The sequence below is a fragment of the Molothrus aeneus genome, chromosome 4 (assembly GCF_037042795.1).
Source record: "Molothrus aeneus isolate 106 chromosome 4, BPBGC_Maene_1.0, whole genome shotgun sequence".
NCBI lineage: Eukaryota > Metazoa > Chordata > Aves > Passeriformes > Icteridae > Molothrus > Molothrus aeneus.
Genome location: NC_089649.1, coordinates 41393846 through 41454793, shown reverse-complemented (window position 1 = coordinate 41454793; position 60948 = coordinate 41393846). Strand labels below are relative to the sequence as shown.

At 39.1% G+C, this 60948-nt stretch overlaps 2 protein-coding genes across 3 annotated transcripts; one reads left to right on the top strand and one right to left on the bottom strand.

Moving 5' to 3' along the window:
- Positions 1 to 213: 213 nt before the first annotated feature.
- Positions 214 to 29756, top strand: CFAP97 (cilia and flagella associated protein 97). Of its 2 annotated transcripts, none has more exons than XM_066548329.1 (6): positions 214 to 316; positions 8893 to 9765; positions 9854 to 9925; positions 18794 to 19056; positions 27011 to 27161; positions 27847 to 29756. In XM_066548329.1, exons 2-6 carry the CDS (start codon positions 8913 to 8915, stop codon positions 27972 to 27974), a joined length of 1467 nt encoding a protein of 488 aa, XP_066404426.1. In that variant the 5' UTR covers positions 214 to 316; positions 8893 to 8912; the 3' UTR covers positions 27975 to 29756. The 2 variants fall into 2 exon arrangements, with proteins under 2 accessions (XP_066404426.1, XP_066404427.1); XM_066548330.1 differs by lacking the exon at positions 214 to 316 and adding an exon at positions 1752 to 1854.
- A 2111-nt stretch (positions 29757 to 31867) lies between these two features.
- SLC25A4 (solute carrier family 25 member 4) lies at positions 31868 to 34400 on the bottom strand. Its single transcript, XM_066548331.1, has 4 exons — positions 34231 to 34400; positions 33499 to 33985; positions 33066 to 33206; positions 31868 to 32721 (listed from the first exon to the last, which is right to left on the bottom strand). The coding sequence occupies exons 1-4, from the start codon at positions 34339 to 34341 to the stop codon at positions 32564 to 32566; spliced, it is 897 nt and encodes a 298-aa protein (XP_066404428.1). The 5' UTR covers positions 34342 to 34400; the 3' UTR covers positions 31868 to 32563.
- Between the last annotated feature and the right edge of the window lie 26548 nt (positions 34401 to 60948).

The window sequence follows — 60948 nt, the reverse complement described above, 5'->3', positions numbered from 1 at the left end:
AGGTGTTTCAGGAAAGACTGGACGTGTCACTTAGAGCCGTGGTCTGTTTGACACGGTGGTGTTCGGGCAGAGGTTGGAGGCTCACAGGTCTCTTCCAACCTCCCGGTTTCTGTCATTCTGTGGAGAGCCCGCGCCTGAGGGGCCCCTCCCCCGGGAGGTCCCGGCTCCCTTCCCGCCCCGCTGAGGCGCCGCCTCGCCCCGCCCGGCGGCGCGCGGGCCCGGCCGGCGCTGCGCAGGAGCGGGGCGGCTGCGAGGGAGCGGCCTCGGTTCTGCGCAGCTCCCGCCTCCGGCTCTCTCGCTCTCTCTTCCCGTGCCTGTGAGTATCTGCCCGGCTGCCTGCGCGGTTACCACAACAAAGCCGGGAGAAAGGGGCCAAGAGGGACACGGCAGCGGCCGCTGCTGCTGCTTCCTCCCGGGGGTGCCGGCCGGGTGGTGGGGCCTGCGGTGCCTCCTCGCCACGGAAAGTGCCGGGAGGGCGGTTGGGGGCGGTTGAGCACGACGGGCATATTCCTTCCCCGTCTGCGGTAATTTTTTTCCCCAAACAAGGTGGGAGACATGTTTTGTTCGTATGTACATATGCATTATTTTTAACCATTATATAATTTCAAAAAAAAAATTTTGTTTTAATTAGCTGTCTTGCTGCTCGCGCCCCTGCCCGAGCGAGGCGCACGTAGGTGTCCCCCGAGCGCGTCGTGCGCGCTGCCTGTGCGGGGCTGGGGCTGGCGTTGAGCTGCCGGAGTTTGGCCGTGCCGCCCTCAGACGTGCGCTCCGCCCCAGCAGTGCCGTGCCTGCCCGCTGTGCTCCTCGGGGAGATCGGAAAAGAGGTGGGAGACTCCGTTCTGAGACACCGGGTGCCCTCGTTGTCGCCTCCAGTTGTCGGCTTTGGGCGAGAGTTACAGTGTCTGTGCGCTACCCTTCAAGTTACCGGACTTTGAGAGACGCGGAGGGGTGTTTTGGTTGAGCTTAATTGGTGGGAATTAAGTCTTTTGGAATGATTATTTCAAACAGCTTGCGTCGAGCGTGTTAATCATCGCCAGAGTCACGTTTCCACATTTTCCTCAGAACTCACGTGTAACTCCCCCTGCCCAGCGCAGGGCTGTGTTCTGCAGTAATGGCTCCCAAAGTGGGGCTGGCGTTTGGAAAAATAACTAGCCACCAAATCTCTTGGCCCCTCTGGATTAGGTTGGAAATCACAAATAAGGTAGTTCTGAAACCTGGGCTCCTGCAGCAGAGCAGAGTACTGAATTAATCTGAAAGAGACTCAGTGAGATGCTACAACAAAATGCAATATGTGTTGACTTTGTCAAACATTGGACATTTCTGGAGTTTTCACGGCATTTTAAAATGTAGTTCAGCAAGGCATATGACACAACTTAATTTAAAGTCATATAATCTTTATACCTGGTGGAAGTTTTTCCTTTCCAGTTTTTTGAAAACTGGTTTAATTATAGGATGCAAATACCTGCACTTTTATATTCTTACTATATAGTAGAAATAAAAAAAAATCTAGTGTTTGCATTTGGACGTGTACATATTTTTAAGTTGCGTGGTTAAAATTTCTATGCAGCATTCATAAAAACACCAGGACAAAAATGTGGGATGGAATGAATGTAATAGAAATAGCAGTGCTAAATTTCTTTTGTATCCCTGCTTTTGTCTGTAGTGAGGTGCTCAATATAGTGAATAGAATGCATTGTACACATTTTTGCTTCTTTGAAAAAGTAGTTAATCTCTCTTTTTTTGGATAGAAAGTGACTGCTGGAATTGTCTGTTGAGAGAGAACAAAGTTCCACAAAGTTAAATTCTTCAGTGGAGTTAATTGAAGACTAAAATGAAGTTGTTGCTAAAAAACAAGTAAGCTTAAGAATGGGTTTGTGAAATAATTGGCATTTAAAAATATAGATGTCAGAGCTTTGGACTCTGCTTCTGGAATGCTTCAAGCTCTTCCAACACTTCTTCCTGCTTTGTTTGTTTTTTTCTGTAGTGCATATGTTCTTCTGATTTTGTAAACCTAGATAATACTCTAATGGTTTAGGATAGCAACCAGAGAAAAGGACAAGTAATTTGGGGACATTCTATTACTTTTTTTGGAACTTAAAGCTGTTATGGCCTACTGGGATTTTTGTTCTGATTTTGTGCTTGCCTGTTTTTAGAAGGGCATTCAGAAGGGTCCTTTGTTTGTTCATAAGACTTACATGGGCTCAGAGGGCCATCAGGACTGCTAAGCCCACTGAGACTTGAAATGCAATTGGCTAATTGGAAGGCTCAACCCAGGAACACCTAAAAGTGCAGGTTTTGTAGGATGGGTAGCATGTGGTCATCTGTGCCATAGGTGACAGGATCATCTACAAGCTTTTTAACATCTGTCCTTTAAGATGACTCAATATTACACCTGAAGCTTAGATGTAAGAATCTGAAAGCAAGATGAATCCTAGGTGAGCCTAGATACTCCCTAAATTCATGGGAGATAGTCAGACTGTTACCTTACTGCTTCCACCAGAGCTGTTTCTTAAAGCTGTTTCATTCTTTGCTTCCTGATGTTATGTTTGACCAAGACATGGTCTAAAACATGATCTGTGTTCCTTGGCTGAGTTATTTTCCATCCAACAATATCAACTGATGTTTAAGCCACAATTCAGTAATGAGTATTTGTGATTCTTGAAGTGTTTCATTGTAATAATAAACACTGGAATTCCAGGAAACCCATATTATGTTGAATTTAATAGAGCCTTCTGTTTCAACATCTTACCTGCTTTTCCATGCTTGGTATTTTCTCATCTGAAGAAAGGAGCAAGTCACAAAAATATAATGCAAGAGATTATCTCAAGAGGCTGTTATCCTCATTTGCCTCTTACATGCATTCTGAGGAAACAGAAGTATATTTAGACTCTTCCTAAGTGATATTTTTTGAAGCTGCTCTTTCTATACTGATTTAGTGACTGAATTTCTATATTTTCTCCTGCACATCTGTACCAGGCGGTGCTTGTTCCTCTTATATAGAAATATATTCACTGAAAATTAAAATTTGCATCTTATTTTCAGTGGTTGTGGAGAATGTAATTGTTACATCCATAAAACTGTATGTGTGTGTTTTAAACTGTGATAATAAGCACATCTTGTGATGGAGAGCCTTAGAAAGGAAATTCTTCCAGACACCGAAGTCTATTTGATGTGTGTTGAAGCACATCTATGCAAACAGTTAAAGGAAATGCTAATTACACACCTATTTGTCTAGTCAGGTCACTAAGCACACCAAATTTATAATATTAGAAGCATGAAAAACACTTGTAGTTTAATGGGCATTTCTGTTGTGGGAGACAGTTCACATGTTGTGTCACTTGGTGTTGTGCCACTTGGTAGAGATGGCCTGATATTCAGAAATATGCAGTGATTTATCTGCTGTGATTTACCTCCATCAGTAGTTTGTGGTGTACTTGATTCCTTTATGGTCCTGCCATCTGTTTCAGGACTGGCAAATTTAACTCCAGCCTTTATGTGGCAGATATGCTGAAGCTTTGCTTTAATAAGAGCAGTTGTTTTCCTTTTTCTTGCATGCAGTTTTGAACTGCTGTGCCAGACTCTTCCCCTTCAGTTGTGGATAGCCTGGTTGAGTACATGTTGCCCCCAAATTTAAATCTTGGTATCAGACAGAAATACTCTTCATAGATATGTACCAGTATAGAAGGAGTGGGAAAACAAAGCTGGACCTTTACTTTGCTCTTCACCATTGATACCTGGCAGTAGAGTCTGTCCTTTTCTAGGCTTTTTGTACCTGTTCTCTATTATCAATTATCTATATTGTCTATATTATGGGTCACTTTTGGGAAAGATCAATACCAATGACGAGTTTTCCCCTAGCAGCTTGCTGCCTTCTGGTCTTTGGGTAGCTGGAGTTGGGACTCTTCCAGGTAGTGAGAAATTGTATGGCAGCAGCCCCATGAGACTTCGGTGTGGGTGGTGTCACTTGTGCTTGTAGAAGTGGAAGACCTTCCAGAAGCTATTGCTACTTTTATCAACCAACATATGATTTGTTGTCTTTATTTTTGATTGTAATTGTAAGCTACTTCTTTTCTGCCTGGGTTTAGAGGGTTTGCAGGTAATATTCTTGGGATTCTCTGCAAGGAGTGAGTAGCCATGGTCTGTTTAGACAGACCTGATGGCCATCATCACTCCCATCATTTAACTTCAGTGTTCTCTGACCCAGCCTTTCTGCTCAAGAGTTCACAAGGTGACCTTTGCTGAAGAGCCTGAAGTACAAATATTTAATGTGTTTCTATGAGTGAAGTCCTGGAGCTACAGATACACACCTCTCCGCACTATTGCAGCTTCCCCATAGGGGAATGGCTTAGTTTTGGCTCAAGAGGAAATATTTTTTATTTTCTTCCCCCCCCGTCCCCATTTCTCCCTGTTCTCTCTCCTTGCCTTGTACATTAACATGAAAGGCTTTGCCCAGCAGCTATCTGGGGCTCCTTGGTGGTCATGTGCTTATGTGCTTTCATTTGCTCTAACCATGGTGGCAATTGACTGTGGAAGATTCGGTGGATAATTTCAAGGTTTAACTAAGTTTAAAATACCTCAAATCTTTCACTGGGTATTTAATGCACTTTGTAAGTGTTAGTTTCTGACATTGAAAAATGTTTTCAAAAGGCAGGATATGTTGAAACACAAACCCACATCTAAGTCTGTATCCTCAATTCATGACTTTTCATGTACCATGCCACCTTTGTAGAAGAGACTTCAAATTGCAGTCATGCCTAATGGCCTGCTCTTAGGCATTGCCTACAAAAATATTTCAGGTGGTGCTGTAGTTGGCAGGTTTGCAGCTGGAGGGGAAAACCACTCAATATGCTTAGTGTGATTAGGGTCTTGATCTGTTTTTTGAGATGGAGGAGGATGTCAAAATGCTGCTTGTTCTTTGGGTAGTGCAGCAGCAGACAGTGGTTGACCTGTGCAGAAGCTGCACGGTCTTTGTTCTCTCTGGGGAGAATGTGGATCTGGTCTCAGTAGGTAGTGAGACTCTCAGTGTGTCAGCCCTCTGGTGAGAAAGTGTGGGTCTCTAAAGCCCTGAAAGTCAGACTGCACAATCACCTTGGCTGCTTAGCCACTGCTTTCTGATCTTAAAAGCTTGAAGGGATTAAAAAGTGGTATAAGCTAGTTCTTCCTAAACTAGGAAGAGCTGCAGTCAGGAAGAGACAAAGACAAAAGGGTGCGCTTGGCTGTGGTAATGAGTGATTGTTACTGTTGCAAGAGAAATGGGTGAGAGGTAGAGAATTACATGGGGAGAAGAAATATTACAGTAAAACAAGATCTGGCAAATAATTAATGCCCAGCCTGCTCTTTGGAGTTGATCATGCTTGTGTTAGAGGGCTTCATGGCAGAAAGCCACAAAAAGCATGTGCTTTTTTTGTAAATAAAACCAGCGGTCACTAAAATTAGCAGTTAATGCTAAGTATTTGACTGTAATGGCTTTTTTGGGATTCCAGAGTATCACTTGTTGACTCTGTGTTTTAAAAACAGGCAACATAGCAGAACTCTGTATTTCTCACTGAAGTAAAATTACACTGTGTTGTATATAAATGTGAAATTGTAAACAGAACCAATTTATTGATGTAGGCATGCTTTATCAGCAAAGTTACCTCTCCTGTATTGCATCACCTTGGCAAATTCCAGGTCTGTTGCAGACACTCTCAATGCAGGAGTGGAATAGGATCTAAGAATATCATCTCTTTGTTTATTTCATCTTGTTTGTTTTTATTTTAAATTAAAAAATAAATTAATTAAAGAATTGATTAATCTTAAGTTTGTGAATGATTGACAGTGAGAGACATGCCGTGTTGCTTTCCCATTAAAGTGAAGGCTAAAGTTGTTAGGGACTTGTCCAGAGGAGTGGAATATGCATTTGTCAGTGGAATTACTGCTGCTCCTTGGTCAGGGCCAGACTGCTACATGATCTCTCCTGCACTGGTGGTCGCTGTCTGCAAAGCAGTTATGTCTCAGTCTTCCTAGGAGACAGCCCACTGGCAGGTGGGCTGTTCCTGAATCATGTAGAGTGGGAAGATGTGTGCTCCCTGGCTGGCATTAATGGAAAGCAATGTACAAGCTGGTTGCTATCTTTTATCACCTTTTGCCAGCTCTACACTGCCCTTTTATCATGAGTTAAATCCCATCCTCTCGTCAGAGACTGTGTTCAGAAGAGTCATCTGAGAAGTGGTGTTACTAGACATTATAGCTGATGAGATACTGTTAGTTCAGTCTCCTTTGCAGGCATAGCATTACATGAACTAAAAATACATGGATGTGGTTGCACCTCAACAAAATGTTGTATTTTAGTCTATACTAAAGTTTTCAGCTATATTAAGTTATCCTAGTTTGTCTGCACCCACCTGCAAACCTTTTTGCCTTAGCCCCTTATGCTCTTACGTATACAACAGTACTAACATTATTTCAAATCTGTGTTTGAGACACGTGAAGTACACCACATGCCTGCTTTTACCAATCAGTCATACTATTTCTAGTTATGAGCTGGAGAGATGCTAGTTCCTTAAGTAATAAAAGCCTTTTATAATGGAAAAGAAACTATTTTATTTTTAAACTCTGCTTCCTAATTTTCTTCATAGAATTGGCTTTGTTCAAGTTGTACTTGCTAAATAAATATTCATGGTCTATACTTAACAGGTTTTGTTCCTTTCTGGTTTAGATTACATGAGGTAGAAAATTAAATTTAAATAATGTGTTACTCTTCTGATTGTTTTTTATTTTTCTATTGAGCATGTTTTTATATATTAAAATGTATTATCCTTTTAGGAAGCTGCTTGAGAAAAACTGTCAGGAATTCACACGATAGTTGTGCGTTGCAGGCTATACAAGCTGCCTGAAGCCAGGTGTCACAAGAAGTGACACAAAGGGTGGAACCAATAGCCCAGCTGTAGTGCATCTGCACGACTGCACACAGGATGGGTAAAAGCCAGGAGGAGGCAGAAGCCATGGTGCTGTGGGAAAAACCATGATGTAGTCGCTGTCAGGAAACGTGGTGGGGTGATTGTCATGGCTGGAGTGGTGCAATGGATGCTTGTAAGCTCCTCAGAAGGGACATGCAAGGAAGGAGAGGTGGTGGGGTGACCCTCTGCATTAGGGGGTATGCCAGCTGTGTAGAGCTCAAGGATAGTGATGATATGGCTGAGTGCCTGTGGGTGAGAACCAGGGACATGGCCAGTAAGGCAGTCGGTCCTGAGGGGTGTCTCTAATGGAGCACCCTGCCAGGATGAAGAGGCAGATGAAGTATTCTGTAAGCAGCTGGATGGTGTTTCATGGTGGCTAGTGCCTGTTCTTGTGTGAGACTTTAACTTGCTGGATATCTGCATTCCCAGAAGAGTTTACTCCTTTGTTTTTTTGCTCTTTGAAGAGCTAGGTGCTTTAGAGAGTTATCTTTGTGGTCCTGAAAATTGATCTCTGCTTCTGTTGCCTAATAGTGTTTTCAGCTTTATACAACATCTAACTATAATAAGTCTCTTTTCAGTTCTTTGGCTTTGTGATTCTTAAAACCATAGGAGATTCCAGGCTTTTTGGTTTTATGTTGTGATTTGAGGAGCATATTTTCAATTCCTCTAAACCAGTATTATTTGAGAAGTGGCAAAATAGCTGAGTGACCTTTAAAAACTCTGTATTTTGAAGTCATTTTAGCTAGAACCTTTCCTGGAAATTCCTTTTTTTCCACCTCTGTTTGCCATGGCAACAAACTATATGTGGTTTAAGGGAGACCATCCATCCTGTAAAATATTCTGGTTCTCTGGCCTTAAGTGGTTGCTTCCACTGTCTCTTCATGTTTGATTTTCTTGGGTCTAAAGAATGTTACATATTTATTGATTGTAGCTTACTAAATTATTTCAACAGTGAAATCTGTTGTAAAGAGTAGGAGAAAAGTGCCTCTGGCTAGATGGGACTGGTAGTCTTTGATACTGGCTGATTTTGTTTGGTTGTGGGGTGTTGAGATTTTTTTTATTTTAACTATATGTATACTACTAATGAGTGGAAACTTTTGTGTCCTCCTGCCACATGCATAAGATCACACACCATAAAATTCTGTAAGAAGAAGGACATAATAAGAGCAGATTTGTAGAACATAATGGTTAACACTGAGGTCCTGATGTCTGCAATATTATGTATTTGGATTAGCCATGATCTGGTCCCATGGACTGAATGGTAACTTCTGTTTTAAATGCACTGGTTTCATGCCTGGATCAGACTTTTTAAAGTCTAGGTTCATTTGAAAGAATTAAGTTTCCCTACTGTACTGTGGAGTGTGAGTTACAGAAAAGCAAGCTCCTTGTCCAAACTAAAACATGAACATTGACACACTCACAATCTGTCAATTTAACCTTGGAGCCATGGATCTTTCAATGTAAATTGAAATTTCTCCTAATTTTAAGTACTGAAGTCTGCAGTGTGTATGGCTGTGTCAGCCAAGATGGTGACATACTAACAAGGTTTACGATATAACATTCCAACTAATGATAGCTCATTAAGTGGCTCTAGCTTCAAATGGCTCTACCTTAAAGGGAAAAAATAAGACATGTTAATTGCTTGTTTGTTATAGTTAAGATTTTTTAGCCACTAAGGGTGTTTGACAAATTTGCTTAGAAGTAATAGTTTGGAAATTGTGATGGGTTGGCTAAAGTAAAGCTGTCTGGTCTAACATATGAGCTGTGTGCAATAAGGTGGCACTAAACGTTTTTACTGAGCTCACTATGAAATTGTCTCTAGCAACTTCATGTAATTAATTGCAGAATTATAGATTACTAGAGCTAAAAGAGTGAAGAGCAAAACTATTATACTAAAAGTGTACTTGGATCTGTTTTTGCACAAATAATTGGAAATGTTTTCTGATGCTTGCAGGTGACACTTCATATTTCGTTATGGACCGTTTTGAAGACATATCAGATGGTGAAGTGGATCATGCCTTCTTTGACAGCGACTTTGAGGAAGAGAAAAAGAAAGCTGAAGAAAATGGTGAACATATAGAGAAAGGAAGTACAAAGGCAGCTCTTGCAGACACTGATTTGGTTTCTAATTCAAAGGATGAAAAGTGTTGTGAGGAGGAAAGCGAAGAAAAGCAGATAGATTTACAAAGGGATCAGTCCCTAGAAAATAGCAAAAGTCCTAGTGAAGATGCTCCCTCTCTGACAGTTTCTCCAGTTGCAGAGAATGCAGGTACATCTGGAGCAACACCTGCAGCAAATAGAGGAGCAGAGGAGATTGTTCCTGCTGGAATTCCTAAAATAGTTAAAGAAGGTGAAGAAGATTACTATACAGATGAAGAAGACAGTAGTGATGATGGCAAAAAACAGGTTAGACCAAAGTCAGCTAAGCAACCAAACATAAAAAAGGCTAGCAAAAAATATAGTATCAGCTCCTCCTCTTCTTCCTCCTCCTCCTCGTCCTCGTCATCATCATCCTCAAGCTCAGATACAGATGGTTCTGACACAGATTCTGATAGCTGTTTATCAGATTTATCTCATTCTTCCCCAAAAAGGAATGCTTGTAGAAATGCTCTTTTGTCTCCAAAACAAAAATTCAAGTCAGCAATGAAATTAGCAGAAGGAAAACCAAAGCTTGGTGATGACCTGGAGGAGTCTGAAGACACAGTGACTGACGTAACACCTTTGTCAACTCCAGACATCAGTCCTATCCAGTCCTTTGAATTTGTAGCATCAAATGATAAGAAACTAAAAGTAAAGAGACAGGAAAATGTGAACCAAGAATTATATGGTAATTTGGAGAATTTAAGTACAACACTAAATGTGGAAAACCTATGGGGCTGGGAAATTCAATCTTATATCTGTATTTTTTTCATTAGATTCCGAGTTTGATCGCAGATATAGTCGAAAAGTATTGCATGATGCCATGGACCTGAATCAGCTTCTGAAAGGTGATTTTTAAATTTTCTTTTTACAAAATACAGCATCTGCCACTTGTTGAAAACAGCTGGGTTCTAATACACAGAGAGAGTGGGATTTTCATACACCATGTGTATTTTTAAAACTGGTTGCTGTTTAAGTGGTGTTGATCTAATTCTTGGAATTCTTCTCTGTGTAATAGTACTGATTCTGCAGTAGAGAAAAGAACCATGCATTGGTTTGCTTATACCTAGAAGTAAGATACACAGACAGGATGAATCTAAAAAAGGCCTGATATATTAATAAATTGGGCAATAAAACTGCACATGGATCTTAAGGTGTACTGGACTATGGCACAATTTAATATCTAAATTAAAGCATCAACCTTTCTGTTGAAAGGCTGGATTGTCAACCTCCAAGACTGAAAGACAATCAAAATTTCATTGCATTATAAATGGTATTCATATACTTCAACTTCTACTACCTTTTTGATAATTAAACAGGAGTGTTTGAAGTTCTTTTCTGAGCTAGGTGTCTGACTTCTAAAATAGCATAGGTTGAGTAAAGGTGTTTTAAAAAGAAAAATAGCAGATAATCTTTACTAAAACTTGAGTGGTTGCTTCTGGCTAATAGACTTTAAAAATGTTAATAATGAAGCCTAAGAAAATTTGCAATCTCTTTCCCTGCACTCATTGCACACCTTCATTGTATGGGGTAAGAATACCCTGGATGATCTCAGATGCATATTTTAAGGTCTACATGGTGCTTTTGCATTTGTTTTCATGCCCCAGAGTTTTCAGTACTAAAGTCTGTGGAATAAAAAAGGCTTGAATCAAGAAATCTGCTGATCTCAAGTGAGGAAAGCCTCTTGCAGTTTAGGTCTGGTACATTCCAAGCCAGGTTTGCTGTGTTGAAGTAAGCCTGGCACGATTAAAACTGCATGTGTGGTGTTTCTTCACTTTGCACCTTGCCAGACTGAGCTTCTAGTGAAGAAGGATTTAGAATGTATTGTACACATAGTTTATCTTGCCTATAAGTTAGAACTGAGGATTTTACTTGTATGGAAATTCTTCTGATGTTAAGAAAAGCAACACTAGCAATCAAGAAAGGTAGAGCTTTTTCTCATCCCTAACAGTCCTTGTGCTTCAGTCATTCTTTCATACTAGAAACAATTCCAACCAGTTGTCAAAACATGATGTCAGAAGAATTGTTGCTAGGCAGTTGAAATTATGATGTCCTATGTCCTTATTTGTTCCCCATTAGCAAGAAGCGATTTAATAACCAGTGATTACCAATGGATTCATCTCATCCCTAAAAGAAATGGGTATTATTGCTCAGAGTAGGTATTCTCAGAGATGAATCTCTGCTGGGGAGAGGAACAGAGTTTTCAGTTTTTTATCAAAACTGAAAACCAGTTCTAAATAACAATAATAAAGATAGAGTAATGAGGAGTAGAATTCATATGGTCTAGCAGCTAATGTTCCTGATTAATGTGTATATTACTCCCAAGTGCCTCTCTAAATTGGCAAACACAACATAGCTTAATTTGTTTGGGCATTTTGAAGTTTAAATGGAGCAGAATTATTAATGGTGGAAAGTAACTAGTCTGGGAAAATAGGAGCTAATCTTATTCTGAGTTATTGCTTGCAGATTTTTTTGTACACGTTAGGGGAAAAAAAAGTGCAAATAATTTTCTCCCGCCCACCAGTCTCCATTAAATGTTCATCAGAACTGCCTAGGCATAAATGTTGCTTCAAGTGAGAACACTGCAAGCCCAGACCTGAGTGCATGAAAAAAAATTAAATAATCATTATTTGGTTTTAAAGCATAATATTCTTCCAGTACTTTATACTGATGTAGCATTTTATTTAATTTTTTTTTCAAATATTCTTGTAATATAGCTGGACCCAAGCATTTACAGCAGTTATACAAGTTTAATTTCCCAAGGTCCCCAGACACTTGCAAAAATTTCCATGTGAACTGTTACTATGTTGTTTCTATGGGGCACAGAGTAATTAATTTTGTATGATTATTCACATCACCAGTGCATACATTTGGGAGGACTGGAATCTCTTGTATTAAAAAAAGAATTGCAAGAACAAACAATTTGTTTCTTTGAACAAATCTCGTTTTGCAAGAAAGAAATTTGTTCAAAGAACAAGTTTTGAACTAGCACAAGAGTCTTGTTATTAGAGGTAGCAAGGTAGTTTGTGTATCTTAAAGCAGAATTAATTTGAAGTGTTTAGAAACTGTTGCAGTTAAGTTTAAAAGTAGTTGAAAAAGTTTTTGCTTTATATGTCCTTTACCTACTTGTTTTTGTATTGAAAACTATTCATTTGTAAGCATTTAAAAAATTGTATTAGACAAATATTTATCGTGTCTTTACAACTCCTAAAGCTATGCTTGTTCTTGATAAAAGCCAGATTTTCTATTACACATTTCTTAATAAGGTAAAATCTCATAACACAGTTCTAGTTGGAAATCTCATAATTCCCCTGCTCTGTATTGCATTTTGATTGGTTTTAGATGGGTAGTGCTGATAGCAGATGTGATTATAAATTTTCAGGTAGAAATACAGTTTTTCTGTTGTTTCATGATGTTATATAGATCTTTGTATGCAATTGTTTTGTGATTCCATGATGTTTCCATTTCCCTATAAACCTTACAGATATTTCAGAAAAGTAATAACTGAAAGCAATATTCTAAACCTATACTAATAAAAAATGTCAGAGCTATTTCCTCTGCTGTACTCTTGAGTAATCTGAACACAAAAAGGGAATTAAGTATGACAATGCAAAGAAATAGATTGTGAAAGATTGTTTTTGAAGGCAATTTCATAAATCACCATGTTAGAAAGCTGGGAATAAAATAAATTGGAACATTTTCTGATGCTATTTTGCCTGATCCATATCTTGATTATTATGCAGATAAAGAGATGGGTTAAGTATATGAGTGTGAACTAAGCACTCATCTATCTCGACCCATTATGCTAAAGATTTGCTCTGTCTCTAGACAGATCTCATGATTTCTGTAGTCCAGAACAGAGTAGTCTGCTAAAATTGCTCTGTATCTCTTTATCTAAATTTGTTTAGTATCAATACAGTGGGATAGCACGAGGTATATACAGTGCTAAAGAATTTAGTACTTTGTGTTTTCTTCTCTGTAAAATGGGGTTGATACATGCTTGTTTTACAGCAGTGTCTGTGAGAATTAGTCTGTAAATCCATGGTATTAGCTATTATTAACTTGAGGAGGCGGTGTGGTGGGGTAAGTAGGGCAATTGGCCACAGACTGAAGTTCTATCCTTGAAGCTCTCACTGACCTCTGTGCTGATAAATCTTTTTGCCTCTTCTATGCCTTAGATTTTTAAAATAGAGGTTCCTCTGTGAAAAGCTCTATAATATAAATATCATGATTATAAAAGTAAAAAGCTCTGTGTTTCTGAATAAAATCTATTGTAGAAAATTAAATAGCAGCTTCAACTCAACATGAAGCAATTGCTTCAGCTTTTTTCTTTCATGTAATTTGTCACTCAGGAAATAGAACAAGTTTTGGTAACTGAAACTTCGTTCTCTTCAGGAATATCTTATCTGTGTGCTCATTCATGCTGAACTAGTGTATTTGTAGAAAAGCTGCTAAGCAGTATCTAAATTTAAAGGAGACTCTGCAATATACACATACCCAAACTGAAGAGTTGAACTAAGCATATATAGCTGTTCTATGGAATTCTCTTTAGTGTGTATGTTCAGAGTTTGAACTAATTTTCTATATGTGTGTGTATTCATATGCTTGGTTTTCACAGGCCTAGAAACTCATTTTGAGGTAGAAGAGCAATTGCTAGCTTGTTTATATATTTAGAGTTTGAAAAGAGATTGAAAATCTGTGAGGTTATGGAGAGATACAGGCTTCCCCAACATTCATGAGAAACTTTGTAATTATTGGGGCAAAAAGTCCAACACCTCTATGATATCTTTCTCATGATATCAAGAAATAAATAGCAGCCCTATTTAAGCATGTTTAAATAGGGAAATTTGTACCTGAAAAGGACATTGTCCATTTCTTTAAAAAAATCCCACCAAATCTTTAATTCTCCAAAATCCCTTTTAAAGAGCTCTGTGGCCTGCAATAATGGATGTTATAGGAAGTATTTGTTTAGAGATACCACAGGGAAATAGTTTCACTCTTAAACTCTTAGATATTGATGAAGAACTGTGATTTATTTAATCCTTTTGCACATGTGGTAGTGTAGCAATATAAAATAAAATATCAGACAAGTGTAAGCATTGAAGCAGTTTATATTGGGATTGCAAAAGATACACTGAAACATACATGATTTTCATTTTAACCTTAATACTGTTAGGATGGCTGTATCATTCCTGTCCTAATGCATTTGACTTGCTAATTATATTTTATATAAGGTTTGGCCTTTTTCATTCTGCAAGGTTATTTCAGTGCTTAGAAGTTGAAAGCAATAAACGGCTTGTTTATGGCTTAAAAAAGAGTCAGGTATCTCTCCATGGAAACCAGCTTTCATAGAAATCCCGTGAATACCAGGGAATTTTCTTTTCCTGCTTACCAGCAAATGAGAAGTAGGCTCTACACTGTGCAAGTCATTATGCAAATGTTGCTGCTTATTTATCACCTACCCCAAATTATATTTGAGGTCTGACTGACAATGAAAGTAATTAGTGGTTTAGTTAAATTACTAATTACCCACTGATAGAATACGTATATGAGAGGTAAATCATATTTCATTGTTCCAAGACATACAAACTCTTTAGAAGCTTAAATCATAACCTTAAAACTCTAGTGTTATCTCATGTTGTCAGTGGCCACTGCAAAAATAGTCAGGTATACTGACTATTCAAACACATAGGCTTTGTGATTAAAGAGTAGTGTGGGTGAATGATGAATAAATCATTGAAATAACTATGAAACTCAAACACCTGAGTTATATAACATGAACTGTGCTCTTAGTATTTAATAGCATTTGAAATCGTACCCTTTTTTTTTTTTTGCTTATTGATAGTGAATTGTCTCTGGTTTTGTGGGCATGTGCTGACCTCACTCAGACACCTACTGTCTTTGCCATGAAAGCAATGTTGCCAATGAGTGGTAGTATACATTCAGTGCATATTGAACATACATTCCTGCTGTGGATTATCTAATTTTCTGTCATAGCAAGTGTGTGGAGAATAGGAATATGATGCTGTATAAATTGCAGAGGCAGGTTGGACAGATTCTCAGTCTGGTGATTGGAAGCAGTGGTAACTATTACTGCTAATTTGAAATTCAGGGGTCAGAAGTGTCTTTCTGAACCATAGAAAGAATCACCCCTGCTTCAGGGAGACCTACAGAAGTTTTTCCCTGCTGCTTTCTATATTGCTTCTGTGACTTATTTGAACATCATTTAAGGAGTGGTGATTTCTTCTGCCTGTTTTGTTAGGAATATGTATGCTGTAGTATTAGTGGTGCTCTTTCACAAAAATGACACAGTATACATTGTGTTGTCTTGTTTTTCTACTAAACTTTAGACTCTCCTGTGACACAGTTCCTTTGCAGATCAGTGTTGCATTTGTGTGGCTTAAAAAAGACAATTTATGGGTAGGGTCCAGTAAGTTATGGTTTGCTTTGCTGCGGTGTTTGCTGATTAAATTCTTCCTGAGCATAGATCTTAACCAAGTAAAACATAACTCCAGTTAATTAACAGTTTGAAGAACAGCAAACCAGGTACTTTTACTGTGTTACCTGATCCAGTGCTTTGGTGTATTGCAGCAGTTTTGCAGCAAAAAGCTAGTTGTGAAGTTTCAAATGCATTCTTGGGTCATATAGAAGGATAATAACAAAAAGATCATTTAAGGAACTGGAGAGTTTTAGATTGGTATTTTCATTCCATCCCCTTGAAAAAACACTTGCTGCTGCATGTGTTGCATTGGGTCTGAACTTCTGATGCAAAATTAATGAGTCTTCTGTAATTTAGCCATCTGTCAATAGATCATTTACTGGGTTTTGGCAGCTGTCTGCTAAGGCTTCACTGAGTAACTTCACAACAGAACCTTTGGGGTGTTCTTAATTCTTTCTCTGTATTAATATATTTCTCTTGAGTTGTGATAAATTCAATATTATGACTGTTAGCAAGCTCTCAACCTCAAAAGTTGCCAGAAAGCTGTTGGCAGTAGTAAAGTCAGTTTCTACATTAAGAATAAATAAATAATAATGAGGCTAAGAATGAACAACATATGGAAGAAAGTGGGATGGAGTCTCTTCCTGCTGACACAGGTAGGAAAGGCTATCTTTGTGGTGAGGTGATAAAAGATGTGGATGAAGCACTCTAGAAGTGATATATATTCAAAAGGAAAAGGCTAAGAAAAGGAAGAAGGAAGAAGAGATGAATGAAAAAAGGAAAAGTCTGTGTGTTGAGGGGGGATGTGGCTGAAGAAGCTGGAAGATGAGAGTAAAGTTAGTAACATTTTGTCCTTGTGTATATAAGTAGTATCCAGTAGAGCAATGCATGGATATTTACATAGATATGTATTCACTCTAGTTGCCTGATGGCTTCTGATAAAATAGGAGGTGTTTAATGCTACAGAAGTTACATACCACTATCCCCAGGAGGTCTGAGTGACAAAGTAAAGCAGTGCTTCTTGAGCCCTGTGTGTAGCAATTGCTTCAGGGTTCCTTGAATCATTGTTTCTAGTAGCATTTACTGACCAGCTTTGGAGTAAAAGGGAAAGGCCTTTGTTCCATGTCATTGCTCTGGTTTTATTTTTTCATCACACCTGACAGCAGTTTACCAGAAAAGTGAACAAGTCAGAAAATAGGTAGTAAGTAATTACCTTGAAGCATTTTTAATCTCTCTATAGTTCATAGTTACATCAAAAGGATATAAAGTCTCTGCCAAAGTATAACCTGCTATCTAATAGTGAATTAAAAGTCACTGACCAGTGAAGGCATGAAACATGTATTTGTACCTGAAAAAGTCTTTATCCAGAATGCAATTGCTTTAAATTGATTTTGACTAGTTGGCACCTTCCACAGAGGCAAAATAATTGTTGGAAATTTGTGCTGACAGTCATTCAGAAATTTAAATGTCTCCTGTAATAGACTTCATCATCAATAGCATTGATACCACAAGACTGGGTCAAAACTTGAGTTTAACAACTGTTCTTTGTCTCAACTGGATTTCCACTTTTGCATATGACATGCAGTCCTCTTTAACCCATGAGGTGCTACAGATATAAGGCAAAAGCTCCATAATAATACAATTATCAATTATGTGACATGATACCTCCTTCAGATAGTTGTTCAATTTACTGTCATCTGGCTGTGTTCTGCAGTGCTGATTTTGCCTGTTCCAATAAAGGCATTCTGTAATATTTTCTACTGAGATGTATGCTGCAGCTTGATGTGAATTGTGCAGCTCTAGTTATTTTCTTCACATTTCTCTTTGTCCCTTGTAGGCTTATCCAGATGAGTCTCATTCCAGGTTTGTCTCCTCCAATGGTGTTGATGGCTGTACTAGTTTTACCTTGAGAATAACTTACTAAACTGTAGAGATGTTTCTCAAGACATTTATATTGTATTAACGTGTTGGTTGGCACACTTGATCTGCGCTAGTTTACATTGGTTTTGAGGTGATTTGCATCTTCTCTTGACAAACAAAAGCAGAATTTGCTACGGTGGGCAACCTCACAGTTAGAACTGCCTAGGAACAGTTCTTGTCTATATTGGCTAGTATGCTGACTTCACTAATTTCTAGATGAATGTTGAAATTCATTAAATGTTTGGGTTTTACATTTTGAATACTGTTCTTAAATTTTTCAAAGAAAGTAGCAATATTTACTTACATCAATTCTGAAATAAAATCAGTTGAGATACTGCAAGAAAGATTTCATTTCATTTTGAAGTAAGAAAATGCTCTTCATTCTTTGAGTTTTCTTCACTGTTAGGCTGCCTCAGACATCTCTTGCGAACACTAGGCTAATGCAGAAGTGTTTGCTGAGGAAATATTACTGCCTGCCTAGGTTTGGTTTTTTTCCTTTCTGCTTTGAATGCTTTTTTTGCCTGTGTGGGACTTCTAGGGGTAAAAATGAGGGATGTCTTCTGAAGGCACTGTGATATTGGAGGAGTGTGGGGAATGGCACAAGTTAGGCTTTTTTTGTCTGTGTCTCAGCTCCAAGAATCTGTCTAATCTAACCAGGTACTGCCATTCCTGTACCACAGCTAATGCAGTGGTTTGATGGGGTAACACCATGAAGCAAAACACACAGCCGTTGCCAGAAGACTGCTGCAGAGCTTTAGAAAGCAAAGGCTTAGAAATAGGTCAACAGCAAAGCTCCAGTGGAACTGTAATAAATGTAGCTGGCTCTGGCTGAGTGAACTTTTCCAGTTATCTTGCAATTGTGCTCATCAAGTTGCTGTGTATTTTTAAGTGTGCATTCTTTGTCTTGATACCTTATTATCATTATTTGGTTGTTGTTTGCTTACTGTTTTAAATTTCCATGTCCCAGTGATTTTTCTTTTGTTATATGTGCTCACTCATTTCTCTCCATCCATTCAATTTACTTTCATCATTCCCTTTGCATTTCCTCCACCAACACAATGTAGAATTGATTTAGGAGTTAAGTTTCAACAAAATCACTTCAGGAAATGCACTTTGTGCCTCTGTGTCAGGCTTCCCCAGTGTAAGTTTTCTGTCTGAAACATTGTATCTATTCTGCCTCTTAATTGAGATGGATACCCTAGATAAACTTGGGAGCAAAGTTTAAATTTTTTTTTATGGCAAACATCTAAATACTAATTTATGTTTTAATTCTTCGTTCTAGTTTATGTTTACTCCTGGGTTCCTGAAGCTGTGTTTTCTAATCTCCTTGTTTATTTCACCTTTTGCTATTTTAAAGCTTTCTTACAGTTGGATAAAAAAGAACAAAAACTAACCATCGATCAGCCATCTAAAGGAATAAGGAAAAATTACTCTTTCACAAATGAAGAAGTAAGACAGATTGATCGGGAAAACCAGAGGTTGCTAAAGGAGCTGTCCAGACAGTCTGCAAGGCCAAGGAGAAGCAGCACGCTGAAGAAGGTGTCTGTAACACCGCCTAGATTGTACCACAGTGCCCTCAACAGGCAAAAAGAGCAGCAGAGGATTGAAAGGGAAAACCTGGTAAGTTTTCTGTGTGGATGTGGATCAGTAAATTGAGAAGGACTATCTCTTGTCAGATGAGCTGTTGCTAAATACTTAGAAGATTGATGAGGCAACACATGGACATTTACTGCCATAAGTCTTCAATAAATTTCCATTACTGTGGTGTTGGAATAATTGTTCTTATGGGTGAGTTTCTTGGATTTTTGGGAGAGAGGTGGGAGTAATGATGGGGTTTTTTCAGATGGAAATAGATTTCAGTTTATATGCATTTGCTCTACTTTGGTATCGTTTAATTTAAGAGGAATGACTAAAACACTGGACAGCAGTCTGACTGTTCATTCTGCTTCATTCTGACTACTAGTTTCTCAAAAACAGGCTTGCATAAAATAAAACAATATGATAGCATCAAACTCATTATATTTGAAACACAGAGGTTACAAAATCAATGTCAGTTCTGGTTTTTGACTCAACGCTATCTCTGTCTTTGAATATTTGTTACACTCTGATTGCCACAATGCAATGGCAATTACAATTGCTTCTTCACTGGAAAACAAAAATTCAGACACATTTGTAGTGATATTGCCAGAGTTCTCAAATAATAGAAGTAAAACTGTTTTGAATAAGATACTTTTAGTAATTGAATTGTAATACATACATGTAATAGCATTTTATTATGTCTTATGTATTTATCAGTGTGTTTGAAAAAACCATACAATTACAGCTTAAATAATTGGAAAATGTGTACTGGAAGTAATTTATTACTTTTTAGCTTCTGTGTACGTATAGGTTGCAATTTCCTTTTCTGTACACAGAGAGATACAGATTCAACATGGAGAAAGTCTGATTACTGTATTTGGGAAAATCTGTTAGGCTTTCATTCTTCCAGCTTTCAGACATCTGGATTGTTCAAACTATGAAAATTAGGAAACTTTCTTCCCAGCTCCACTAGACTGCAGTTCACATTATACTTTAAAGTCTGAAAGAATTTAGCACAAGATTTTGTTAGAGATGTGTGATACTTGTCATTGGCTGGGAAAGAAATGTGTTTAGGTCAGTAGGAGGGTGTTTATGGTGTTTATTTCAAATGTTGAAAACAGGTCTTGCTCTACCACATGAGCCTTGTTAATATAGCTCCTTAGGTGTTGGGGAGGAAGTGCTGTGCCACAGTGCCTCAGGATATAACAGTTATATGCTGTACTACATAACAATTGATGATTACAGTAAATGAATGTATAGGATATTTTAAAATACACTTCTTTTTACTCAAAGCCACAACCCCTTTCTCTTATGATATATTGCAGTGTTGGTTCAAGACTGTCATGACTTCGCAACTTTTGAATCAAAAATGCAGTACACGTAAACACATAGTGATTTCACATATTGCTGCTTTAGTACACATTAGAGATGAATGGTGGTTGCATGAAGTCTAAGAAATAGTATTCTTCATTTACTTATTCATTTATAGTTTAGTTGTTGTTGTTGTCAGCAATGTGAGTGGACATGTTTGATATGAGAATTAATGTTAGGACATTGTGTTAGTTTAGACTATAAGAGCATTTGGTTTATTCTTTTCCCCAAACTCAGGGTGATATATTCTGTTCTTCTTTTTGGATCAGTGATTCATCAGTGTAGCTCTTCCATTTTGTTTAACTTTGCTATCATTTTTTTCAAAATTGTTTAATGTTTTTATTATGTTTTAAGTGTATGTACCCCTAGAGTGTCACAGTTTTTTAACATACTGACTTTTGTAGCACTACCTTTTGAGATTAGAGGTGTGGCATACTTTGAGACTGTAAATGAAAGAGCAGCCCTACCCTGCTCATTGATGTTGGTTTTTTTTCTTTATATTGATAAAAGTATGTGCTTTATGAATCTGTTTTCTTCTGGTCAGCAGCTTTCCTCACCTTCATAAATTTAGAGGTGGAATTGGTGGAATTCTATGGAACTTTTCTATCAATCTTTCTTCTCTTACTTCTTGGGAATCTTTTTTTTTATACAAGACCTGAGGGTACTGCATAGAGGATATGGTGTTTGATACACCTTTGTAAAATGTTTGTTGGAGAAGGATGCAGAGTTTTGTAAATAATTCAATGATAGAAATCTGCAACAGTAGTCTCTGCAGGGGATTAAAGAATTTTGATGCAGAGATTATTTTTTGCTGGTGTTGGCTCAGCTTTTATAATTTTTTGTCATGAGGTTAACAACTTGGCTATGGAAAATGTTCATTTGTTCCACCAGAACATTGTTGGAGTAATGCCTGTACTTACAGTTATCAGAAAGATTGATTTCTCTTGCAGGCATTTAGTATCAGAAATGATGCAGGAAAGTAAGTAAAATTTTAGGAAATTAGAGAGGATTCTGAGTGCTTTTGTGCTCCCTAGCTTTGTGAAGGGGTGCCAAGAGGTACAGGAAATATATCTTGTTCTCACTGACTGTGTTAGAAAGAGCAATGACAGATTAGCAAGATGCATTGCTCTGATGAAAAGTAGTTTTAAAGTACTGATTAGCAATTTATGGGAAAAGCACAATTAGCAAAACAGATGACTGCTAAAATTAATGCCAGAATTTTGTAATTGCTGCTTTTACTGTGCTTTCATAAATGGAACCTACTTTTAGTTGCTTTTCAGAGCTAGCAAGATCAGAGTGTGTCTCTTGCCAATAGAGGATGCTGTTGATTCAGAAAACATTCTACTCTTGTGTTTGAAAATAATTTCAGTCCCTCTTCAGTGGAAAGGAACTTAAGTGTGACTGATGTGTTGCTTTGTTCCCATGTCTGCATATATGTGTGCCTATTTGTATTGATACAGTAATCATTTTCACCACTGTAAATAAGATGCTGAACTTAATAGACTATATGCCATTGAAACTTTTAATGGTTTATTTTTGGTTTTCTATTGGTTTATTATTAATGTAATGCTTGGCATATACAGGGAAGTGTTTGGGGTCCTTGAAATACTGATTTGCAGTAATCACATAATTCTTCAGTCACTTCATCAGAACTTAGAAGACATTCATATCTCTGTGTTTTCTGATGGGTTTTTCATCATTTTTATTAATTCTGACTAGGATTTAGCTGTTAGATGATCTCAGTGAGCTAAGCTGCTATGTTCCGTCAAGTTCCTAGGGAACAGTGACCTTTTGAGGTCACATTGGAATTTCGCTGGAAGATCTCAGCAGCTCTGGTAGGGGCATTCTCAAACCTTAGCTCAGGAGAGATAAGGGTGTTCCTTTTTTGTGGATATTTGGTCTTTCCACACATTCCTTCACATTCTTCCTATACCTCATGCTGTTATGGCTCACCGCACATAAGACTCCATGTTCCTCATTCCCTCATATCTTATTCCCGCAAAATGCACCCTCAGTCCTAATAGATCCAGCTCTGATTCCAGTTCCAGTATAATGACCCTTCCACACAAATTTAAACAAAAACCACTTATTGTGTTTCTCTGCAAGGGCTTTCTCTTTTCACTTACTTGGTTTCCTGAGTCCTCTGTGCTGCAGATTTATTATTGCCCTGGCCACCACTTGTTGCAGTCAGTGGCCTCTACCAGCACAAGGATTCTTCAGGGAGACTTTCCCTTCTCGTGCAGTCAGAGCTGGCTTTGTCCTGCTGGAAATTCTGAATCTTCTTTAGAAATGCGTTTATTGTGCTGCCGGAAATGAATGTGTATTTATTTGTCTCCATTTGATTTAATGGCACAAATGTGCTGTCATAGTTGGGTGGGGAGTAAAGGGCAAGGGAGGGACAATGCTTTTGGCCATCCCCCTACCTGGCTGACACCATGTACAAAGAATATTCCTTTGATCCTGTGCTGCATTGTGCCTCCCCTGCCAACTGTGTTATGCTGCAACAAGGGAAATAACTTCTCAGCATGGAAAGAAGTAGGAGAAGGGCCACTGGTTTATCAGGGTTGCACATTGTACTTTCCTCCCCAGAAGTATTCCATACTGCTTTTTCTCTGCCTTCCCTTTTTCCTGTCCCCAAGGACTATCCCCAGAGTTAGAGAGCATCACCAGGCCTTAGACACTGCGCACTTACATGGTTGTGTTCAGTCTCACTGATCTCAGTCAGGAGGAGAAAGCTGTGCAAAATGCAGTCATGAAAGACAGTGTAGTCTTGTGTGGTATTAGGAACTCAGAAATAATCATGTTGTATTGATGACTCCTCAGAAACTCAAGTACACAGAATCTTATATGATATTTTCACTTACGCAGTTCAAAAGTGGTGTATGCCAAGCCAAAAGACAAAATGTTCCTGAGATGAAAAAATGCAATGCCAAAAGGTTTCCATGGCCTTGTCATAACAGGAAGCTGTCAGGCTGTGGGATTGGCACACAGATGTGCATGGCTAAAATATCCTAGAGTACAGTACCGATATAGTGTAATTCTGTGATGATAGTATTTAGGCTATAGGCTGTTGTGGTCAGATTTTTATGGTCTTCATATTCCTGACCCAGACTAGCACTGCTATGGTAATTATAACAAAGACTGACTAATTGGCATGTTCAAGGAAAATTTTGAACACTTTGCAAAGTGCTTAATTTTGTGGGATTTTCTTTTCTGTACTCTTAACCTACTTTCCTTGTGGTGTTGCCAGCCACACATAAACTTGATAGCTGTTTAGTTAAAAAGACTTTTCTGTAAATTGAGCACCTTTAAGAGTTGTCTGACTGTTAAGAGTTTGTCGGGTTAGAGCTAGTTAATGCAACTGGCAATTAAAGAAGATTACAAACACTTTTATTGGTAAGAACTAAAAGCTGTCCTTGAATGCAATTATCTGTTTCCCCCTAGACTCTGCAAAGGGACAGTGTGATCACTAACATCAGTGACATTAGAGGAGGTGTAATATAAATAAATTTGAACAGCTGTCAAGGCACACTGGTCAGCTGATTAGGATTCACAGGAGGTGAAACTGAAGCCTTCATACTTTTGAAAAGAAAAGTAAACCAAGGAAAAGTAAAATTTTTAACCTTCTCTCTGAACTCAGTTTGAGTGTTACATTTTCAGTGGGTTTTTTCCTTCCTTTTTCAAAATAGCTGCAGAAGAGTCTGTACTACTTATGCTTGGGTTTTTTTCTTTTTCTGACAGAGCTTTAGAATTACCTTCAGTGCTCTCCTGATGTGTCCAAAATTGAATTAGCAGATTTTTTTTTTGTCTCACTATATAGCAGCAGTTTTTTGATTGTGTTGGGTTTCTTTGTTCTCAAATTGTTGGCATTTCTGACATATCCATCATTGACAATATGTATTTTAGTATCTTTATAGATGCTAATCTATGTCCAGATGCCTAGATTTATAAAGGATTATCCTGTTCCTAGAAGGTAGTCATGCCAGGAACACCTTCTGTGACTTGACTTTTTAAAATATTCTACTTTTACTGTAAACTCAGTATTAAAGTAAAAGAAGACGCGGGAAATATAAGCCAGGGAAGTCTTTTGACAAGATGAGAGCTCATCAATGATACAATCATACAATGATACTATATATGTTTTGAGCTTGAATCAAGAGCTCTGAGCACCTACAATGTAATTTAGAGCAACTAATAACATTCCTGCTGTTAGTGTCTGTTCCTCTTTTTTTTTTTAATTCCTTAAAATTTAGTTGGGAACATATATTTGGTTCTAAACACCTGAGTTATGTTCTGTAATCTGATTCTTTGATTGTTGAGATCAGTGATGAAATTTCTATTTACTTCAATGATGCAGGATTAAGGCTCCGGAGATTTGGTACTTCAGGAGAACAAGGAAAGCATCAGCTTTCTTCAGTTTGTTTCTCAAAAGGAGAACAAAAAGAATTAGTAGATTTGTATATATGGCTGAAAAACAACATTTGCTCAAGGTACTCCTCTGATAAGGACCTCAATATTATAGGGTTGGTAGTAAAGCCATAAGAATCAGACTAGTTCCGGGTTACAGATTCAGTAGGTCAGGGCTGCCGTTTCGCTGTGCCCATGCGTTCATTTCTGCCTGCAGCAGGCTGTTTTCCAAATGGCAAAATTCACAACTGAAAATAGCATGGACGTTAACCTGCCCTTGGTACAATCCACAGCCGAAGGCAAGGGAACCACAGGAGCTCTTATTCTCTAGAAAAGCTTTCCTTCAGACACTGCTGCACCACAGAATCTTAGCTGCTTTTTCTGTGGCTTGGTTTTTTTTTTCCTTCATTAATGGTGACTCAATACTTTTCAAAATGCAGGCATAAAAGCAAAAGCAGACGATTTTATTTAAATTAGAATTAAGTAGGCATATATATATATATATATGTCTATATAAAAGCCAGTGTATTCAGAATCAAGCTTGAAATTACTGTAGTGTTAAGGTATGCAAATTCTATGAGGCTGTTACAATTGAGTGCAGACTTGAAACATGCTCGTCTCTCACAGGAAAGTCACTTCTACAGTTTACCTGATCTATTTGTGATGGAACTGAATGTATTGAGAGCTTCCATTTTTAATACTGAAGGTAAAATAAGTGATCTCTGCAAATCTAAACATATATAGTTGTATGAGGAGATGTGGATGAAGTTGTGAGAAAAATGTTGGCTATAACTTTTAGAGACAAGTCTACCATTTCATGTTCTCTAACTGGCTTTAGTGAGGAGCTATTTCTAGCTGAAGTCCTTCCTTTGACTTTTGCTTACTTAGGTATTCCTGCTTACCATGAACTGGCTGGCACTTGATGCAAGCACTTGTGACATGTTACATCTGAGCCAAAGTCACTTGTCCTTTCTCTCTTGTGCACTCTGTGCAGGTTTCCTGTGCCCATGCATAAACTACCAAGAGTTTGTAGATTCCTATTATAGTTATACAATGACAACTGGCATCCTCTGAATACTATACTATTTCCTAAGTCTCTTCTTGTAAATTTTTTTCTTAATAAAAAGAAAAAAAATCAGTACATGACTAAGTGTGCAGTTTAATGGTGATAGTTTCTTGACCATACAAGTATATATCTAGACAATGCATCTTATAAAGAGAGTTATCTTTAGTACTTTGGAGACTGTGCAAGCACAGTTTGCATTCTCTTGTTGATAGGATGCGTGTCACAACCTGGACCAGCGAAGGTTGTGTCATTGCCTAATGTTTGCCAGCCATCAAATGAATTGAAATTAGTTAAAAGAGAAAATAAATAGATCTATGTGAGGCAACTACTAAAAGTGCAATATATTAAAAATGTGAAGTTGTTAATTGGAAGTTGCATGTAGCTGGGTATGTCCCAATTTGTCCTCTTATCAGGTTCTTTTTTTAGATTATTGAAATGTCTTAAGCCATAAGTTCTGTTTCAAGTAGAAATAATTATGCAGAATAGGAAATTGTGTCTTTAAAATACTGTGTAAGTAGTTACTCCAATACATCACTTGCCACATGATTTCAAGTGCAATTTCAACAAGAGGAAATGATGTCTGTATCAATGATTTCAAATAGAATCTCTTAAAATTAGATTATGGATAAAATGAAGTCCTGTAGATGTTTGTGCTTTGCTTTTGAAATTAGTTTCACAGAACTGGGGTCAGTAATCCTGTCTGGGCTTCCTATAGAGCAATATAAAATGGTCTGTTTGCAAAGCAAAGATTTTAAAAAAACCCCCAAACTTCTCATTCTTCTAGAAATTTAGATGGGAGGAGTAACCAAAAGCAGGATAAGAATAGTGGAGCCCATTTCTTCACTACCTTTGGTGATAGTCACCAAATAAACATATTGTTTCATATCACCATAGAGCACAGAGAATTGTGATGTACTCAGAGTAGGACTGATGATGTGCAAATGATAGTTACAATTTGTGTCATAACACTGAGAAAAGAACTGAATAGCAGAGTAGCCTATGCTGGTCACCAGTGGAGGAAATCCTGTTGTGTACTGCTAAAAATTTTGGGGCTTTTTGCAGTTCAAAAAAGAAGTCAATTTGTGACTGTTTGTTTTACAGCACCTTGTTCATTTTTTCTCTTTCTTGATGACATTTTTCTTCAATATTAAGGCTTTCCTGAAAAGACTGGAAGCAGTGAAACCAACAGCTGGTATGAAGCGTTCTGAACAACTGAGGGACTATCACCGCCAGATGAGCTACCTGAGTTCTTCACCTTCTCTAAGAAGGGCTAGATCTCCTTTCAGCCAGCTTAGTCCCCCAAGTAAGTACTTTGAAGTTGCAGATTGTTCCATTTCTTTGCAGTATCTTTTTATAATTCAGAATTGTGAAGCACTTACTTGTTAAGGACAGCAAATATGGTCTTTGTCATCTTTAGATTGATTGTTTATCAAATGGAAGTCATCAAAATTATTTTTCTAGTCACCAAAAGCGATTACGATATGCATTGCTTTGTTGCCATCCTAAATTTCTAATAAATGATCTTGTCAATACTCTTTTCCAAGAAGAAAGAAATCCGTGTAGTAAAGTATTTCTCATTTTGCCAGTACCCTTTATCTAAAGAAGAAGGAGGGAAAAAGAAACCCAAACAAAAACCCCAAAATAACATCAATGAATGTTCAAATTCTCATTCCGAAAATTTAGATCTACTGATAGGGGCCTTGTTTTTCTCAGAAATTCAATGTGTAAGGTGGGAAGTAGACAACGTATCTCAGTAGAACCATATGTTTCAGGTTTAAGAACCAAAGGCTTGAATTTTTTTCCTGATCATTTGTAAACAACTCATCATCAACTCTTTTGCGGTTGTATTCAATTTACTGTGATTTGGTTTGGTTTATTTGGTTTATTCTGAGAGCTAGGGTAATGAGTGTTGCAGTACTAACATGGCATGAAGTTTTCTGTTGTGTTGAGCATAAGCATTCTCCCTTTGTGTGTTTGTGTGTTAACAGGAGGAACTTCAAGATCATCCACTGTACAAAGTGCACTGAGCCAGAGGAACGAAAAACCCACGTCTGATTCAGCCAGTGGGGCATTACAGAGACCTAAGTCTACTAATGTTTGTGCTGCCTGGTTATAAGTGTGTTCTTTGCCTTGTATACTGAGATGATACTCAAACTTCTATTTTTAGTGCTTTTGTAAATTCTATGTGCAAAAATATTTTCTGCATTGTTCAGTGATTAAAATGCATTGCATTTAGAGTAATTGCTTATAAAATGGTCTTAAAATTGTATAAAACGCTTCTGTCAGTGTTTTCCATGACAGGAAGAAGTTATGAAAGAGAAGGAGGTATTTCAATGGACACATTAAATAGAAATATAACTGTTAGACTCAGCTCATAAGTGGAATTTGTATCCATAACATGGAAGGACAGAACTGCTGCACTAGAAGTGCAAAATGTAAATAAAAATTTTAAAATATGAATAATACTTTAAAATAATGCATTACACTTCTAAGCATATGCTTAATTCCTGGATTGTCCTTGGTTTACATCCTGGCTTTATGTAACAGCCTTCTGAATTTTGTGGGTCATGTTCTTGTGAATGAGAGAAGCTTTAACAGCAGTGTGAAGAGGTGAAAAGCAGATTATGTATTCCTCCACAGTCAGCTAGAATACTGAGGTGCAGAAGACAATGTCTTGCCACTGTTAAATGTTCAGCACCTGGTGTGTTTGGTATGCAAGGCTGCGTCTCTTCCAGATCAAAAGGATTTTGGAAGTTGTACTGGACTTGGAAGATGTACTGGGATCTTTATGTAGGAAAGAAACATCTGATGTTATCTGAACAACAGTAAGGACTGAAGTAAAAAGCAGTTTCAGATTTAGTCTAAACAAGTTCTGGTTACTTCTCAAACTAGAGAATACTGTTAAATAAGGGAAATAGTTCATGGCCCTGCTTTGCAGATGTGTGTTCTTCTCAATGCAGAGATGTAAACTTGAGCTGCAGGAAACATCTTGAACATTGATTTTAATGACTTCTAACCAGGATTTAGGGGGAAAAAAAGACAATAGAAAACAAAGTGTCGTTACTTTTCTTGACCTGTTTTAAATGTCATGTTCTTATCTAATATTTGTAGTAATGTCCGATAAGCTCCAATAGCAACATCCGTTTACGAGAGGAGTAAAATTTGATGGTAGTGGTAATCACATTAGTAGGTGGTGTGGTTTATTTCTATACATAAAGGCAGACTTTCAGTGAGCTTGTTTTGTACGGCTGTAGCCTTATAAAGAGTACAAATTGTGATGCCACTATCTGTGGATATTGCTGAAACTTTGCTTGCTTCCCCAGCTTCTTCCCAGGAAGGAAATTGCTGTATTATGGATAACGAAAAAAAGCTGTATTTGGTAATTCTGGGTCTTTCTTTGACATGAAAAGTGCATTATTCTTTGCTAGTGCTTGCATGAGGGCTTAGGCTTTCAGGTATTCTGCATTGTAACACACTTTTTACTCGGTTCTTGTGATAGTTTGGCAGAGCTTCTTCACATGATGACCCGCAGATCAAATTTAGCTGTTTGACAATATTTGGAACTTTTAACTTTAAGCAGCATTGTGGCAAACAGATTTGTATTGCAATTACTATTCATGGTTAAGAACTGTTAACAATTTCTTTGTATAGTGCTGCTGTATTTATTTCTATTATTGTGCTAATGAAAATTATTCTCTATTTAAAGATTTTTGTCCTTCAATGTGAATATCAGAGAAACAGTTTAAATACTTCTGAATGTTCATATTATAATTTTTTTCTGTGAAGAAACTCACACAATGGATTACTTTTAATTGTTTCATCTTATTTAACTTTGGTATGAAAGTGTCAATTTTGTACGTCATTTGTAAATCATAAGAAATAAAATATTTAACATGAATTGTCATTGCAGTGGCTTCTTGTTGATGTTTATAATTGGTATTAAGGTGCAAAGAAGGCTGAATAGCTTGGTAAGTAGAAAAAACATAGAAAAATGCAGGTTTTCCATTGTTCAAGTGTTAGATGTAAGGGAATAATGGTTTTGTCATTGGCTTTAGTTTGCCTGTGAGCAGTCTTGCAAAGGTACAAAAGAAGTATTATCAATTTACTGTGACAATGGGAGTTCAAGTAGAAATGGCAGACTATCTGCAAAGTCTTCTAATTTCCAACCTCTCAGAGCTGATGGCTGCATTTTAGGTTACGATTTCAGCAACTGTTGTGCTGAGTGCCACTGACTCAGGGCAGAGCTGCTTTCAGAAGAATGATTAATTCCTTCACAGTTTTGAATTCTGACCACAGGTGTCTTTATGGAGAATACTGCCTGCAATCTCCCACACTCTGCATTGGCTTTTAAAGCAGAAATGAGCCATTTACTTGTGTTTCCCATGTGCTTCATTTCATGGACTTTCTTCTTAGCCCAGTGGCATTTTCCTGCATTGATACTCCTTACTCTCTTTTTAAATAGTCCTTAATGTCTCTATTTTATTTTGCCTTTTTCTCTGGAATGTAACTTCTTAAATTTACTTATTTGAATTTTCTTTGCTTCCTCCTAATTATCTTGTTCAGATATACATTTCCCCCAAGTTTTTGTACATCTGCTTAGTACAGTGTCTCTTTGTAGCCAACTGAGATCTTCCCTAGCACATCCAAATGCCACTTGCAGCCTTATCAGTGAGCTAAATGAGAACTGGATAGCTGGATTGTGTTAGCAAGCTTCTTATAAGGAGCCATGAGGAAAGTGCAGAGGAAAAAGAAGAAAGGGAACAGAAACTGGCAGAGTTTTTAAGGAAAACTAATGTGCTTTGAAAACCAGCAGAAATATCTTCATAAACTTATGGTTTGATAGATTGCAACCCTGGTTATTTACTATGGGAAAGAAAAGAGACCAGGTATCTAGAAAAGCAAGTATTTAAAGAGAGCAACCATGAAAAAGAGAGGTGAAACTATCAGGCCAGGTTTTGTCCTGGGATAAAAAAAAATTTCTGTATTTGGTTAATTTAAAAACAGTCTGCCATTTTTTGGCTCAGTATTTCCCAAATGCTTCCTTTTTCCAAGTGGATATTGCTTCCAGACTGGTACCTGTCTTCAGGGAGAACAGAGCTGCTGCTCTGAATCTATGGCAGACAACCAGAGCCTCTCATGCCAAGTGACAGCGAGCTAGGACTTACCTGCATCTGAAAAATGTTTCAAAGATAGGAAAAGGATGACTGGAAGCCATACATATGAAGGAGAAAAAGATGAAGGTGGGATAAAAGTTTATTTGATTATTACTTGCTTAGTCTTACCCTGCTGCCCAGAGAAATTGTGGACACCCAAATGATGGAAGTGTCCAAGGCCAGGAACTGAGCCTAGCAGACAGTGTCCCTGCCCATGGCAAGGGTGTTGGATCTAGATGGACTCTAAGGTCTCTTCCAACACAAACTATGCTCTGATTCTGTGGTTTTTGTCCTAGGTGGATAGATAGCAAACACTTGTCTATATGTAGTCTAACTGAACAACTGCAATGGCCACACCTCACTTTCCCTCCTTTGCCCAATCAGCCTGTTCTTCCATGCATTCACAACCCTGCAGCATCTAAAGTTTAAAAAGTACATTAAGCATGTTCTGATCTCACTGGTAATTAATAGTGCAATGTGTTCATAATGGTTCAATGTGTAGTTATTTTAATAACTCTTGAGTATTCAATTCTAAAGTAATTTTTCAAGTAAATTAAGCAGTAATGACTTTGCTATTCAATGAGATGCTTCAAAGTGAAGGGTAATATAAACAAATTATACAAGCAGCTAAAACTAGGTGGAAGCTTATCTCTAAGATCTCTGGCTGCAGTACCCTTAAACTGAATCCACTTGGTTTTGCAGTTGTAGAATGATCAATAACCTCAATAACTTCACCTACCTAAAGTTCTGTTGAAAAAACTTTCAAGAGACAGCCACTAACAGTGTCCTGATTAGCACATCACTTTGAAGAACATGCTTGTAATGTGTTCAGTGTACTGAAAACAACAGGAAAAAATTCATTAATATATTAATTTATTTCATTTCAGTTTTAGTTCAATTGAACATCAGAGCAGACAACTTTTTCCTTTGTGACAATACAGGGAATTTCTGGAACACTATATTTCCATATTTTACAAAGTATGTCGGAAAAATCAGATTACGGTTTCAAGCATATGACTGTATAGTTTGTCAGGGAAGAGGCTACAGTTCTTAACCCAGTTCTTAGCCTAGTGCTTTAATATAGTTTATGATTTCAGACATACTTTTCACTTAATAATATATTAAAAAATAGAGTTTTAGAAGAAAACATGATTTTAAGTCATGTCATCACAGTGTTGGGTAGCTAGAGACATTAATTAGTATAATAAATATTTATAACAATCTATTAAGAATTCACAATATTAGATTTTAGACTAGGTATAGATCACTTATATTTTGTCTTTAGACAAAATCTAAAGACAAAAAAACCTGCAATTTGAAGTATAATATATACACAGGTTCCGATACAAATGGTGGAGGAATTCTCATAGAAAATGTAACTGTGATGTTGTGAACAATTTTTAAATTAATGTGTCCTTATCTCTGCCACATACATTACTCAAATTTTATTCTGTTTCCCTAGGAAATATTTTGTTGTCCATTACATCACAAGTTTGTATTTTTAAAAAAGTTGATTGAGAACAATTGAACTACTGCATTACGATGTTATGCCTTAGACATATTTCTTGATTTCATCATAAAGTACTAATACAAAAGCTCCGCCCATGCCTCTCAACACATTCGACCAGGCACCCTTGAAGAATGCTTTGGATCCTTCGTCTTTAGCTATCTTCCTCCAGCAATCAATTGTGCCCTTATACATAATATCAGCTGTGGAAACAAACATAAAGGTTACAAGGCTTGAAGTTATACAGCAAGAATGTTTCAACTGTTGTATCTCTAAAACAACAGGGAATAAGCAAAGTACAGCGAGGATTTAAACTTTAGTAATCAATTAAGGAAAATTAATTCTCCATAGGAAATCAAGTAATTTCTCAGTCCTTGAGATCAACATGATAGAAATAACCATCAATGTGTTCCCTGTAGATTTTTTAAAGACTCCAATAAGAAGGTTATTAATTTTCTATAAGGCAAAAAAATACCCAGTATCTCTTCTCTTATCCTGATGAAGAGAAACTTTCTGCAGCCAGAACCAGAGGAGCACTTATTCTTACCTCCCTTTCGGCCAGACTGCATCATCATCCTACGTCGCACAGTATCAAAAGGATAAGAAACCAGCCCTGCCACTGCAGTGACACTCTGGGCAATCATCCAGCTCACTATGATGTGCACATTCTTTGGATCAGGCAACATACCTGTCATCAAGAACAAATGAACAGAATCAGTACAGAGGGAAAGGGCTGTGGGAAACATGGCTGTGGAAGGAACAATCACCCACCAACCCCGGAGTCAATCCAAACCCAAGGCATTTCAGAGCAGCAAGTAAAGGGAGGCAGGAATGCATGTCAGAAACACCTGTGCACATTTCTAGCACTGCACTCAACTGGTGCTGAGCCAAGCCCTACTTGTCCTTGTATTGCCAAGTGCCCTAGAATGCCTTTACTGAAAGGATCTTCCCTTGCAGCCACTCCTCCATGCACTTCTTACCCTTGGCCGTATCGTATACCCCAAAATAGGCTGCTCTGTAGATGATGATGCCCTGGACAGACACGCTGAATCCTTGGTACAAGCCCTTCAAGCCATCAGACTTAAAGATCTTGACAATGCAGTCGCCCAGGCCAGAGAACTCCCTCTCAGTGGCCCCTTTGCCCACATCAGCCGCCAGCCGGGTCCTGGCAAAATCCAGCGGGTAGACGAAGCAGAGGGAGGTAGCTCCCGCGGCACCCCCGGACGCAAGGTTTCCCGCGAAGTAGCGCCAGAACTGCTTGTGCTTGTCCACTCCGCCCAGGAAGATCTGCTTGTACTTGTCCTTGAAGGCGAAGTTAAGGGCCTGGGTGGGGAAGTACCGGATGACATTGGCCAAGTTGCCTCTCCAGAAGGAGGCGATGCCCTGCTCCTTGGGGATGCGGACTATGCAGTCCACGATGCCCTTGTACTGCTTATCGGCCGTGATCTGTTTGCTGGCATGCTGGACCTGCGGGGAGGAAGGAGGAGGACGGCACGGTGAGAGACAGGCACCGCAGGGTGACCCCGCACGCTGAAGGGCACGGACGGGGCCGGCCCTGCCCCCGGCACCGCCAGGCGGTGCTGAATGTCCCGGGCAGCTCCCGCGTAACCAGAGCCGGCCGAGCTCCTTCCCATATTTAGTCACGCCGGGCAGCGCCCGCCGAGCCGGCACCACCTGTGGCGCGGCACTGCCGCCCCCCGTCGCCCCCTCACCTGCAGCAGCAACTTCACTCTCTCGATGGGGGCGACAGCCGTCTTGGAGACGGCGGCGGCAATCCCGCCAGCCAGAAAGTCCTTGACGAAGCTGAGCGCTTGGTCACCCATGCCGCGAGCCGGTCCGACAGCCCCGCCCGGAGAGAGGCAACGAGCGGACACTTCCCCACCCCGCCGGACAAATGTCCCCGCGGCCCGCGCCGCCTCGCTTATAGCCCACGGCCTCTCGCGATAGGAGGAGGCGCCCCCCCGGGCGGCGGCCATTGGCTGCGGCCCGCCGGGCCCGCCCCGCCATGCTCCCCAGAGCGGCGGCCGCGAGGGACGCGGGGCCCGGGACGTTTAAAGGGCAAATTAAAGTTATCTGGTGCCTGCTGGGGAACACGGTGTCAGAGCATGTGCCCGCTGTATTTATAGCTCCTGGGAGGCACCGGAGGAGAGATGGGGAGCTGGCAGGAGGAGCGCGTCAGGTCGTGTTAACCGGTCCGTGCAGGCGAGAGGCAGCGCTGAGGGCTGAAAGCATGCCTGGAGCGGTCTGGGAGTGCTTTAAGCCTTGCCCTCATGCGCCTGGATTCCCTCAGAGAGGGGCGCCATGGCTGTCGTGCCCAACAGCAAAGCTCCCCGGGGATGCACTGCCAGCCTGGAAGGCGGTGCTGTGTTCACAGGCATCAGTGAGCAGGACTGGACTGTGCCTCTCTTGAGTCAAGGCCAGAGAGCCGCTTCGTGCTGTACGCGCTGTGTGGAACTTGCAGGCAGCGAGGTCTTTAAATACCCCAGCATGCTCTGGGCCTCGGCTTTCCCGAGGAGGAGACAGCATGACTTTGTGCATTACACCCTCTTTTCACCCCTGCAAGGTCAGACCCTCGCAAGACCCACGGGCAATCCCCTTTTCTGAGAGAGAGAGAGGAAGGGAAGGGAGGAGACTGGGAAGCACATGCCCGGGCAGGCTGAAGTTGCTTGACTGGCACCAAGTGTGAAAGAAGAGTAAAGGCTGTAGTGAAGCTCTGCTTTTATGCAGCATCTGGTTCTTAGAAAAATGATTGGGTCTCAACTGAAGATGAAATGACTCCCCCATTAGTTTCTCATCCTTATCTGTTTCTCATCTTTCTGGCTGACCCCCATAAGAAAAGAGGAGCTTACGATTAATTGTTGAGTGATTTAGTTGTGTGGAATAGTTATGTAAAAGGCAATGCAGGAAGGTATAGATTCCCTCAGAGAGGGGCGTACCATACCAAGGAGTTTGCCCTACAGAGCTAATCAAACAGAAAAATGTTATACCAAGGAACTCATAAGGGTCTCTTTTGATTTAGTAATATAGTATCAGTAATGAAGATAGAATTCATCTTAATGTAGATGCTAAAATCTTGGCTGTTCCACAAGAAGACATTCTTTACAGGGCAGTGCATCTCTTCTCATCAGTGTGTTTGTTAGCATGAGTCAATGGGATGGTACATTTGATCCCCTGTCTCTCTTGCCCTCTGGTGCTCTTAGGTCTGCTGAGGTCTCTTCTCACGAGCCTCAAGTGTGAGAAGTGGATGCCAGCTGGGATTTCCAGAAGCACCCTTTGTACCTTGGCCTCCTGAGAAAATGGAGCCTTTCCCCAGATTCTAAGAAAGGGGAAGAGAGCTCCCCTGCCCCCAAAAGAGATATTCTCCCAAGCAAGGACCAAAAGCAGGTTCATAGGGGAAGCATAGAGGATCCCTAGAATTAGGCTGAGTGAAAGGGAGTTTTATTTAATATATGTGGCTGCCTGCTACCTTTAACCTTTCCTTTTTTTTCCCTCATACTTCACTCACCAGGTCTGGTGTCTCTTCTTCTCACAGGAAAGCAAACACCCCTTTAATATTTCGAGGCTTCTGCTGCTGGTTACGCACAGAGCCCTGAGACAGTGATGCCCACAGCTGCTGCCTGACTGCCCAGACTGATAAGGTCTCCCCAGGATGTGCACTCAGGTGTCAACCCTGCTGACTGGGGTATGGTGAGTGGAAGAGTGGTGGTGGGATGCTGCTGGGGAGGAAAGGCAGTGGGGGGTCTGAAGTAAGCCTGGAGTGGGGGTGTAGCCTGAAAGGATTGTTTGCCAGCCCCTTCCCCACCATCTTTGATTTAGATTGGCAGGGCGTTGTAATTATTTTTAGGTAATTTTTTTTTTAGTAATTATTTTTTAGCAGGGCTGGACCAGAACATGTGTTGGCTACTTTGAGAGTTATTCTTAATTTGTTTGATTTTTGCTCCAAACGCCTGATTTAGATCTTTCCAGTGTATGATGATGAGGGGCAGTTTGCTACTTAGTGTAGAAGTTCAAACATATCTTGTAAGGAATTTACTGCTAACTCTACCTTGAGCATAAGCATTTCCAGAACTAGCTGGAAATGTAATTTAAAAAAGCTAAAGAACCTTTGGTTTTCATACAGTTAGTTGGTGTTTGTTATTCAATATTCTGATACTTTCCTAGAGAAATGGTTAAAACAGTTCTGAAAATACAATCTTTCTGAATTATTGAAAGCAATCTTTCAAGCTTCATCTTCCTTAGATCTTTTTCAGCTTTGGATGGATTATTTTTTTTCTAGGCTGAGTTTGTGGGTGCTCTGCACTGCTGACATAGCATAAAGACTGCATTTTGTTCTTAACAATTCTGAGCTAAAAATAACCTAGATCTACATTTCTGAGAGAGATTAGTAACTGACTGCATTGTGCTTTGGTGTGTGAATAGCCAGCTTGAAACACTACAGGAGATCAACTTTTCCAAAGTAGTGCATACCCTTGTTTACTTACAAATGCAAGACACTGGAAACCTTAGCACTGATGCTAGGCCAGACACAAAATAAAAAAAGCTTTTCATCAAAAGTCAGCAGTCCAAGCGTGATGGCAGACACAAGGGGGAGCACAAGGAGTCACTCAGAACATCCTGACCCCCAGCCTAGACAGAGGTGAATAGACAGTGTATTGGGAAGATGCCAAGAAGAAATATGTTGGTTTTTTTTCAAGAACGATTTGTGGAGCTGTGGTAAGTTCTCATTTTTAAGATTGCTGCATATTTGAAGTCAGAAAGAGAAGAATAAGAGCCAGAACAGAGCTAATTGAGGATAAGAGTTGAGAAATAATGAGGTTAGTGATAACAAAGATGATCAAGAAGGATGAAGTAGTGTGAGCTTTGAGTTTGTTTTGGGCAGGTATTAGTGAGGGTTGTTTTAGCTGGGTGTTGGTGTTACCTGTCTTAGGGGCTTCTATTGTGCTGGAGAGAGGGAAGATTGCACAGTAAGTGTAAGCAGCACATTAAGAAGTGTTAATGCTGGAAATAGCAGTAAGAGTCAACATAAGGTGTTTTTGTTTATTAGAGCATGTCTGTGGTGTGAGGATGAGGAGTTGGAGGAGGCTCAACATTTCGGAAGGAAACTGAGAAAGTGGATAAAAATTAATATGAAATAGACCAGGAGTTCTGTTGTAATGGGACAAGCATGGGACATAGAAGTAGGAGGGAAAAAATACCCAGTCTGTGACACAAGGAATAAACTTGTAGGAAGTGAGCATATTAATACTTACTTTGGCAAGGATTTGTGCAGAAGATATTCAGGAAGAGAGCACTTGAAAAGTGTTTAATTTAACTTGGAAAAGTAGGAAGAAAATTTATAAGGATGGCACAGCTGGAAGGGGAGACAATTAAATGGTTGTGGATGAAGTAAACATGATCACAGATCAGGCAGGAATTTGAAGCTGGGCAGACTGAGTTATGTGTTTGGCAATCATACTTCATAATTCACAAGACAGGAGTGAAGAGTAAGAAACAGAGCAAATCTATAATCAATTTATGCTAGAAAAGAAAGATAAAGAAGGAGAAAGTGGGCTGAGATTGGATGGGATATTCTCAATCTGATGAGATGAAAATAATGGAAAGAGCAAGTGAGAGGATATGAGGAAGGACATAGCAGGCAAGGGAAAAGATCAGAGGGGAAGGATGGGATAACAGAGGTCAAGGGAAAAGCAATTCTTGCTGCAGACCATGTCAAAAGAATGGCTCTTTCAGGGAATGGAGCACAGAGTGAGAGGTGCAGGGGAAATGAGTGGGCCAAGGTAAGGAGACATACGGGTGACTGCTACAGAGTGCCACCAAGGACATCAGCATGAACCTTGGAAGCTTCCTGAGGATGAGTATAAGAAATTGGGAAGAAGGGAAGAAAGTCAGTTGAAGTCATAGAAGGCTGATCAGGAGAGCTGGCTGGCTGACTGGCAGCTCTTCAGAAGGGAAAAGAGCTGAGATATTGCTCAAAAGCAGACAAAATGTGATGGGGATGGTGAGGGTGGCTTCACTGTGAGAGTAAGGGGTGGGATGGGATGGAGAGAATGGAGGTCTCTGTAAGAGATTGGATCTGCAGAGAGTGAGGCAGCCAGAATGTGGGGACACTGGGATTTAATAGGTGTGTGGGAAGTATTAAACATGGATCTCCCAGCTGCAGCAAATGAGGAGAAGAAAGGGGAGTGGAGCAGGCAGAAGGATAGAACAGGAATACAAGAAGGGCAAATTGAGCAATGGTAAAGTCTTAAGAGTGGGATAGAGAGGTGTAGGTGTGGAAAATAGCACCAAGGAGGCAGAGTACGGGGTAGGCTCATTACCTCAGGTAGATTGTTTAAGAAACAAGAAGCAGCAGCAGAAGGAATAAAAAGGGAGAGAGGAAGCCAGGCTAGACAGGGAGGGAAAACTAGAGGAGTACAAAAGTAAGTTGCAGCAAGAGAGCATGAGAGATGTGGAGAAGTAGCCCACAAGCAAAGTTAACCAAGATGGACAGAGTCTCCCTAGTCTGCAGTGACTGGTTTCCTCTTGTGCATGTGTGTGGCCAGGCATGTTACACTTTTGACATTCCCTGCTGACTGAACTAATAATGGAAGTGTGTGTGTTAACTGAATGTCTTCTACCACATCAAAAATTGCCCTGGAGAAGGCAACTTACCTAAGGTTAATATGTTTTTTCAATTTTCAGTGCTTCATTGGCTTCACTAGTGGCCACTGGGAGGTACTGGAGAAGGCAAGGATCACTGGAAAGAGTGAGGTGTGAGGAAGCAGGGAGAAGGGAAACAAATCAATCACCAATACTGCAGGATTTGGTTCCTCATCAGAGATTTGTTTATTTCACATGGGTTTCAGATCCTTAAAGCAACAGAACTAAACCAGAAACTATCCAGTACTCAAACCAGACAAGCTCTAATTTCTGCTACTCCAGTTGTTTGAAGAATTGCAATCACAGTCTTTACTCTGAATTAATTTCACTTCTCTATAGGACTGTACAGTAAACACTTGGTATGCTGTAGACACAATAACAGTCTTGCTAAGATTCAGAATTCCAGAGGATTTTCCTCATAGGTCTCAAGGAATGGAAAGCTTGTGTTCAGCTTTCCATACCTTGATAACAAAAATCATCTTTAATGTCACAGGTGTGCATTACATGCACACATGAATAATTAATGGATTATACATGCTGTCATAACCATTTACAGTACTCTAGAATATCTATTAATTGTTTGATTATTAATGCAGTCATGACATAAACGTAACAGTACACATTACAGATTTTGGTAAACACATAAAATACAGGTATTGTGGACAGTTTGCAAGGCATGTATATAAGCAAATTAATTACTTGTTAGACTCCATAACAGTTAATTTACTATTTACTTGCTCTTCTTTGGTAAATATATTTTGATATAAAGCATAACTCATTATCCTCAGACTGCATTTTGGGAGAAAAGACAAAGAAAAGTGAAGGACTTTCTCAAGGTCATTTTGTCAGTGTGTGCTAGAGCAAGGCATGAATAGAGTTTTCCAAGTTTTGCCAAATCTCTTTTGCACATGTCATTATATTAAAAGTAAGGATTGTATTTGTTCCAATAATACCATTAAAACTTATTCAAAACAAGCATAAAGCAAAATTTGAAAGCCTCCTTTGCAGCTGAAAACAATGTTGTACTTTTCCTTTTGGTGTAGATCTCAGCAGAAAATAATTTCTTTAGTAATTTCCAAACATGTTTCATTACATGATGGAATGCATATCCCTTCTTGGATTCAGTGATTTTCAGGTTTTGTGCTTCCAGGAAAAAAATACATGCTGAAAGGATCTCTGATGTTTGTATATTCATTATTCTTTTTAAATTATAGTTTAAACTAATTTTGCATGGAAGAAATGAGATCTGGAGAATGTTGTGTTCTGTGCAAAAACTGTGATCTTCGGGGCAAGGTTTGCATCTCAAGAAAAGTGTATACTTCCAGGGTCTTAATTTTTATGTTTGATGGATACTTGAAACTTCATTTTCCTACTTGCTAGCTTGAAATATTCTATTTGCTATCTTTTTTTTTTTTTTTGAGATAGAAGTTGTGCTAAGAGGTAATTAGCATTGTGCTTTTCTGCACGTTGCAGTTCATTGCCAGAGATATGCTTGTCATGGTGTTCATGAGATCTCTTGGAAGGTGTGACAGCTGCCAACAGTATCAGCAATGCCTGGGCAGGTGTGTGAACACAGCAAAGCCAAGCTATGGCTGAAGCCCTCTGTATTTTCCATAAGACACAATTTTCTCTTGCTGCTAGTGAGTAACACATCTTAGCAGTAACATTTCAAATGTGTTTTATGTCCTGATCAGGAAATCAAGTTCTTCACCAAGTTCTCCTGGTTACCTAGTGGGGTTTTTTAAAATGTTTGTTTCCACACTGGAGAAATGCTGGGTGGTGTGAATGCAGAATTCAGATGCACCTGCTTAAGTCCCATGACCTAGAAATAGATCTGGTTTGTTTTCTGATCTTGGCAAAACAAAGCCATTAAAAAGTGAAAGTATAAATATAGACTTTTCTGACCTGAAGTTTACAACATGCCCTTCTTCAGAAAAATCTTCTGGGTTGGAAGAATGTCTAGTGTGACACCCAGCTCTCTTTGTGTAGCGCAACATTCTTTACATCATTCGTGCAATCCCCTGTGTGATGACTCTTGTGTTCAGCTTTCCATAGCTCTAGTGACTCTTGCATAGTTTTCAATTGCCTGCCTCTTCTTAGAGTTGTAGGGACTTGGTCTTTCTTCTTAGGTCCACATAAACCAGTAATTAGCATTTTCAATCATTCATACAACATTGGTGCAACTCAGAGTATATGAAGAAATCTCATGTAGCATTTTAAGTAGAGTTTTATTTTCTATTTTGTTCAAGCTTATTCTTCTAAATATTGTCTTAGTATAAATTTTAATGGAATAATGAAAGTCTTTGCTCTATTCAATTCAAGTTGGTCTTTGCTCTTTTAAATACATCTTTTTATCATCCTTCATGTTGCAGTTTTTTTGGAGTATCTAAAATTATTTAAGTTGATCTTATGTTATGTTTGTTTGTTAATCTTCTGTTTTCTAAGTTGTTTCTGTGTGTGATTTTACTGTTCTAGGTATTTTTAAAAGCATTGTTTCAGGCAGACAGATTTGAATTGTTAAATTATTTAAGTTATTTATTTGTTTTCCATCTGCTATTTCTGACAATACATCTGGTTATAATACAATAATTTTCTTTTTAATAAAAGTGTCAATATTGTTAGCCTTGCTCAGTTGTTGCTTCTTTGTTTTCAGATATTTCGTAGAGTTTCTCATGCTGTGATTTTACTCTAGATTAGTCTTTCTTCTGTGAAATAGTTCATAATAGTTCATAATTTTCTTGCTGACAGTAATTTTATTTTTGTATGTTGTAGGAAAAACTGAAATGATTTCTGACAATAGTATGTATTTAATGGAATCACAGCTTTTCACATGATCTAATAACTGCACTGCAATAGCAAAACAAGGTAATAATTTTATAATATAGAAACAACTTCATGCATTAAATGTAGATGTAATTTTTACACATACTTGCAATAGCTATTAGCACAATAATTTTAATAGAATTTCAAGCTTATTTTCAAGTAAGTGAAAAATAAATTGTATTACTTCATGAATGAATCATGAACTTTTTCTCACCCTGCCCTGGCTGAATAGACCACAATTACATTGCTGTTATAATTCAAATTGTCTTGATTACAATGCCAGAAATGTATTTTCAATAAATTGGAATATTAATCTTTCTATATTTTGCAAGAAAATGGCAAATTAAGGTCAGTTCCATGCCACACATTATTAAAATGCATGAAGAAAAAAAAGGTGTGCTGAAAAGCCAGAATCCCAGCAAGTGGGATGCTGATATTGAAGACAACAACTGCCCTGCTAAAGAGTGAGAAAATTGAGTGAGAAAGTCTTTAGATGCCAGAGTTTATAGGTTTTGTGGCATAAAAACTCATGTCCCTTCATGGGATATTTCAATGCTTCAGAACTCACTGTGGAAAAAATCCGCTTTGAGTCCCAGGTCCAAAAATTCCTTTGAATTTGAATTTTTCCACTTGAGCTGATATACAGGATATGAAAGGGAACAAATTATGGGGACAAAAGCAGAAGTCAGGAAACAATTAGATTATGTGGTGTATTACCTCAGCTTAATTAAAAAAACCAATCTGTATTTCATTCATTCCTGGAGAATGCCAGTTTCTGATTCACTGGGAATTCAGTTTAATACTTTCTTATAAATCTTAAGAAATAAATGAAGATACTGTATTAACATACATTCTTAAATGTTGCTGTATTATTTCAAATTGGTATATATGTATGTACAGTTATAGGTTGGTATGAATGAATACATGCTGTGAAACTGGCTTGCAGTTCAACACTGTAAAAGGAATTGTCCTATTGCTCCATTTAATTTCTTTTCCTTTGTAGTAATATACAGTAATGCAAGAAGTTGAGATTGAGCTATTTTCTATTTTCCAGACAGCTATAAAGGGATAGAAGACAGGGGGTGTTCTGAGTATATATAGTGAAGAAAACTGAGAAGTTAGGAACAATGGTGCAGGCATGAAACAGTCTTGAAATAGCCAGGGATAAATTATCTGGACCTTATCAGTTACTTCCAGGATCATAGGGATGAGGGGTCACCCAGAAGCTGTGTGACTCTGCTGCTTGTTTGTGCTTTGCCTTTCAGATGTTACAGTGTTGTAGATTGGCGCCTTTTGTTTCTGCATAGAACTAGACCCGTGACTCAGGTCCGAAGAAACAGTTGAAATAAAATAGATCTTTATGCAATTTAAAATATCTATCTGGCTTCCATACATTTTCAGCAGTGCCATGCTTCATTTTTTGAGGTGCTCTTGAAGTTGCAGGCTTTCTTGTTCACTGCTAATAATCCACAGACAGAAAGAGCTAACACTAAACGAGTGAAAAATTGTGAGACAGCAGTGTTGCAGGAACCCAGCAGCTTATTCTATACTTTTGTACCTCCTGTTCTGCCCCTCACCTCTGCAAAATAAGATTAAAAAACCCAAACCACCATAAGCAGAGCACTTCTCTTCCCCTTATTCCTCCACTTCTGAAACGTCCTCAGTTTGAGAGAAGAAGGGAGCCCATTGGTGTAGTTTTGGGAAAGCTATCCTAAAGCCGTGCACTTTCTCCTACTGGGCACAGCTCAGTAGGGGAGGCTGTTCTCAGTTTTGAGCAGCAGTGATGTGGATGGGAGGAGGTTGATTACAGCAAGGGATGAGAAGCATGCATTTACATAGTCTCCTTTTCCCTGCCACCTCTCCACTCTCCAGCAAGCATGGGTTTATTTTAGCATTGGCATTCTGAAGCAGGATTAATTTTCCCCTGAATAGGTCAGGCTGGAGCAGAGCCAGGAAACATGGCCTTTCATAGCTGGGGTGACTCAGGAAGGCAGAGATATCTACTAAGTAGACAGGGCCTATAACTGCTGGGCCAATGCCCAGTGCAGGAGGAGTATCCTGGAATAACCTTTCTGATAAACAGCAGAAAAGTCCGTATGGAGCCTTTTTCCATGCGCTGATGCCAGGCTGAACCAGGCTGTAGTGCTGCCCTCTGCTGTTTGCAATCGAGGAGAAAAGTAAGTCAGTGATGAAACCCCGGAAATCCGGAACAATGTATAACTAGGAAAGCAGTAGCAGGTGAACAAGCGCTCGCGTTGCAGGCAGTGCTTCAGCCGGCTGAAATGTGCCCTTGTATCTTCACTGGCACTTCCATTCAGAGTAACAGAACATGGCTAATAGTTTTCTTACGAGTTTTATTTCTGGTAGGGCCCTTGTGGCCGTGCAAAGCAACTTGTGACAGAAATCATGCTTTTTGACATGCTTGTTTGTGTTTCAGAGTGCAGGGGAGATGCAGAGTAAGAAACTTCTATCAGTAATTCTGATATTAAAAACTTTGCTATACTTCTTATTATGTAGAATTATTAAATTCCCTACTTACACATATTTGATACAAAGTTGTGTAGTAAGCTACAGCCATCTTGTCTAAATACATGACACCTGGAGGTGTCTAGGAGGTTTTTACCATAGCTAATCCATCAGGCAGCATGGAAGCAAAATGGAAGTAATCAAATATGTCATCAGAACTAGAGGAAATTGCCATTAAGGGGTATTTCCTGGCCCCGATGCAATACACTCCTGATAGACTTGGAGCCTATGTAGCCCTGAGCACTTGCACATCTGCAGATGTCCCAGCAGCTGTAAAGGCTGTGTTTAGGGTTCTGCTCTGGAACATAACAGCTGGGATGATTACATGGCCCTAATGAAGTAAATGAGCTTGTGGTGTATGATTCCAGAAACTCACTACTTTGCTTCACAAAGGAGGTGTTAATGTTAATCTTTGATCCCATCATAATGCTTGTATCTTTAAATGTGATATGCATGTTTCACTTCTTGATACTGGTTTTAAAACACCTTCAATTTCTTTGTCACAAATATCCCATCCCGACTGTGTGGGATTTTGACTTAGTTATTAATGTGCCTGTGGCTCCCTTTCAAAGGAAAGAAACTTCTCATTTTACAACTAATAAAAAAATCTATAAAATTGAAAAAATGCAGAACTGATCAGAACGTTGTGACTCAGCTAGTGTTGTACAGTGATAAAGAAAAGCAACTCTAGTCATTTATCCTGTCATCAACTCAATAAATTGTTATATAATATGCAGAGGCTTGTAGTGACTTGTTTATGCAGGCAGTTAATGAATAATAAAATAAATAAAAGCTTCTTTCAAAATAGGTGAGTTAATTAATGATTTTTAGAGTGTGATTTCACTTTGGGAAGTAGCTGTAACAGTAGAGCTGTGAGGCTGTTTATTGGCGTTCCCTGCCTTCAGCAGTGAATACTTTTAATTCTGTTAGAGCAACCATTTTCTAACATTCAAGCCTGCAACCTCAAACTGAACTTTAAAGATGAGGACTTTACTGCTTGTGTTGTAAACCATATTCAGGCCATAACTCTGGGCCTGTCTGGGGGAAGACAGAGAACCAGTATAACCAGGATGTTTAACCTTCTACTTGGTTTACTCTTCATTTTTGCAATCATTTGGCTTCATTTCCCAGGCTCCCAATAGCAGAAGAGCAAGACTGTACCATTGTTTGCCTGGGATGCTGATTTGTGCAAGCAATATTCAGAGCTCAGCCAAGTTGGCAGGAGGACCTTGTTGAGTAGAAGTGATCATATTGCTTTCTATGGAGCCCAGGTGTTTGGTTGCTTGGTATTTGATTCCATCACATTAGCATTTACAGCAGAAAACAATTCTAATGGAAGATAAAAAACAGATCAGTTTTACTTGTTGTCTCAGAACTTGAGGATATGGCTTGAAAAAAATGCGAACAGGTAAAATCTGATTGTGTCTTTTCTTTCATAGATTTCACAAGGAAATGGGAGATGGGACAATCAGTCCACCATCTAGTGTGAATGCAATTGAAGACAAAGTTGGCAAATTTGGTTCAGCCTGATTTTATTTCACTCTTGTGCACATTTATTTCATTTGATTTGTGACCCCTTTGTGGGTGTAAACTGCTGCAGTTGCAGAAGTCAAAGACATCTGTGAAATTTGAAACACAGAAAAATTATATGTGATAGAAGAGAGTGATCCACAATTTGATGCTACTGTATGAGCACTTTCTGAGATGTGTCAAGAAATCAAGCATTAAACATGTGTGTGTCCTTCATTGTATAATTAGTGAGTTGACACGTAGATAAAGTCTCTGTGAATATCTGCACTGGAACAGGTGAATTCCAGCCTGCACCAGTCCTTTGAAAGATTTGCTGAGAATTTGTGGGCTCCATTGCTTGGAAAGTGGCAGCATCACTAAGTTCATTTCAGGATGGGACAATTGCAGAGACTTGCAAAGACCATCATCCTTCTTTTATTAGGTAGCTTTTATAGTTCCCAGGTATTTGGATACCAGGGTGGATTGATCTCTATTTTGTTTGTTTTTTGTTCTTTCAGTAGCTGCGCAGAGCCTCTTCCAGCAGAGTGCTCTCAGTCCCTTACAGAGGCAGACTAACCACAAGCAGTGACAAATGGAGAAATCCTCAGTCTTTACTCAGGTTTGGGGTTTTTTTTTGTTTTGTTTTGGTTTTGGTTTTTTTTTGTTTTGTTTTTGTTTTTTTTTTTTTAATGCTTCTCACCTGGACTTGTGTGTTTCTCAGTGCTTTGTTCTGGAGGAACACTGGTCACAGAGGATCAGCTCAGAAATATTTTTTTTCATTTTATATCTGCCAGCAAAGTGTCCTAAATAATTCACTACTGTGCTCAGTTGGTTGTTTGAGATCTCTGATATGTTGTTTATATATGCAGTATTTTTGTAAACTCCATTAAGTCCTATGCTGTTCCTGAACAGTGTAGGCTGAACTTGTATGCCAGGAGGGGGAAGGGAGAAAATTTTCACTTACCATGTAGGGTGCGTAACTTTCTTGAAATGGAATTGGACCCTTTCTCCAAGTGGAAGGTGGACTCTGGTTAAAGTAGTTAAATCTTTTCACTAACCTAGGCCTCATTTGTTTTCAATGTGTATGAATGTATGCTTTCTTAGTATTGTTTTGTCTTTTTTAGATTTTTCTCAGGAATAACTGACAAAGAGAAAGGTGAATCATGAGCAGGAATTTCAGAAAGCACTTGAATACTGGTGAGAACAATTTTCTTTATCCAAAACCATCTCTCTGTGGGAACATAGAATTTTAACTTCCTAGGAGTGTTTCCTTCAGCACCCTTTTTCATAGTGCCTACAGCTGAATGCATTCAGGGCATTTATGTTTCTGTATAAGGGAAACTATGTTAAGTAACTGGATTATTTAAGGGGCAGGGAAATAATGTTTTTTTCCAGTCAGTTTTTCGTTTTTAAGCCACAAATGGACAATCCTCTGCTATCTTGCCATCCTCAGTGTGCCCAACATACTGATGACCTGAAGACTAAAAGTCTGAAAATCTTTTCATTATTCTTAGTTCAGTCATGCTGGAGATTCTTGTCCTTTGTTCAGGATGGTGCCATAGCTGTAACTTCAAATATCCTGTATCTTTAAGGGGAATATTGCATTACCACGTTTTATTTGTGCTTCATTCTGAGTTCAGAGAGCAGTTTCTGCCATCTGTCTTTAAGAGGGAGCTCTCAACACTGCAGGAATGAGTTTGACAGCTCCTCATTGTGCTTTGATTGCAGTCTGTCTGAACGTGTGGAGGAATCAGCTTCATGGTGGTTATTAGTCACCAGTTGATATTGCTTCAGCACAAATTTTCTTCTTTTTCAGCTGACTTTCCTGTCAATTGCATTTTTTTCAGATATGGAAGGTGTTATTGCTGTCAGTGTTTTCACAGCAACAGATAGCTTTACATCAGGATCCTCTTAATCCTTTCAGCTGGAAGTCCAGCAGCACCCATCTTCTGGTTTTTGTAGCCAAGGTATGCCTGCAGATGGCTCACACTGAGTGTCTGAGATTCTTTAGGCATGTCACCCATTTCACTAGTGGACACTTCTGGGTGTTGTCCTGAGCAGAAGGGAGTCACTTTGAGTTGAAAGTAACAGATGATGATTGGAAGAGATGCACTTCCTGCTACCACAGATATAACTGAAGTCTCTTCAAGACTGAGGGATGTGAAGCTGTCCTGTCAAACAGCTCAGAAACTGGTGTTCACAGAGGGCTTTCTTCTGGGTTCACCTCTGGAAATAGATTTCTTTTTTTTTTGTAATGCTTATTCCAGGCTGGAAACAGGAGGCTCTGCTGCACCTGCTGCAGTCCACTTTCAACAAGGAAATAACAGCTGTCTTGATTGTCATCAGTAGCTATAATTCTTCATTGCTTCCTTCTACCTCACTTTTCCTTTGGGTATATTTGAAGACCTGCTTGTCTTGGAGCTGCCTTTTCAGTACCTCGGTGCATTATCAGTGGAGCAGAAGAGTGGCATTGGACTGTCTGTTCTGAAATGTCTGTCTGGTATCTGTTACGATAAGATGCTTGGATGGATGTGATGGGTTAGCCCTGACCAGCATCTAAATATTCACACAGCCACTCAGTCATTCCCAGGCAGGACAGGGGAGAGAACAGGAAGAGCAAAAGTTATAAAACACTTGGGTTCAAGCAAGGATTTTATTAAGTGAAAGAAAAAATGCAAAGGGATGCAAAACTGTTCATTCACAACATTCCACAGGCTGTCTCTGAGCAACAGCTACAATGGCTGTACCTTGGGAGAAAGGCCCACACCCAATTTTTAACACTGAGCATGACATGGTATGGAATAATCCTTTGGCCCATTTGAGTCAGCTGTTCTGGCACTGTTCCCTCCCATCTTCTTGAGAGAACAAGATATAATAGCTTTAAATTGAAAAAGGGCAGGTTTACATTCGATATTGGGAAGAAATTCATTACTATGAGGGTGGTGAGGCACTGACAGAGGTTGTCCAGAGAAGTTGTGGATTCCCCCATCCCTGGGACTGTTCAAGGCCAAGTTGGAGGGGCTTTAAGCAATCTAGTATTGAGGCAGGTGTCCCTGCTCATGCCAGGGAGGTTGGAACTGGAGGATCTTTAAGCCTTTTCCAGCCTGAACTATTCTATGATTCTTGTGCCTGCCCTTCCCAGCCTATTCACTGGAGGAGGTGAGTGTGAGAAAGAGAGAAAGCCTCGATGCTGTGCTGTGCAGGCACTGTTTAGCAATAGCCAAAAGACTGATGTGTTATCAACAACACTGTTTTACTCACAAATCCAAAACAAATATGGGCTTTCATTAAGTTAACTCAATTCCAGCCAGACGTGGTAGAACACAGCTTCTTTACACTAATTCATTGTAGATCAGGAGAGTTTCGTGGATGGCGTAAGGATCCTGGTGACTCAATGACAGCGCAACTCTTTCTCCCTTCCTATCATATGTTCCCCATCTCCTCTCACGTCTGCACTAGCAATCGTGCAGTCTTACAAAAACTGAGTTTTCAGCACGTCCTCAATAGTGAGTCAAAGCTGTTTCGAAGGCAGGGAGCTGGGAAAAGTGACAGAAGTGACCTTTCTGAATAGATGTGTCAGTTTGTGACATAGCTGCGTGGTTGTTATACAGTGGTTGTACTTCTTCATTCTTATATCCCCCCTAACTAATCTCCTCCACCTCTAAATGCCTGCTCTCACTATGAGGTCTGTAGCTCCTACTTCAGCTTCAGAGCATTTAGCTAGAGAAAACTCTATATGCAAAAAAGGATCCAATGACTTGGTTCTCTGAAGCTATGATGCATGGATCTCTCATTAGCAGTTAACTAGAAAAAGAAACATAGTGTTTAATGTATGGTATAGAACTAGAGATAAAATTCACTCATATGCATTATGTATGCCAGTGAGAGACAGAGGAGATTCATATTTAACTTCATGTGCTTTTTCTTAGGGGATCCCTACACAAATCATTCTAATAGATATGGAGTATTACCACGTTTTTTAACTTTTTTTTTCTTTAAATCTGGAATATGTGCAACGTATGTGGGAGGGTTTCCATATAAAGTACCTCTGCTGAAAAAGCAGAGTGGTATTTTTGGAATGTCCTAGCCACTAGATGGCAGGGTGCCCTTTGGATAAAGGAAGCACTGGGCTCTGTTGGACACTAATTTGCTCTCAGTGTCCAAACCTCTTATTGAGATTATCAAGAGTTTTGCTGGAGTGAGGAGTGCCTACAGCTCTGGAGAGATCTCCAGTTATGTTATGGCCCTTTGACAGTACTAACGTGCATTTTTAAATTTTCCCCAGTAAAATAGAGACCTAATTGAATTCCACCAAGCTTGACACAAGAAAATAATAAAGAAAAACTGTGACTTAACCATAATTAAACCATATGTTAGTGAATATGTTGGAGAAGTCTCTGCCTCTTGTGCACGTGCTGTTTTTACTGTGCCAAGTTCTGAAGTACCCAGTCCTTGAAGTGAATTCAAAGCCCAAGTTGTGACCTTGGAATCTGGCTTTAAATAGTTCAGACTGACAGTTTGCTGCAGGTGGAAGATCCAGTTAGCATTTAGAAAAGTTAAGGGCTTTAATTTTCACTCTTTCACACCAATTTCATCTTGGATTAGATCTTCGTGTAATAAATTCAACTGAATGAAACTTGTGTAATGGTGCTAAGAAACCATAGGCATATTTATGTTTAAAGTAGAATTATTACAGTATTCAGAACATTAATATGAGGAATTTGTGCACATTTACTCTCCCAAATATAAGTCTGTATCTGGGGAAGTTGTGTGTAACACCCCTCTACTCTGAACCTTGCTAAATTGAAATGACCACACTAAGAGCAGGTCCACGTCACCAAGTCTGTGAGCTAATGAGGGGTGAAGGTAAAAGATTCACCAAACTGGGTGCTTTGTCATGGTTTTTGTGGCATTACACTTCTTTACTAACACATCTAGAAAACTTGTAGGGAAATTTTCAAAATTTTGAATTTTTATCTTTTTAGTAGATAAATAGCTAATTTTTAAATTAGTGGACTTATTTAATAAATACAATGACAAGTTAACATTGACTTTATCAGGATATATGATCCTTTTAACAAAGTTCCTCAAAACTAAGTGGACTATTTAACAAAAATGACAGCATTTTCAACTTTATATTTTGTTTTTTCTTTGTTTTCCTGGAATACTTTTTTATACTTTATTTTTTTAAAAAGTGAAAAATATTTTAAATTAGTTAAATTATTAGTTAAATTATAAAAGGAGTGTGGTTGACAAAATGAAAAATATAAGTTCAAGGAAACAAATATTTTGTGAAAAGCTGTTTCAGACAAGACACTTCAACTTGTGCAAAAGATATTTTCAAGTGGTGTATGGTGTGATTTATTGTGTAGTTTTTTAATCACAGTTTCATAAGTTACTTGCATGTAGTACTTGCCACTGGCTAAGCTTTGTTACAAATGACACTTCTTAATCCTGTTGAATCATGACTTGGATCCTTTAGCTATAATGAAATACAGTAATTTTTTTGCCAAGTTTTGCCCACATTTAGTTTGGGAACAATCTACATCTGTTTTCACAGGAAAAAAAGTATTCCTGTTACACAAGAGTGTCTCTCTTTTGAGGCTGCCTGCATTGCATATACACTAGTCCTACACTACTGGGGTTTCACTTAGCCTTTTTATCAGTCTTATCTGCATGCAAGGGCCGATTCAGAGCAGGGTGACCTAACTGGTGGACTTCTAATCACGTCTGGAGTTGAACATGTGTTTTTCCAGGGTATCAGACATGAGGTATCTCTTGTGCTCCAGTAGGAGATGCTATATTTTTAGCATCCTTGTGGGCATGCAGGAGCAGCTGCAGTGTGCAGATTCCAGCTGTGAGGAGAGCAGGCTGTGCTGGCAAAGCTGCAGCTGGTACACTGCTTCTTGCTGAGAGGTGCCTGGTGGAATTGCCCAGGCAGCCTCAGTTAAAATGAATGGAGTAGCAACTGCTTTATTCCATATAATGTAAGATTTCTGGCTTGCTGTAGCAAAAATGCCTCCAAATCATTTTTAAAGCCTTTTTTGAGAGAAAACATCCTGTGTGGGTAAAAAGCTCTTCTTCTTTTAAATATAAGGGCTTTTTTGTTTGTTTTGGTTTGGTTTTTAAATAATAAAAACTCTCTTTTGCCACCTGCACTGTCTGAATGGCTTCCTTTTGCTGTGTCTACATTTCACTTCAGAAATCTGCTGTAACATCCCCATCTGTTTGAACTTCAGAGCTGGCAACTTTTGTACCCCCCAGGTACCAAACACTGCAGTTCTTGGATCTGGAATCTCCTTCTGAAAGAAGCCTGTTTCAGTGAGAAATAATCCTTTATTTTGTCTGGTAGCCTGTTACTCAGCCTGGATTTTTCACTCATGCTTTATAGTCCTGAATGGTGTCCCTTCTTTTTGACACCACAGCTTAGCACCCAAAGAAAGATAACTCTGATAATGCTTGATCAGATGTTCTGGCAAAATCTCCATGAGGCCTCTCAAGGTATTTTTCCACTTTTTACCTGCTGTTGAAGCAATGGTAAGGAGATGCAAGGGCCTTGTACTTCCCATAACTGATACGAATTGCTTGCAGCAGCAGCAGATCCTTACAATGCTGTTATGGGTGTCTGTTTTACTATGGAAAGGTATTTAGTAGTCTAGCACAATTACTTTTTTCCCTTTCAATTTTCTCCCACTTCGTGTTGTTTCTACTACCAACTCAGCAGCAAGGGAGATGCTGCTGTGGCACATTTAGCATCAATAGGTGGTGACAGCTTGCAGCCTTTTAACCACTGCTTAGCTTAAGCCTCCTCTAAGTGTGAGTTTTACAGGAACACAAAAAACATATGGTATCATTGAAATAGCTTTGCCTGAGGGGAAGACACATGGAGCTGGGATCTGGGGGATTCCTTTGGTAAGGGTAGAAAGGTGGTGGGTATTAAGGGGTGGTTTAAGAGGCATGGCGTGAGAGTTCATGACACCTGGTTTTATTTCCTACCATTGTGTGACACTGGATAATGCATCCCTTGGCCCTGCTATGGCAGGCAGATGTCAGTAACTATAAAATCCATCAGTTTGTGAAGGGCACAGGTGTTGGGGGTGACAGATCTCCTCCAGGCATGCTGAGCAATCTGGTTAATGCATATAAGGAGTAGAAGAATCCAAGATACAGGAAGGCAAGACACACAACACACTGGCCAATACTACAAAATACTCATGCCACATGCTGCATTGCTAGCTCTTAATAATAGCCAATTTGGCATGGTATGGATTTGCTTACAGTTTCTTACAATGTATATAGGGATTATAACAGGGGGACTATTTTCTCTCTGCTTCTTGGTTTTTACATTAGCAACACGAGAGCCTTTTCCTTGAGGTGTTATTGACAGGGTGGATAAGAGAGTTGCAGTGATAGTGAGACTCTAGGGATCTTGGCTTGCCAGTGATCCAGAGCCTGAAGCATTGTGGTCTGTGTTAACCCCCTTGCCAAACTCTGTCCCCTCCCATCAGCACCCTGGTGCTGTTGTGTGCTTACTGACCTCTTTGGCTTTTGTTGGGAAACAAAAGAGAGACAGGCACTCCTAGTGCTACCTTTCCTTTTCACACTGCCCTCATGGAACAAATTTTTGTTGCTTTGATTGTATTTAAATAACAAGAGACTTTCGGGCCAAATTTTGGAAGACGTTTAACTAACTCACTCAAATTAGGAGATCAGGCTCTGAATAGCCTGTGACATGATCCAACAACCCTGGCAGATTGTTACCTACTGGCTGGGTCTGAATGGGAGGATAAAACGTGGCTGTAGGAGCACCAATTTGTCCGGAGCAGTAGGTTAAGCCCTGTTTTGCTGCTGAAGTGTGCATCATCCTGGCTGATGCTTTGATGGAGACATTGTGATTAAATGGCAGAACATTTATGTTGTACTGCTGCTTGCCTAAGTGGCTGAAGGATCTGGCTTTTGAATTAAACATGCTCTGAAACAGCATTCCAGTATGTAAATATAAATGCCAAGAATGGAGAGGCCTGCTTAATGTTAAATGTTGGAGATTAGTTGGAAAAATGTCCTGCAAAAAACATATTGTTGCAATATCAGGAACTAATAATGACATGAATTGCAGTAGCTGGTTATTAGAAGCATTACAAACCAGAGGGGCAACAGTATATAAGCAAAGAATTAATAACAAACTGGGTAATTTTCCTTTCCCTGCCTCTAAATCTTGCATGTCAGTTTTCCCAGCCAGTGTTTTACACTGAGATTGCAGTGGTTCAGCTTTCCAAGCCTGGTTTTTATGTATTAGGTGTCTCCCCTTCAAGAAAGTTGCCTGATAGGTGAAGACTAGTGAGTTACATTTGGTGTTTTCCTTGAGATCTATGAGAGGATTGAAGTGCCAAATAGAAATCTAACACCACAGATATGGACACACCAGTACTTTCAGTGTTTATGTCATGAGAGGTGGGAAAAGGAAGGGTTTCTGGAGGGAAGTGGAACTGGTGATTTATGCCAATACAATATAATTCCAGGTTTTTTTAAGTCCATTGTTAAAATCACTTTTCATAGATGTTTAAGTACTTGCCCAAATCGTTGTTGCTGATTCCTTAAAAATTGCCAGATGAGAGAGATTGCTTCTGGTTCCTTTGTGACACTGACTTGTTAATGTTGCTTTCACAGGTGAAATACCAGGTGATCCCTTAGAAAATGCACAAGAGGTGCTGACAGAGGCCATGTTTTTTGTAAACAAATGCAGTATGTAGTTAATTCATGCTCTGCCTGCCAGCAGGAACCATGGTCCCTATGCATGTGCTTGCACATGAGAACTGTAGGGTTGTGCACCCCACAGTTGCTGTGGTTTCTCTGTTATGCCCTTGTATCTCTGCTATGCCCTTGTTCCTGGGACAGATCTGAGGTCACACTGCTGGAATAAACCCTTAGCTTATCTTTCTGGGTATATCATGCCCTGTTTGAAAATTCCTCCCACTTACTTCTTTTTACAATCAGATCAGTATAAATGCCTCATTCTTGCTTCACATGCCCATCAGAATTTTAGACTGCTTATCCCTCTGACATGGTCTGCAATCTTATTTGCCTTGCCATCTCTGCTCCTGTAGCATGCTAGTCTTGACTCCTATTAAGTTCTTCACCTCTGCTTTCTGTGCTTCTTCCCAATTGCTTTCTTGTAGAGGACATGTTTTTGCATCTTCTCTTTTCCAATAATGACCTTTTAAAAACATGCTGTTGCATAGGTACCCAGTAGTAGTGTCTTTATAGATAATAAAAAGACACTTCAGTAACTGACTGAAACAGTTGCTGAATTTGCCAATCTACCTTAACTTACTCTGCCTCCTGGATGTAAGATATGAGAGGTAAGAACTTCTATTTGGGGATATTGCTGATATTAAACATAGGATAAAATGGAAATAACAATTTCTTAGTTTGCATGTGCAAATGTAGGTATTGGTACAATAAACCACATGTGACTTTTTGCAGGTGTTCCCTTTGCCAGGGTTCTGGGCTTCTTGCCAAAGCATTTTCTCTCAACTTCGCTGTTAACCAGTCCCTTGTGTTTTGCATCAGCTTCTGTCTAAATAGGCTTAACCCTCCAGTTAACAGATATCTTTTTCTCAAGCCCTGCCTATTGCACCTGCTTTTGAAAATGTGCCGCAGAGAACCCAGTGATTCATCTGTTGTGTGCTGTTGTTGTTTGATTAAATCATTGCTTAGTTTCAGGTGGCTGCATTTGAGTGCTGGAACACTTGATTCTCCTGTTTACTGCTTTTGTACATCATGGAAGTGTTTGTAAAGCTTGAGGGGAAGTTCAGAATGAGAGGTATAATATCAGTGTTTGGGATAACAAATGGTATAGGCCATACACTCTCTTCATTCAATGCTTTTTCAGTTTCCACACCAGTGAACACGATGGATGTAATGCAGTCACAGCATGTTTCCAGAAATCCCAAGATCAGTAATGTAAAATAGGTCTTTGGAATTTTAATAATGGAGAAAATGTCAGTATGCAAAGTTGGTGCAGCCTTGTTCCTCCCTTCCCCCAGCTTCACTAACTTAGGCCAGCCTATGTATTTTCTGACCTGCAGACACAATATATGGCAGGGAGAGAAAACCCTTGAGGACCGTACATTGATTCCTCTCCCCTATCAGTAGGATTGACCACCCTAAAAAGTAAATATATACACACATGCTTCAGACCACACCTTCAGGATCAGCTTCTGTCTCCTGGATGCATTTGGGAAGCTTGGGGACCTTCCACACTGAAATTACTTCTGGCATCTTGTAAGAAGGAATGCGGCACCCAGAAATCACTGAGTTCTTTCCAGGCTGCTGTTTTCCCCAGCCACTTTCAGGGATGGGTTGTGTGTCAGTAGCAATGCTTCAGTTATAACTATTTGAAGGCTGATGAACAGCAAAGTGTTGAAGAGAACATGATTCTGACCCACCCTCCTTATAGAAATTATTTATTTAATTAGCTTTTTAAATGATTGTGGTATTTTCCTCATAAAATCTATTGTACAGTGTCAAGTGCATGACTGGGGTTTCAGAGATCAGCTGTCCTGCTTGGGTATTACAGATCACAGTTATAGGCTAATGCTGGGAATGAGAAATTATTTACAGGAAAGAGGAAGTTAACTTCTCCATGTGAGTATAAATTTATCCATATTGGCAGTTTACAGTGCATTAACTTTCTTGAGCATTAAACATAGATAAACCTTTTATTTTGTGGTCTCCTAATCTGGCTGGATATGGAGAGCAGTTTTTTCTTCTTATGAAAGCAGTCTGATCAGAAGCCCTTGTTGTGATTGCTTCAGGGGCTTGGTTCACTACAGGTTAGAGACCTGCCTCTCTAGTTCAGGCTACGAGCTAGTAATGAATTATCATTATTATTTCCTTAAGTGAAATTAAATGAGCAGCTACTCAGAGCTATACTGAACCTCTATAGGTTAATAAGAACTATTCTCAATAACATATCATGGTCATATTGGGTCCAACACCAAGAAAATTCTTACTCATTTACCTGTTAAGGCACTTTGTTATTTGGGTTTTTTTCATTTGGTTACCAGAAGTGAAGATTTTTCTCTCATTTTGCATCAAGAATCTCTTTTGCTCACAAAAAAAGAAATTTAAAAATTACAATTTCTGTGGTTTTTCCATAGACTTATATTGGAACTTATATAAGAGGACATATCTTTTTCTATGGAGAGGAAAAACTAGTATAAGCCAGAGCCTGGAGATAACTGAATCTAATGACTGATTCAAAGATTGTTTCTTGTCTGCTTCTATGCTTTTACAAAAATTGTTGTTGTGAGGCAAATGACATTGTGAGAGAAGTAGGGCCTCCCTTTGGAATTGTGTAGTCTTACTCTAAGAGAGGACAAATTGGGTAATAAACATTAAGACAAACTTCAAATCTTATGAGCCTATGTTTCTCTCCTTATTCCCATTTTTTAGATCACAGCAATTCTTTGTCTTTAAATCCAGAACACTGTTCAAAGAGCTTCATTTTGGTTTTTGAACAATTTGTGGCTTTGTTGCTTCCCTTCCTTTTTGAAGGCACTAATGATGAATATGAAAAGGCATTTTCTTGAAATGTTGCAGTAAGTTCTATTCTTTTTCTTCAGTGGATCTCATGTATTACTTTATGTAGAACCTTTTTAGCTTTCTTTGTGACTATGGTTACACACAGAGAAGTGTCTATAGAGAGAAGTAATACAGTGACTAAACAATCTATCTGCTCTAGTTTCAGAGCTAGAAGTTGGCCAATTTGCCTAACTTTTTGGTTTTCAACATAGATTCCTACTGTTTATGCCTTATATACAACCTAAACTCCTTTCTGTTATGACACTCCTTGATGCAAGTGATGGAGGGAAGGATTAGGAGATAGCAACAATCTGAGATTTTGTTTAACTGATCATGTAAGCAAATAGATTTTGCCCATTGATCACATGTGCAAATAGCTAGTCTTCAAATGGCCTGTGCAATGGTGTAACCCTGAAATAGCTATGGATTCTTGGAAAATTGTTCTCACTGACATTCCCTGACCAGGTTAGGTTTTATGTTCTTTGACAGGTAAAAAATGCTGCAGGTGTGCATTATTTCTGTGTGGGTTTATATGTGTTGACTGAACTAAAGCTTCTCTAATTGCATGTGTCTAAATAATAAGTGAGTCTGCAGATAGTGAAGTTGAAAGCGAGTAAAATAAGATACTGTCAGCTGAGGGCAAATCCAAAAGCAGTTGTATCTGCCCTCCTCAGCAGACTTCCTCAGAAATAAAGCAGAGTAAAGTATTCTACAGAATGAGCTGTTCTCCATGTGCCAATCCTCTGAATCAGAAATCCCCAAGAGGAGTTAAGGACAAATTACACTCTCACAGGAAGATTTCTTGAGTTACATAAAATGGGAAAGCATGATGATGAAACTAAAACAATGAACAAGTACTTTATTTTGTATACATTTCAATTGCCTTGTCAAAAAAAAAATATCCCTCCAAAAGTCAGCTGAGTTTATCAGCTTTGCAAAATGATGAATGAGTGCCTTGTTCTTTATTATTGCTTAAGTCATTCCTGTTTATGCCAGTATTTCGAGGATTATGTTTTGATTGTTCTGAAGAGGTGAAAACACTTTCTTGCTGATGAATAAACACTGCCACTTTTAAATATTTGTATGTAAAATGTCTTTAAAGCCATTATGAAATGCTTTCCAAAAGCACTAAGAAGCTGTTTCCCAAAAAGACAGTTTTTCTCTACATTTTCTTTCATGCTAAACAGTCCAAATGAAAAGCTTTTCAGAGTTAACTAGTTAAAGCAATACCAGTGTTTTAGTGTAATGAATAACTTCTTATAGAAGACAATTGCACACAGTTCAATATGCTAGTATTTCTATTTCTGTGCCCCACCAATGCCGGGATTTCTAGGGTAGAATTTCTTTCTTTGAGAAAGCTGAAGCGATCAAAACCCTGATTAACCTCTGATATTCACGTGGTGCTCTTGATCTTGAGGGCCCAAGCAGTAACAAAGAGTTAATGGCAGCCATATGCTCAGGATATTGTGGGTACTGTTGACCCAAATGTGAACTCCGCAAGCAAGTGCTGCTAACTCCTGTTTGTTTCAGGTTTGGTGTGGAGATTACTGATGAAGAGTTTGAGCTGCTGCTTGACAGAATCCCCCTTGATGAAGATGGAAATGTCAAATACCCCCAGTTCATGCTCAGGTTTGATTCCTGGTATGTAGCATATGCATTTTATTTCTCATTTGTGAGTAGAATTATTTTTAATCAAAAAGGCTCACATAACATTTCCAGACTGAATCTCATTTCTTAACTGTGCTCCTTTATGACATATTTCTTGCACAGAATGTGGTGTTTCCATTTAAAATTAGCTGATGTCGTGGATGTATGCTATTTGTAATGTAGTTGCTCTTTACGTGCTATCTACATATTTTAGAAGAAAAACTTCTAAGCTATATAACAAACCTTTGTGTATTCTGAAGGGTGGGAAATATCTCAGACTTCTAAATAAAAGCTAGTTATTTCCAGAAAATGGTAATAAATGTACTCAGTATATCTTTGAGAACTTGAAGCATTTACAGGCCCTATATGTAGTCTTAAATACTTCTGAGATGCTGATATAGAAGCTCTATGCCTCCTCCAAGGCCTAGCTGTGAATTAGTTTAATTAAAATAAAAAGTACTGGACCAGATAAAGATATTCTTTTGTTATCCAAAAATTAAAACTCTATCCCCAAAGCTGTCATGCCAATAACAGGACAGAAGCCAGTATAATTTCTGGGGTGTATGAAAGACTTGTGGAATCTGGGACTGGAAAAAGCCATTCTCCCCATGAAATCCAGAGAAGAAATTCCAGCACTTTCTCCTACATTTGTATGTGCACATAGGGGTTAGACTGCTCAGTTATCTGTCTTGAGTTATTTAGCAGATAAGGGTATATCTAGTTTGCACACACACAAGGGTAGTTAGAAGTCTGAGTTCACTGTACAGAAACCATGTGGGGTACCTTCCTGAATTTCAGGTGGCAAACCAGCTAAGTACTGCAGGCCTGATGAGATTGCGTCTTCCTTCCCATTCCATTCAATCATCTTCACTCTTTCTTTTCCTCTGTCCTTGTCTTCCTACTTCAGGAAGCTTTGGGGCTGAATTCATCTGTCCACACATTTGCACATGAGGCAGTTGGATATGACTTTGGATTAATGAGATATAAGTGACCTTCTGAATCTGCCTTGCCTGAATCTGAATGTTCCAAATAACCCTTGAATGTGTTTGGGCAGGCTCTTGTTCCTGACTTACTTTTATGCCAACATCTCCACTCCATTTCTTTACTTTAGTATAGCCCTCTGACTGGTTAGAGGTTATAACCACGATAGCGGTTATCGTGGATTCAGTAGTGCATTATTTTCTGGGACATGTCTTAACTCCAGGAGTATTCTCTGATTGTCCTATGGTAAGGGTGTAAAGAGGAGAGAGAGAGGATAAAGGCCATGTGGCAAAGCTCATGAACCTTTGAGAAATCGAAAGAATAAAAAATAAAACACACAGAGATGCACAACACTGGACCCTACCTCCTTCCTCTTGCTGTGCACTCAGCTGTGCTCTATCTTAATTGCAGGAAAAAGAGATTAATCTGTTAGATCAGAAACTCAGAATAAGAGAGGAGGGGGTTTTAGGAACTAAAGTTATGGCCTGTCTTTTGTCACAATAGAAAGAATAGAACCTGATCATTCAGTGGTGAAATGCTTTCTTTATAACACCTTGTTTTTGGCTGAAGTCAACCTTCAGAATTCACTAAATCTTGCAATTTCAAAGACCATTATCAAGTTTACACCTGTTGTGTAGAAGTAGTTAATGTTTATACAGGAATCTTTTGACCTTCAGTGGCATAATTCTGTATTTGAATGTGATCCAAACAAATAATTA

What these genes read in the sequence shown, in the direction of transcription:
- CFAP97 (XM_066548329.1), top strand. Translation starts at nt 8,913, where the DNA reads ATGGACCGTTTTGAAGACATATCAGATGGTGAAGTGGATCATGCCTTC. An exon ending in TGTGAACCAAGAATTATATG is followed by an intron (nt 9,766 to 9,853) that starts GTAATTTGGAGA and finishes TTTTTTCATTAG; the next exon opens with ATTCCGAGTTTGATCGCAGA. An exon ending in CAGCCAGCTTAGTCCCCCAA is followed by an intron (nt 27,162 to 27,846) that starts GTAAGTACTTTG and finishes GTGTGTTAACAG; the next exon opens with GAGGAACTTCAAGATCATCC.
- SLC25A4 (XM_066548331.1), bottom strand. Translation starts at nt 34,341, where the DNA reads ATGGGTGACCAAGCGCTCAGCTTCGTCAAGGACTTTCTGGCTGGCGGG. An exon ending in GGTATACGATACGGCCAAGG is followed by an intron (nt 33,207 to 33,498) that starts GTAAGAAGTGCA and finishes TCTTGATGACAG; the next exon opens with GTATGTTGCCTGATCCAAAG. An exon ending in GCAGTCTGGCCGAAAGGGAG is followed by an intron (nt 32,722 to 33,065) that starts GTAAGAATAAGT and finishes TTGTTTCCACAG; the next exon opens with CTGATATTATGTATAAGGGC.